The 66433-nt window shown below is 36.0% G+C and overlaps 9 protein-coding genes across 11 annotated transcripts in view; 4 read left to right on the top strand and 5 right to left on the bottom strand.

Moving 5' to 3' along the window:
- The window catches only part of LOC116115529 (high mobility group B protein 10-like), a 4069-nt gene extending 3586 nt beyond the window's left edge, over positions 1 to 483 (top strand). The window contains exon 6 of the mRNA XM_031401670.1: positions 76 to 483. Coding sequence (XP_031257530.1) covers positions 76 to 165 — 90 coding nt within the window. The 3' untranslated portion in view covers positions 166 to 483. The remainder of the gene's footprint in view (positions 1 to 75) is intronic.
- Positions 484 to 2329: 1846 nt separating this feature from the next.
- On the top strand, positions 2330 to 4023 carry LOC116115568 (zinc finger protein ZAT4). The gene has a single exon (XM_031401704.1). The coding sequence runs from the start codon at positions 2414 to 2416 to the stop codon at positions 3857 to 3859; it is 1446 nt and encodes a 481-aa protein (XP_031257564.1). The 5' UTR covers positions 2330 to 2413; the 3' UTR covers positions 3860 to 4023.
- Positions 4024 to 5952: 1929 nt separating this feature from the next.
- LOC116115557 (WPP domain-interacting protein 1-like) lies at positions 5953 to 9260 on the bottom strand. The gene is made up of 3 exons (XM_031401695.1): positions 9178 to 9260; positions 7693 to 8912; positions 5953 to 6801 (listed from the first exon to the last, which is right to left on the bottom strand). The coding sequence occupies exons 2-3, from the start codon at positions 8813 to 8815 to the stop codon at positions 6053 to 6055; spliced, it is 1872 nt and encodes a 623-aa protein (XP_031257555.1). The 5' UTR covers positions 8816 to 8912; positions 9178 to 9260; the 3' UTR covers positions 5953 to 6052.
- Positions 9261 to 19125: 9865 nt separating this feature from the next.
- On the top strand, positions 19126 to 22658 carry LOC116115543. Its single transcript, XM_031401682.1, has 2 exons — positions 19126 to 19264; positions 19408 to 22658. The coding sequence occupies exon 2, from the start codon at positions 19620 to 19622 to the stop codon at positions 22584 to 22586; it is 2967 nt and encodes a 988-aa protein (XP_031257542.1). The 5' UTR covers positions 19126 to 19264; positions 19408 to 19619; the 3' UTR covers positions 22587 to 22658.
- A 2603-nt stretch (positions 22659 to 25261) lies between these two features.
- LOC116115544 lies at positions 25262 to 32263 on the bottom strand. The gene is made up of 4 exons (XM_031401683.1): positions 32071 to 32263; positions 30885 to 31291; positions 29042 to 30236; positions 25262 to 28627 (listed from the first exon to the last, which is right to left on the bottom strand). Exons 2-4 carry the CDS (start codon positions 31040 to 31042, stop codon positions 25679 to 25681), a joined length of 4302 nt encoding a protein of 1433 aa, XP_031257543.1. The 5' UTR covers positions 31043 to 31291; positions 32071 to 32263; the 3' UTR covers positions 25262 to 25678.
- A 4127-nt stretch (positions 32264 to 36390) lies between these two features.
- Positions 36391 to 44003, bottom strand: LOC116115542 (uncharacterized protein At4g26450). 3 transcript variants are annotated; one of them, XM_031401680.1, is made up of 5 exons: positions 43818 to 44003; positions 41651 to 43527; positions 41331 to 41520; positions 41021 to 41075; positions 36391 to 36996 (listed from the first exon to the last, which is right to left on the bottom strand). In XM_031401680.1, the coding sequence occupies exons 2-5, from the start codon at positions 43507 to 43509 to the stop codon at positions 36941 to 36943; spliced, it is 2160 nt and encodes a 719-aa protein (XP_031257540.1). In that variant the 5' UTR covers positions 43510 to 43527; positions 43818 to 44003; the 3' UTR covers positions 36391 to 36940. The 3 variants fall into 3 exon arrangements, with proteins under 3 accessions (XP_031257540.1, XP_031257539.1, XP_031257541.1); XM_031401679.1 differs by lacking the exons at positions 41021 to 41075; positions 41331 to 41520; positions 41651 to 43527; positions 43818 to 44003 and adding exons at positions 38197 to 38251; positions 38506 to 38695; positions 38826 to 40684; XM_031401681.1 differs by lacking the exons at positions 41021 to 41075; positions 41331 to 41520; positions 41651 to 43527; positions 43818 to 44003 and adding exons at positions 38173 to 38251; positions 38506 to 38695; positions 38826 to 40684.
- A 1397-nt stretch (positions 44004 to 45400) lies between these two features.
- On the top strand, positions 45401 to 50905 carry LOC116115552 (chloride channel protein CLC-f). Its single transcript, XM_031401689.1, has 9 exons — positions 45401 to 45673; positions 45788 to 46187; positions 46290 to 46484; positions 46794 to 47248; positions 47355 to 47459; positions 48494 to 48721; positions 48879 to 49091; positions 49326 to 49558; positions 50489 to 50905. Exons 2-9 carry the CDS (start codon positions 45920 to 45922, stop codon positions 50568 to 50570), a joined length of 1779 nt encoding a protein of 592 aa, XP_031257549.1. The 5' UTR covers positions 45401 to 45673; positions 45788 to 45919; the 3' UTR covers positions 50571 to 50905.
- A 792-nt stretch (positions 50906 to 51697) lies between these two features.
- Positions 51698 to 56428, bottom strand: LOC116115549 (probable WRKY transcription factor 2). The gene is made up of 5 exons (XM_031401686.1): positions 56157 to 56428; positions 54759 to 55264; positions 53333 to 54450; positions 53088 to 53246; positions 51698 to 52615 (listed from the first exon to the last, which is right to left on the bottom strand). The coding sequence occupies exons 2-5, from the start codon at positions 55194 to 55196 to the stop codon at positions 52048 to 52050; spliced, it is 2283 nt and encodes a 760-aa protein (XP_031257546.1). The 5' UTR covers positions 55197 to 55264; positions 56157 to 56428; the 3' UTR covers positions 51698 to 52047.
- Positions 56429 to 59798: 3370 nt separating this feature from the next.
- LOC116115545 (receptor-like protein kinase BRI1-like 3) lies at positions 59799 to 64544 on the bottom strand. Its single transcript, XM_031401684.1, has 2 exons — positions 64207 to 64544; positions 59799 to 64073 (listed from the first exon to the last, which is right to left on the bottom strand). Exon 2 carries the CDS (start codon positions 63758 to 63760, stop codon positions 60095 to 60097), a length of 3666 nt encoding a protein of 1221 aa, XP_031257544.1. The 5' UTR covers positions 63761 to 64073; positions 64207 to 64544; the 3' UTR covers positions 59799 to 60094.
- Between the last annotated feature and the right edge of the window lie 1889 nt (positions 64545 to 66433).

Here is a 66433-nt window from a genome sequence, read left to right on the forward strand (position 1 = left end):
TATTTGTCGTGAATAAAACTAAATGAATAACATGAAGGTTTGACCATAATTCGGAATTCTCATACGCTGATGCAGGTTTATCAGGAGAAAGGACAGAAGGATAAGGAGAGATACAAGACAGAGATGTTGGAATACAAGTTGTCTTACGATTCAACAGTTCAATAGTGTGTCTAAATAATTAGTCATTAGGAAAGCTGTCATCGGTTAGGCGTAGAATTTTCTCCTAGGCTAGTTTTTATTGTTGTTGTTGTTGTGTCGCTGTTATTGCAATTGTATTCCTAATCTGTTCTATTAATTTCCTTAACAAAAGATGACCTGACAAAACAATATGCCCCATTTGCAAAAACTGAGGTAGTTTTGAGAGTCAGATGGGGGACAGCTCTGTAACATATCATGTGACCTTTGGCTTTCATTGTGCTCGTTACTAATCTAGTTTCTCACCTTTTGTAAAACTGTTCTACATGTGGGTGTTTAATGCTTTTGAGCTTCATTTTCCTTAATGTTTTAGGTGATGTGGGGATGTAATCAAACAAAAAGACGATAAAGTGATAAAACAAAATGTGGGATCCCCGTTGAAAGGGACTGAGCACGACATGAATCTAACATGCAACCTTCTGATCCGGAGTCAGACACGCTACCATTGCGCCATGAATCCTTCGATGCTTTGTAATTCTAACGAGAGACTTGGATAAAATGACCTATAAAAAATTCCATTGTATTAACCTTGATCACCCCGAGAGATAATTAAGTCTTAAACCACCTTGAGTGTAAGGATTTTTCCAGAGAGCATATAACATTTTTAGAAGATTTTATGATACATTGGAATTGGAATTGGAATAGGAGAGATGTATATTTATATATTATCATAAACATTAAATTGTAAATTTTGAATTGATGTAATAAGTATAATATGAAATAATAGAGATTATAGTTAAGAGTTATGATGTTTAGAATAATTAGGCTAATATCACTCTTAAATGATATCAAATCAGATCCCACTCCAAATCTTGCCATAAAGAAGAAAATTGGGAGGATCTCCAAGAAGCAGCCGTGATATGTGAAAATTTCCATAACTTTGTGCAATGAACATTCCTAAAATTGTGGTAGCAAGATGCCAATTTCCGATATGAATACAACAAAATATTTCAAGGTCATGCCATCAATTTAATTGGTGTTAAAAACCCCACCAACCCATTTTCGTATTACATCAAATTAGAGTACCCATTTGTAGTTAATGGTTCATAAGGGTGTTGGTCAAAATTGTGAGTTGAAGAAGACTTGGAATGTGGTGCCCTATTTATTAGAAATTTGTTGTTGCCAAAATTTCATGCATATTATATTATTAATTCATATACTTGTAGTCAACAAGAATGATCCAATACTTAAAAGACTTCTGACTCCACGATTCACATACATTGTAAATTCCAATTAACCACACACTATACATTTATGAGGGCCTCTCTTTAATTAATCACTAGAAATGAAGGAATTTTATTTTGACAAGTTACATATTCTTAGCTTTATTAATATATTATGGTTTTAGCATTGAGTGTGGAATATTATATCAATCAATCACATAGTTAGCTTCCTTCAACTTCAAGTGTGAAATGGGTATGATTTACTATTATTAAGACTTATTACTACTAATTAAATTGTGAAGAAGACATTTAAAAAATTTGGAAATTCAAGTTATTTAATTTAATTAAAAAGATTATCATTAATTAGAAAAGTTTTAAGGATAGCAATGAGAGAATTGAGATAAGTATGAATAGAATTTAAATGCATACTCCCACAAGTTACCATATATTGTTATCCAAACAGAGAATCCTAATCGAATATTAAGAAATTAATTTTATTTATTTATTTTAGGAATGTAATTAACATATTAAAAATCCAATTATTAATTTTGCTAATTGAGTGATTATCGGGAATCCTAATCACACCTCCACTCCTAAGAAGTCAAAAAGCATTAGGAGATATAAAAACCCTACTTCAATTAGGGTTTTTATTCATTTATTTTAGTATATAATTTAATTAATTAAAAATTATATTCTGTGAATATTAATTAATGAAACCGCAATGAGAGGCAAAGAGCCTTAGAACGTGACTCACTCACTACTTCACTCTCTTCATCTTCTTCTTCTTAAATTCTTCCCTAGTTTGAGTTCTTGATTTTCAGAATTTTATTTTTCATTATTTTTTTCAAAGAAAATCGAGCTAGGTTTCTTTTCTTCTTCCTAGTTAATTTCTTCTGAGCCAAGTAATATATATATACAAATAAAATAATAATAAAAAAAAAACCTGACTCTTTAGTGGGTCAGTAAAAAACTCTTTGTTTCTCGCTAGTTCTTAGGTTGTTTTGTTTGTTCACGTCACTGTCGTTGCATATACTTAAAACACACTGATCTCACTCATGGCTCAACCTCAAGAAACCCAAGATCATCAAGAAGTTGTTGAGATGAGTTTGAAAGATGAACCAGTTTCAGCTACGAACAAGGAGGAGGTTGCTGTTGCTGGAGATGACCTATCTTTGATGCTCAAGATCGTCAAGCCTGAGAATATGGAAGAAGATAAGATAGATTACGGTTTTGATTCTGCTCTTTTACCTAAAGATTTTCTTAGAACTTGTAGCGAGTGCGGTAAGCAGTTTAATTCCGGGAAGGCTTTGGGAGGTCACAAGCGAGCTTGTCTTAAGAAAAAGAATCAACCGAAGCTGACGATTGCCAAGAAAGTTGCGGCTCCTGTGAGGGTTGATCATCAAGAGGAGAGTGGCGGAGGATTGAATTGTTATGTGTGTCGACAGTCTTTCATATCTTTGAAGTCTTTGTATGGTCACATGAGGAAGCATCCCGAGAGAGAATGGAGAGGGATTCAACCTCCACAGCCAGCTAATGATAATGGTGATAACGAGAATGTCCACCGGAATATTGATCATCATGATGAGTCTTATGACGGCGCTGCTGGATCCGCTACGGACTTGGTGAAGTCTTTGAAGACCTGGACATTAAGGGCCAAAAGAGGGCACAGGTTATCATCTGAACCTCGTCTCTCTACTTCTGTTTCGGATGATGATGATGATGATGATGATGATGCTGAAGCCATGCAACAAGCTGTCAATGATCTCTTGCTGCTAGCTGAACATCGATCCAATAAGCAGCTTGGTTCTGGTTATGGCGTGTTGAAGATCAAGGAAGATGGAGTTAATAAAAAGACTGAAATTTTGAAGACTGTGTTGGAAGCTGAGCTTGGGAAGAAGAATAAGAGGTGTAATTCGGAGGAGACTTGGGTTGAGAACGATAATGAGGAGGACAGTGAGATGGAGTTGTCGAGGAAGACAAAACAGTTGAAGAAGAAGAAGAGGAGACTCACTGAATTTGATGATATGGATTGCGTGAATGAAGAGCCAATAACAGTAATGGCTCCTCAAACCTATTCTTGCCCAATATGTGAAAAGGTTTTCGGTAAACATCAAGCTCTAGGAGGCCACGTAGCAAGCCACAACAAGAACAAGAACAATATCATTGCGAAAGAATCGTCAACGTCCAATGCGGTCTCAGCTACTGAGGATGGGAATTGTAACAATAATGGTGTGGAGAATGAGCAGCAAACAAGTGGTGGTGACACTGAGCATCAATGCAACATATGCAGCAAGATATTCCAAACTGGTCAGGCACTTGGAGGACACAAAAGGTGCCACTGGACTGGCCCAGCTGAAGCATTTTCGAGCTCGAGTCAAGTGACAACATCAGCCGGTGAAGTGACTCAGACAACTCGCAATAGGCTAGTTCTTGATTTCGATCTTAACGATACACCACCTGAGTATTTTCAGATTTATGGCGGTGAAACAGAAGCTGCATAATTAGCTAGGTCTCAACACAAAATGAGAAATTTTGATCAGTCTGTGAAGGTTCTAGGTCAGTAGATTGATTGACTTTAAACTGGTTTCTTATAGTTTTATCGGTTGGTCTAGCTTTGAATCTTTCTTAGTTATGCTTTCTCTAGTGGGGTCCCTGAGACCTTGTCTTTTAGTGTTAAATTTTCTTCATGTAAAGCATGATAATCCAATTACATTTGGTTTTATGATTGACTATTCAAGAGCAACTTTACTTTTAACTTTGTCATACTATATTATAAATATGATTAAATTATTGGGATATGAGGTCAATTGTAACACCACTAAGCAGTGGAGGTGACAACATAGACAGAAGAGAGTGGCCTAGGATATCAAAAGTCAACAAGCATTCATCCACTTTTAAGAGCAACTTTTTTTGTTTTTCTTAAATATTTCATTGATGTTGCACAAAAACGTCCCTTGAGGGAAACATGTATGTAAGTCAATTGAAGCTTTCACTCGTTTGGAGGGTTTAATCATCTTGAAAGGGTCTTTATTTGATTAAGATGTAGGATTATAATCTTCCAAGTTTCTTATTATTTTATGTTGTGAAGAACAATTACATTGGAGACAATATTGTTTACAAGAAGTAGTTTCTTGTCAATGTTTAGTGGTTAGCTAGGTTATTCAATATTCTTAATACCCCACTTGATTTGAGACCAAGTCATTGTGGAAAAACTTGCAGGGTCAAAAGGGTATCTATTCAATTAATGCTTATTAACTTTGGTGTAGATTAAGCTTCTCATGGATGCTTCAAAGCACATTTTAAAACCAAAAATGAAGATGGTTTTGTATCTATGTGGTGCCGATACCTTTTGTGTTAGCTTATGAGAAAAAAGGAAGAGCTAACTCACCTGTTTTCTTGACAGATTCTCGTGACCAAATGAAAGCAACATCTCGCATACGAGATCATTGACTTTAATCACATTAACACCTTTCTCACGCCATGTTCTTAACTCTCCAAAATAGTACACTATTGTGATCATCTTTTAAATTTCTGTGTTAACTTGCTGCATTTAAAGACTTGTATAAGATATATCGTAACACGATGGCTTTCTTTATGGTCAATTGCTCTACTACTGTTTTCATCTGACCACGCTTAACATACTTAATTTCAATGTTTAGATAAAATCCAAATGCATTAATATTGTTGTGTTATTATACAATATTAAGAGTCAATGCTACAGATCTCTATTTATTATTATACTCTCGTGTTGTGATTTTCCTTGTGATACAGGCATAGTAAACTTTGTTTTCATTGAGTGCTCCATGACCATGAAAAGAGGCAGAGTTTGTTTCTGTTTTGATTATCAGTAAGGGTTTATGAAACACGAAGGCCTTCTTTTTCCAGAATAAGGATCAATAATTGAGATATCAGCCATGTGCACTTTCTGTGGTGTGAAGTGCTTGTGCATAATTGATGCCAAATATAACAGGCATTATTAAGCAGCACATGGTTTATGATCCAATTTTAGTCACCATTTTGATGGCTAAACCAGTGCCATAGGCACAAGCTATAGCATGCTCTTCTTTACAGGTTTCTGATTAATTGTTTTTATACGTTTGAACTGCAAAGCTTTTGGTTCAATTATGGACAGTGAATATGCAGATAAAAGTCAGTTAACAGTCATCTAAGATAAATGGGAAGTTGTTAGTTGATGACTTTTTGGCCAAAGTGATGCAACTTTGTGACCCCATATTTGCTTTTCCAAAGATCCCTATAATAGACTGAATGGAGTTTCCACCATCGAAAACAGAGCTAAATGATACATAGGCTTCAAATTTCAACTTTCAAGAGCACGTACAGGCACTTAATTTCAACTTTCAAAAACACAGTAATATATACACTTATCATCTGCTTATATACATGCAGAAGCCTGCAAATGGAGACCAATGCTTATTATATCTTTAAATCCGCATAACCATAGAACACTGACTATATATATTTGTACATTAAGTGAAAACTAAAAGAAACAATTAAAATCAATTAACTACAGAGGGAACATTTAAAAAAAAAATGGTAAAAATTACCGCACCTCCTTCCCTCAGCAATGCCCTCATGAAAAGGAACAAAACGGTTCTATATAACAACAATGAAATCTAATATTCAAATCTTGGCCTAAAATGTTGCAATTACACAAAAAGGACCCATCTCGAAGCTTAGGTGGGTACAACCACCCCAGGATGGGGTGACAACTCTGAGAGAAACAGCCAAAATACTAAGACCAGCAATATAAACTGTATGAGAAAACAAGAAGTAACCTTAAATATTCCCTTCTGCATCTTCAAAACTGCATCAGTCCCCAAAATATCTCCACAATGTTTTTCCAACTTTTCCGCTTGTTTCTTCAGTACTGCTGCCTTGCTTTCAGCTTCTCCAAGCTTGTTTAGCATCTGTGTTTGCTCCTCGACTAAAGTTTCTTGCTCTTCAAAGAGTGTAATGGGATCACCTGCAGCAATTTTCACCTTCTCTATAGTCCTTGTTAGTGCCAGATACTCAATTTCGGCCTCAATTTTTTGCCGAAAGAGACCTTCAAGTTCAGTCTCCATCTCTCTACATTTTTCTGGCTGCAAATCAATAGTGCTCCCTGACTCTTCCTTTAGTGGCTTGCTACTGTTTACAGTGGTTTCTAGTTCAGCAACCCTCGCATCTTTCACCTCCAGCATAGCCCTTGCCTCTTCCAGTTTTCTTTCTAAATATTCAACCTTCTGTGTTAAGCTTAATACCTGCATTTCGAACGAACTTGTAGCACTTTCTCTAATATTTTCAGAACCCAATTGAGCGGAAGAATTAGGTCCATGGATTTCTGGATCTGTAAAAGTGGAATCCGCAGGTTTGCTGCTACCCTTAAATGATTTGTTATGCAGTGATGTGGCATCCTTCCCAATCTCCCCAAACTTCTGAACCTCTGCATTAGTGTACATAGCACCATTTGAGTTGATAAATAATCGTATCCATGTTGACATTCATATAAAAATTTATGCAGAGAACAGACACAAGTAATTAAGCATAAAACAAGCCACAACTTAGATCTTCAGCCTTAAATTCTCCAGTTAGTTTCAGGAAATTAAACTTAAGCAAATCGACTACAAGATCAGCACATGTCACTTAAATTTAATACCCGGCTAACTGGCCATATTCGGTAAATTTAAGTGAAAAAGAATCTCCATGTTGAAATTTTATTTACTAAGGTTCCTTTTTAAGTTGATTTGGTCCTCTATAAATCCTCCTTACAACAAGAATATTAACAAATGAGACTACGTGAAATCAAATAATATATTGCTTATTGAGAAATTCCTTTTTGTGGTTATTATAGACACATGTTCTCGAATCCACATATTAAACCAAATAGATTCCCTTACATGGTTAACTTGACAATCAAGCAAAATAAAATTCCATATCTCTAAACCAATTGATATACATTTGGTTATTCTACCAAATCAAGCAAGATAAAATTCCGTATCTTGAGAGAAGATACAAAAAGGGCGAAAACTTAAACTATAGTTCGAATTTGACATTTCTACAAACAAAAAACGATGATTTCCATGTTTTCCTTTTCAACAAGAAGGTGAAAGTAATATTAATTTTCAGATCAATGAAATTCATAATTATATCTTCGCGGACAAAATAAAAACCGAATGAACTAAGATATTAGATAATAAGGAGACATCGTATGATTGAAAAGAAGCAAAAAACTAAAATAGTACATTCCGGAGATACACATGCAAATACCCATTATAACTACAGTTTATGAAAAAAAAAAAAAAAAAAAAAAGTGAAAGAAAGAAGGTACACCCACCTTTTTCAAGGGCTTCCTGCACAGACTGAAGGGTAAGGATAGACTCAACCAAGGGATCCTCATCTGTTGAGAGACGGCGGTTCTCACTTTTCTCTCCCTTAGCATCCCAAGACAAGTCTGCAGCTAAATCATCTTGCAAAAGATCTTCAGCTTCTCCGACATTCTCCTTGGTGAAACCAGTTTGAACTTCTTCACCTTGTTCATGAGCGTCATCACTATTTTCCCCATCATAATGCATTGACCTTCCACTCTGCTTTCCGTTACTAGTCACAGAAAAGGTACCCTGCATAAAGACAAAGTTTGAGCTTCTCGAGTCAGATTCCATGCTGGAATGAGAGTTTTCTTTCTCGATTTTGACCTTTTCTCCTCTAGGCTTCTTACTGCTTTCAGCCCAACTCTTTCCTTGTTGAACCCGTTGAGTAGAATTACTCACACCCTTTGTGCTCAAATTCTTCATCCATTTCTTCTCCCTTGCATAACCCGATATAGCAGGTGATTCATATCTCATCTTTGGAGCACTGGCTGCTGTAGAAGACTTGCTACTTCGGTCCTCACTGTTCTCAGAATCTGTACCAGCCATAAAAGCAGATCCAACCGCAAACCTAGAATCTAAACTAGAGCCACGTGTTGCAAAGGCATCAAGACTACCCACATTTTTCATCACAGTTACAGATCCAACAGAACCCTCACTATTCTGCCTGGCCTCTGCCGATGACATATGTACTGGTTTAGTTGGATTTCCAGAACCAGACAAACCCCGCTTCAAAACTTTACTACTATCCACGCTGGTTCCAGCATCCTTAACAACATCCCTCTTCTTTCGCCTCCATTTCCTAAGTCCATACCCTTTCGTCATTGGAGGTGAAACTCCAGCTGGGGATTTCATTGCCAATGAAGGTGAATCCCACGGTTGCACACTGTCAACATCCTTTTCATGGTTACCAACTAGCTCTATATTATTAGCATCATGACTTCCACTACCATCCAACTTGTTAATCTCATTTGAGCAAGATCCATTATTCTTAACAGAGTCATCATCAACACGAGATACAGTTCCTTGAGTTACCACAACCTCATTATCTTCTACAGATTCAAGAGCTGAACATTCACTCTCCAAATCCATGGCTAATATCCCTTGAATTCTTCAAAAGATCCAGTGAGATCAAGATCAAGAACATCAACTATCATTCCAGCAGTATCATGGTCCAAATTACCAAAATCTGAAAAAAAATCAACCAAAGCAATCCACTGTTTCTTGAATCATCTATTTTTGATCAAATTCAATCCAATTCTACATAATTTTATTCTATTCAACAATTGAACGACAAAGCAACATAAAAGAATTCAAATTACTACAAAAATTCTTGAAAGGTTGAAAACATTAAATTCATTTAAATTAAAAAAAAAAAAGTTTCAAACTTTATATTCAATTGAAATGAAAAAATTGAATTCTCACAAACAATACACAAAACAAATGGGGCGTACCTTTTATATTGGTCCATGAAAAGCAAAAATCGAAGGAATTGGAAACCCTAAACTATGGTTGAAATTGGAGTTTTATAGCCATGAATTATTATTATGATTTAATTCGTTGAGAAAAAAGAAATAAAAAAAAATCAAAGAATGAACGTGGGGTGATACATGAATGGCCACATGGAGAAGATGGCCCACACACACACAAGTGGGGATTGCTGGCCATCTGATCTAGGAAACATCAGTGTGACAAGATTGGCTTTTCGTGAAATGACAAGATTACCCCAACCTACCTATCCCCAATGAATTGGACCTTGTTCACTTCTTGTTAACTGAGTTGTGGCTTTGAGTCAATGGGTCTGCCGTAGAAAGAATCATCCTTAAACTCAGACAAAACATGACATATTCTTTTTTTTTTTTTTTTGTGTAAAATTTCACATTAGTTTATTGTCATCCCCAAATCGCAATACCCTTTAATATTGAATGAGTCTTGATATTTGCATATATGCACTTATATTTAATTACTATCCGTAGACTATGCATTACGCAGCATTTTTATTCAATATTTTTAAAATAGATTGTAAACAAATTTATTTTAACAAAATAAACTAATTAGATTAAGACATAATAATTATTAAATTATACAAACTTTGAAGTAAATATAAATTTGATATATATACAAACTTATGTTAAGATAAAATTAATAATTGTATTTGTATAATTATTAATATCAATTATAAATAGATGTCATTAAATCATGTATCGAACTTGAAAAGATTACCTAAATATCATATGGTTTAATTATATTTTCAGGAACATCACTTTGCACAATTGATATTATTTTTGCAAACATGTCTTTGATATTCGATGTCAGTATTTTCTAATGAATCGTATATGATATTTAAGATCACCTAAATATTATCAAGTTCAACTATTTAAACTTAAAATTTATATTGGCCTTCTGCAATTTCTGTAACTTATATTCATTTTCAAGTTGCGTTGCGAGGATATGTTTATTATATTTTTTTTTTTTTTACATTATTATTGGTTTTTTTGTCTTTTAAATATATATTTTCTATATTGAAGTTCACTTTATATTGAATTGATAATTAAAAAATCAATAAATAAAATATCCACAAATTGAACTCAAAGTTTACATCATCATGGTTCTTCTCAAATATGTCACCATTTGAAATCTGCAACCAAAGTTTAAAACTATGTCAAGAAAAGCAAAAAAATTTATAGGATAACCCACTGGTTATTATTGATTAGTCTATAAATCAATCAAAGAAAAAAAAACCTTGTTGAAAGATGTGAACTTTTAAGTAATAGACTTGTAGAGTCAAAGGAAAAAACTGATTTTGATAGTTGAAAAGAGAAAATGAATTATTTTTGTTATTATTATTTTAGAATTAAAAAAAAATTAAGAATGTTGAGAAGAGAACTCACATAGAAAGCGACAATAACTCCAACAGTATAATTTGAAGACAACTTAATTGAAGTATTAAAGAAGCCACGAAGATAAAGGTCTTGTGACACAAATCTATTTGCTGCAATTAGAATTGACCACCACCTATAGCAAAAAAAAAAAACATTTGATGATAGCATCCTAAACCTAAAGAAAGACATAATTGTAAAACCCAAAAATAAAACAACAAAATCAATCCAAAAATCAACAAAAAGAGATAGAACAAATACAATTAAAACTACATATCAATATTTGTTTTCCTTTGTCATCACTAAAATTGAATTTGTTTTATGTGTGTGATGATAAAAAGAATTGTTCAAAAATAGGTCTATAGTTATCCTAATTCATCGTGTAATATATCAAATTAAAACCCTATCTTTCTAGTTTTCAAATATCAAACCGCTCATCAATTGGATTTTTATTGAGTAAGTTAAGGCTAATTTACTACTAACTGTTTAGTAAAAATCGAGAAACAGGGAAAACCAAAATGTGTACGATGATAAAAAGAATGGTTCAACAGTAGGGCTAAAGTTATCCAAATTAAGCGTATAATATATCAATTTAAAGTCATATCTGTCTAGTTTCTAAAGATTCAAATCTCTCATCAATTGAATTTTTATTGAGTAAGTTATGGTCAATTTACTACTGACTGTTCAGTGGAAGTCAATATGTGTGTAATGATGAAAAGAATGGTTCGGCAGTGGGGTTATGGTTATCCAACTTAAACGTATAATATATTAAATTAAAGCATTGTCTGTCTGATTTGTAAAGATTCAATCCTCTCATCAATTAGATTTTTATTGAGAAAATTATGGTCAATTTACTATTGACTGTTAAGTGAGAACCGAAATATATGTGATGATAAAATGAATTATTCGACAGTGGGGCTACAGTTATCTAAATTAAGCGTATAATATATCAAATTAAAGCCTTGTCTGTCTAGTTTCTAAAGATTCAAACTTCTCATCAATTTGAGTTTAATTGAGCAAATTATGGTCAATTTACTACTGATTGTTCAGTGGAAACCTAAATGTGTGTCATGATAAAATGAATGGTTTACTAAAGTTACATGATTCAGCATCAAACATCAGTTGATATTTATTAAATAAATAAAATTAGTTATATTCAGCAAAAACTTTTTTCATGATATATGTAACATAAAAAAATATCAACAAAAAAGAGATAGAACAATTAAAATTAAAACTACATATCAATATTTGTTTTCCTTTAGGGATAATAATAACAGTTCGGCATATTATAAAAGGTTTACTAAAGCTATATGACTCGACAACAAACATCAGATGCTATTTGTGATACAAATAAAATTTGTTATATTCAACAACAACCTGTTTTCGATATATTTATGTAACATAAAAAAATATCAACAAAAAGAGATATAACAAATATAACTAAGTCTGCATATCAATATTCATTTTTCTTTGTCATCACTAAAATTGAATTGATTTTATGTGTGTGATGATAAAATGAATTGGTTTTATGTGTGTGATGATAAAATGAATGGTTCAGCCGCAGGTCTATTGTTATTCAAATTCATCGTTTAATATATGAAATTAAAGCTCCATCTTTCTAGTTTCCAAAGATTAAAACCGCTCATTAATTGGATTTTTATTGAGCAAGTTATGGCCAATTTACTACTGATTGTTCAGTGAAAATCAAGAAACAGGGGAAACCAAAATGTGTGTGATGATAAAAGAAATGGTTTGAAAGTGGGGCTACATTTATCCAAATAAGCGTATAATAAAATTAAGAACTATCTGTCTAGTTTCTAAATATTCAAACCTCTCATCAATTGGAGTTTTATTGAGCAAGTTATGGTCAATTTACTACTAATTGTTCAGTGAAAGTCAAAATGTATGTAATGATGAAAGGAATAGATCGGAAGTAGGGCTACAGTTATCTAAATTAAGCATATAATATACCAAATTAAAGCCCTATATGTCTAGTTTCTAAATATTTAAACTACATATCAATTGAAGTTTTATTGGGCAAGTTATGGTCAATTAACCACTGACTGTTCAGTGAAAACTAAAATATGTGTGATGATAAAAGGAATGATTCAGCCACAAGTCTATAGTTAGCCAAATTAAGCATATAATATATAAAGTTAAAGCCTATCTGTTTAGTTTTCAAAGATTCAAACCACTAATTAATTGGATTTTTATTGAATAAGTTATGACCAATTTACTATTGATTGTTAAGTGGAAATTGAGAAACAGAGGAAACCAAAATGTGTGTGATGATAAAAGGAATGGTTTGGAAGTGGGGCTAAAGTTATTCAAATTAAGTGTATAATATATCAATTTAAAGCCCTGTCTGTCTAGTTTCTAAAAATTCAAACCTCTCATCAATTGGAGTTTTATTGAACATGTTATAGTCAATTTACTACTAATTGTTCAATGGAAGTCAAAATGTGTGTGATGATAAAAGGAATTGTTCGGTAGTGAGGCTACATTTATCTAAATTAAGAGTATAATATATCAAATTAAAGCCCTATATGCCTAGTTTTCAAATATTCAAAACGCTCATCAATTGGATTTTAATTGAGCAAGTTAAAGCTAATTTACTACTGACTGTTTAGTGAAAATTGAGAAACAGGGGAAACCGAAATGTGTGTGATGATAAAAAGAATGGTTCAGCAGTAGGGTTATAGTTATCCAAATTAAGCGTATAATATATCAAATTAAAGCAATGTCTGCCTAGTTTCTAAAGATTTAATCATCCTATCAATTGGATTTTTATTGAGCAAGTTATGGTCAATTAACTATTGATTGTTCAATGGAAATCGAAATACGTGTGATGATAAAATGAATGGTTTACTTGACCCAAATTTAAGGGATTATCATATTATGACAGATAAGAAATATTTCAAATAACACCTATTAATTGGAAAACGGAATCAGCCAAAATTAATTCATTTAACATATATACTCGCACATCAGCAGGACATAAACAATTAATCATTCATATAAAAAATTAAAATATACGAATGTTTTTATAGAAAACATATTCAACACAAATGAATTGTTTCTACTAATATAGATTTGACACATACTCACATTTCGGTTGATAATAGGATCATCCGCGATTTGATCTTAGTAAAGTACATGAACATTTCCTTGAAAACAAACATAACAAACTTTAATCAATCTTTATATTAAAATTGTTAAGGAATACACTTACCATTCGGCAGGACTAACACAATTAATCATTCAAATAGATTGACCAAACAAAAACAATCATTCAACCAAATAATAACCGTTAAAATAGTTATGAGATATACTTATAATTTCGTATTAAAATAGTTAGAATATATACTTACGATTCAGAAGAACGAATCAAAATAACAACTCATTTGACAATGTCAATCGGATATCCTTCCTTTATTCCATGTCAATTCATGAATCTTTGACCTGTAAACAACAACCAAAACATAAATAAATAAAAAATCATCGATTAACAAAATCATGAAGAACAGACGTATTATTGACACAAACTAACATGACTCATAAACAATTAACAAAAGACCAGATGTATTATTGACACAAACTAACATGACCCATAAACAATTAACAAAAGACTAGACGTATTGTTGACACCAACTAACATATTGCGATAATACACAACTGAACATACGCTCATTTTATAACCTCTTATTTAGACCTTTCGAATGTCAACACAATTAAATACGAATTGAATACGAAGAAATGTTTGCAATGTCAATACAATGCACCTATATAATTATTAATAAATAGGTATGCTTTTACTACCAATGCAATGTACCTATCTAATCCAATTTTTATATCTATTTATTTAGATTTTGGAATACCAATGTAGCAATTAATATTGTCTACATCATCACTGATAAAATTCAACTACATGGCAATCACAAATCTAAGGTATCATTATGGTTAGACCTTTAGAATGTTAATGCAATGCGCCTATATAATTAGTATTATTATTAATTATTAATATAACCAATGCAATGCACTTATGTAATCCAATCTTTATATCTATTTATTTAGACTTTGGAATACCAATGCAGTAATTAATATTGTCCACATCATCACTAATAAAATTCAATCACATGACAATCACAAATCCAAGGTGTCATTATGGTTAGACCTTTAGAATGCTAATGCAATGTACCTGTATTATTATTATTATTATTATTATTACATATTCTTTTTTTTTAATTAATCCAACGTGTCAAGATAGAGCAATTTGATTGGCTTGTCAATCCCATGTGTCAAAATGGAGCAATTCTAGAGCTTCCAAAATGTGCCACATAACGAACAACCTGTATGGGTATTCATGGCGAATAACCAGCATGGGTATTCATGAATCTTAGAGCTAAAAATATCTCATTAAACCATACATCCAATGTGGCAAAAGAGAGCAATTCTAGAGCTCTAAAATAAAGCAATTCTAGAGCTAAAAAAAAAAAAAAAAAAAAAAAGTGTCATACGTGTCACTCAAATAGGTATGCTTTTACTTTTAGATTTGGAAGACCAATGCAGCAATTAATATCTCTCTACATCATCACTAATAAAATTTAACCACATGATAATCACAAATCTTATGTGTCAAAATGGAACAATTCTATGAATTTAAAAAATGTGTCACATGACGAATAACCCGCATGAGTATTCAACTTTATATATATATAAACCTATATGGTAAATTATTGATTCATACGATATGTTACTTATTTCCAATTTTAAAAGTTTGAAAAACTATAGATCCAATGGATTTGTTCTATGAACTCATATTCTGTTAGACTTATCTGGGCCTAATCTAAATCTTGTACGAAGAAGATATCTATCTGTCTTTGTATTTCTATTACTTGATCTCAATCCATGCGATATTAGTACTATATCTTTACCTAACTAAACCATTTAAACTTTTAGTACTCTATTTTTATCTAATTGAATCGTTTAAACTATTAGGTGACGTGGTTAGTGACGGTGAATTTAAGTGTTTAAAAAAGGTAAAATAATAATCCCAATGATGAAATTCATAGTGGGTTTGAAGATTAGTATTTCATAAATGAAAAAAAGGCAAGCGTACAACTAATAACATGTACAAATACATCTAAATTAAGCTAAGGTTTTGTTAATAAATCTAATTGTGTGGTTGTATATATTGAAGTCTAAATTTACAATTTGTTTTTCTATTTTGGTAGAATGAATCACATTTAACAAATTAACCTTTATATTTATATATGCCAACTATGAATGAAGCCAATTCTTTGGTTGCTATAACCATTTATAGCCAAAGTCTTGAATTTTGTTAATCACAAATATAACTAATAATTATAATAACATAAAATTAATAACTCATCTATGAGTAGAGCCAGCGATGGACCGTGTCAGCCCACGGCATGGCATGACACACAAAAAAAGCACAGCACGACATGACATGAAAATATGCGGGTCGTGCTGTGGGCCTTAAAAAAAGCCCATGGGCCGACACAACACGAAAAAAAATAAAATTAATAATTTTTAGGCACGGCCCACCATCATCTCTATCTGTGAGTAACCTAAATTATTAGAATGAATTGGAGATAGTGTAGATAGGCGCATGGTCTTAAGTTTAATTAAGTGAAGGATATTGATAGTGAATTGCTACGCTAGTGTCTCTCTCGAGGATATACTGTATCAACATCACAATTAATTAATCTTAATAGGCGAAGTAATCTCTATTCACTATGTACACAGTAGGAACCCCAACAAATTAAACCAATATTGCATTGCCTCTTGATTAAGCTATGTCTTGAGAACAATTCAAATTGCCTTCTTTATGCTTATTCTTCTTCCCTTTTAAGTAATGGAGCTATAGGTCAATTAAGATGAGGGTGGCTTGCAAAGTTGAAAGAAATAAGAAAATAAGAAACTAGATGTTGACTGATAAACTTAAATATAAACTTAGTGGATGGCTTTACAAGAAGCAAACAAGTAGGTAGTGCATTATGTATACAACTTTAAAGACAGACGGCTCTAATAATATGGATATATGCTGCCTACATCGACATTCGAGACTCAATAAAATGGCTACACTTTAATGGGGGTTTGTTGTATTGAAAGATGCATATGACATTTGTACAATACCAACACAATTACTACTCCACTATATATCAAACAATAATATCTCAAGTTTCAAGTTCCCATGTCTCTCTTATCACCACATTTCAGTAGTCAATTTTTGCTGTGCGTTTGTAGTTCATTATATACATAATATATAGTTTTAAATGATGGATGATGGAAGTAGTATTTGTCAGCTTCTCATACACTTGCCGGTTAATGCTTAATCTTTAATCTTTATTGAAGTATTATTATGGCCACTTGTGAACATGATTGAAAAATCAAGACACCCACATGCAACGGTTCAAGATAAACCTCTCTAATCTATCTTTAAGCCCAGCTAGCTTTCATATTTGTAATCTTCTGATTTAATAACATGGCTTTATCACTTTTATTCAAATAATTAAGCATTCTCATCGTTGTCATCTTCCACTTACAAATATTTGTTAATCTCTCGTTAAGTTTTTATATTGATCTGTCTTTTTTTTTTTTATCTCGAAAGGGAAGTTCTATGTAATGCAATCTATATCGATTATATTGGATGAATACATATACGTCAGTTACACCAAAGAGTTTACATTATTAAAAACTAAAAGGAAAAAGATGGTAATAATGTTATCCAGCTTTAGTATATGCTAGCTAGGGGAACCTCCCTCTTTTCGTATATATGTATATAAAGCACACAATCTGAGACGATTAATTATTGTAGCAACTGCAAATAATAAGGAGGGCTGACAGAATATGTGTTTTTGGATTGAATTAAGTATAGGTAGCTTTTGCCAATTCCAGGCCAATTAATCAACTCCAACCCAATTCATTTTAGCTACAGTTTAATGATTGAAAGCCACTGTCTCCATTATTTACTAGGGGGACCATTCATCTACAATACAAATTTTAAAGAAAAGAGTTGAAGTTTTAAGATTAAAGGGGGCCAAGTTGAGACATTTATCTGAGTCAGCGCAGACTTCCAGCTTGATCCTATTACCATAAATTAAAAGAGAAACTTTTAGCACCCACATGGAAATATAATTAGTCAAAGCACTTGTAAAATTAGTGCCAAAACCTTACGTAGATAAACACCAGTGTAGATGATAAGAACACAGTACTTTTATCCTTGTGTAACTATCGGGGTGGTGTTTTGCCTGCGTGTATCACACTAGCTATTTCCTTAAGTCAAGGATAGGGTAATTCAATAATAAACTTATGGATCAGAAGTTTTTAGATTTCATCTTTTGAACACAAAGAGTAAATTAACCTAGGTAAGTGGTCTCTAACCAACTCATTGTTTCCTTTGCTACTCTTTTTATTTAAAAGCATTTCACTTGATGCACTACGCATTAGATAAAATTTTTGTGCAATGGATGTAATACAACTAGTTAATAAATACGTGTTATATCATATATATACACGCCCTCGATCATACATGTGTATCCTCGTTAGCTGGTTGTGTAGTGTGTACAACGTTGAACTGTTGAGTAATAACAGTAAAAAGGGTTGAAATTGTAGGAATAGTGAATAAGAGGATGCCTTTGAGAAGTTGTGGTGAAATGTGGTAACAATGTTGGAGATGAGATGAGTAAATGGTTGAGTGGGGAGTGGTGAGTTGTTGGACTGGTCTGTGCTCCAATTTCCAGAGCAAATATAGTTTGAAATAATGTCAGATATGTACACTAACACAACTACACATACAGATACAGATACAGAGAGAGAGAGAGAGAGAGAGAGAGAGAGATCTGCCCCTGCTGCCATGTAATAATAATAAAATAGACTGGTTTATTCTAATATTCTATTGCAATTTGAATGGGTCACACCAGTTACTACAACCCACAAACAACAAGGTCTGAGTTATGGGGTTCCTCTCCCAATGCTCCTTTTTCTCTGACCAATCTTTGGCTTCTGTGATAAGTGAGAACCCCATGTAAGATTTAGAATTGAGAGAGTAATATATACATCACATAAAACAAAAAGAAATACCCTAAGCCTAACCCCAATGCATATTTTATTATTCAATTCATTACACTTCACTATTTACCCTCTTCACCTTCTTTTTAAGCATTTATATACTAATTTATGTTCAAAAACCTTGCAGATCCAACTTCCAACCCATACATTAGATTCCTTCTCTGTACAGCTTGTTTTTCAAAGACAGAGAGAGAAAAGAGAGTTTGAGTTTTCTCAAGTTGCAGCCTTGGAGGGCCTCTTTTTCTTGTTTGCTTCAGGTAAACTTTCAAATACTCTCTAAACTTCCTGTATTATTGATCTCATTTTGGTTAAGTACATATGAATTAAGTTATGTTATGTATTAAAGTTCATTCAATCTTGTTTTATGCATTGAAAGTTGTTAAATTTGAATCTAATTCATCTATATTTTCCGTTGGGTACAGAGTAAAGATTGAATCTTGCAACCTCTCTATTAACACAACACCAAGTGACATATTATGATGCTATTAACATGAATGGCATGTCTAATGTGTTCATGTGTTAATACTATTTAGTCAAATTCACCATCTGAGAAGCAGAAGAAAAACAGGTATTCCTCTGACTAAGTAGAGGCCCACAATGGCAAGTGATAATACATCATCACATGCAGGTCTTCCTGTTTGAATATGTCACTGTTGCATTCATCTTTCTGCCATCCTCTCACTTAATTGAATGTGTCAACAAATTTTGAAGCGAAGAAAGCTCAGGTTTTTATGCTTCGCCTCAGCCAAAAATGGTTTCTTTTGAAGACATGAGATGCATATGTTAAAAGGCCTTTATCAACTTCCAGTCTGTGGTAACATTCAAAGTACAAGAAGATAATAAAGTTGAGCTATCTTTGAAGAAGTGAGATCTACTACATACTTCGAAAGTTTTTAACTGTGTGGTGAATTTCATTCATACTCATGGCTGAAGAAACATCACTATCAGCTAATGCTCAGCTCCCTCAACAAACCCCATCTGGCCTCACTATCAGGACTTCAACTTCTTGTTACAAACCAGGTAAAGACACTACTTTGACTCCTATGACTTCAGATTTGCCTTCACCCAATTTGAAAAGCTCAATTGAATCATCTCCCTACAACTCTCCTCTTGTGTCACCACCATCATCAGCATTTGTTTCAGCTTTACAGTCACCGTACATTTCACCAAGAGCCATAACTCCCAAGGCCCAAGAGAACCCAACTCCGGTTTCACATCCCTCACCACCAGTCTCAGTCTCATACCGTGGTTCACAATCTGATGACATTCCAAGCAGCTCCTACACACCCCCATCAGACCAATATGAGTACTCTGATGACCCTGCTGATCCAAAGCTCAAGTTTATGACTTGTGTTCCCGTCCCAGATCCTGCTCCTCCAAGGGTATCATTTTCTTTTCAAGTTCCAAGAATTTCTTTTGCAAAAGGTTCAGTTTCTCCTGCTTCTAATGCTAAACTTAGGAGCTGTGATGTGTTTATTGGTTTTCATGGACAAAATCCTAATTTGGTGAGGTTCTGCAAGTGGCTTAAGTCAGAGCTTGAGCTTCAGGGAATTGCTTGCTTTGTTGCTGATAGAGCTAAGTACTCGGATAGTCAGAGCCATGAGATTGCTGACAGGGTTATCTGTTCAGTGACTTATGGTGTGGTGGTTGTCACCAACTCTAGCTTTCTTAATCATTTGAGTTTGGAGGAGATAAGATTATTTGCTCAAAAGAAGAACTTGATTCCACTTTTCTTTGACACTGGGCCTAATGACATTATGGGTTTACTCAACTGCAGTTCTATTGATAAAGAATGCAAAGAAGCAATTGATGGACTGATGAAGTCTCATGAGTTCAAGTTGGAAGCCAATGAGTGTAATTGGAGAAGCTGTGTGGCGAAAGCTGCTGGGATATTGAGAGCAAAGCTTGGAAGGAAGAGTGTAGCTGAGAGCGATTTAGAAGGATTCGAGGAGCTACCATTTGCTAGAAACAGGTGTTTTGTTGGAAGAGAGAAGGAGATTATGGAGATTGAAACTGCCTTCTTTGGATGTGGGGATTCTCTTGAGCAAGATTATGCTATGCCAATCATCAAAGGAGAAGCTAGTGGGCAATCTGAAGGCCTTGCTGATGAAGAAAGTGATACGGTTAGCTCTAGAGGGGGAAGGTTTATCAATTTGGAATTGGGGAAGTGCAAAGAACCAAATCTTGAAGCTTGGGTTGAGCCAGCTCTGGGAAGAAATTCACTGAAGAAATTGAAGTACAAGAAGTCTAGAAGTGGAAACTACAAGAGCTTGGCCAGCAATGTGATGTGTATAAATGGGGTTCCTGGCACTGGTAAAACTGAGCTAGCACTTGAATTTGCACACAGGTATTCTCAAAGATACAAGATGGTTTTGTGGGTTGGTGGTGAAGCTCGATACTTCAGGCAAAACATATTGAACCTATCACTCAATTTGGGGTTAGATGTGAGTGCTGATGCAGAGAAGGAAAGGGGTAGAATTCGAAGCTTTGACGAGCAAGAATTTGAAGCATTCAAGAGAGTTAAACGGGAGCTCTTTCGCGACATGCCTTACCTACTGATCATCGATAATCTTGAAACAGAGAAAGAATGGTGGGAAGGGAAAGATCTACAGGACTTGATACCAAGGAACACTGGAGGGTCTCATGTGATTATCACTACTAGGCTATCCAAGGTGATGAATTTTGATATAATGCTGCTTCCTCCATTGTCCTTGCCCGATGCAATGGTTTTAATGAGAGGGAAAAGGAAGAAAGATTATCCAGCTGAGGAGTTAGAGTTCCTTCAAAAATTTGATCAGAAACTGGGAAGGTTGAGCTTTGGTTTGTGGGTAGTTGGATCGCTTCTTTCTGAACTTGGAATCTCCCCATCAGCACTCTTTGAAGCTGTGAATCAAGTTCCAATTGAAGAATGTTCGACTTCCCCTTACATGAATATTGACGAGGAACAGTATTGCAAAAACAATCCTTTCCTAATGAAGGTTTTATCCTTTTGCTTTGTCATCTTACAACAAATCAATGGGAGAAGGAATTTTCTTGCCTCAAGAATGCTCCTTGTTGGTGCTTGGTTTGGCCCAGCTCCAATTTCAGTGAATTTGCTAGGTGCTGCAGCTAAGAACTTGCCTGTCGCTGGAAACCGGTTTAGAAGATGGAAAAAATGCTTGAGTGTCACATTTGGTTGTTGTGTTGGCTGTGGTTTGGCACCCCAAAGTGAAGAAGAATCGGCCTTTCTTCTAGTCAAGTTAGGCTTGGCACGAAGAGCCAAAAAACAACCCGGATGTTGGATTCATTTCCATCCTATAACTCAAGTGTTTGCAAAAATAAAAGAAGGCTTATTGGCTCCAAAGGCTACAGTTCAAGGCATAAGGAAAATTGGTAATCCATCAATGAACGCTGATCATCTCTGGGCTTCGGCATTCCTTGTTTTTGGATTTAAATCTGAGCCCCCACTCGTCCAGCTGAAGGCGATTGACATGGTTCTATACATTAGAAAGATAGCTCTTCCTCTAGCAATCAGATCCTTCACAACTTTCTCAAGGTGCACCTCAGCATTGGAGCTCCTAAAAGTGTGCACAAATGTGCTAGAGGAAGTGGAGAAGTCATTTGTATCTCAAATACAAGACTGGTGCCATGGTTCTCTCTGTTGGAAGAAAAAGGGACATGGCAATCAAAGGGTGGATGAGTATGTGTGGCAAGATGTGACATTACTGAAGGCTACTCTACTTGAGACCAGAGCAAAGTTGCTGCTAAGAGGTGGGCATTTTGATAGTGGTGAAGAGCTCTGTAGAACATGTATCAGTATTCGAACAGTGATGCTAGGACATAACCATGCCCAAACCTTGGCAGCTCAAGAAACACTGGCAAAATTAGTAAGAATGAGGAGTAAGATATAATAATGTTTGTCCAATCTGTCCCATACTCAGGGAAGCTCAGTTTTGTTAATGATGTAATCACTTTAGCTAGAAATATAATGATCAAGTTGCTTATAATTTGCCTTCATTACCACATTTTTGCTTCTGATTTTTTAAGTTAAGAACCTGGTGATGAAATAAATTTGCTCATATTGCTTAAAATCACAATAACTGTATCAGCTGTCTCTTGCATATGATAAAATCATCCAGTGCAGGATTTTCTTATCTACTTTCAGCAAAAGCAAGAAAGCATAGGTGCCAAAAACAGTTCATTTCTTTGTTTGAACAATGATCATTGATCAAAATATCCCATGTTAATGGACTGGTCCATTGCTCATAGAGGGAGCAGTGAGGCATTAATTGGCTTCCATAAATCTACCCAGTAGAATGCGGAAAAAACTTCTGTATCATGAACACATCAAACCAGTAAAATGTACGATATCCAATGAGTGCAAACCACGTCAACTGTGCGCATTATTGTAAGTTATGCATCTGCGCCCATCCTATTCTGCTGTAATTTACATAGATGGTAGATTAGTATGCTATGAATTTGAAATCTAGCATCCTTCAATTATTTGACTTTAACTTGGAAGTGTCGAACAACCATTAACTAAAAGCACACCTACAACAACTACAGGTCAAAATCTGAAAGTAAAACAACACAAACAAGTTAAAAAAGGAATCGAACTTGTTACTTTAGTTCCAGGAAAACGGCAGCAACATCCTTAAAACTTGAAAAAGGGCATCTTCAATAGAATCCATTGAAATAATCTCTCTCATTTCCATCAAATTTCACACCGACACAACACAAGCTCATTCTTTCCCCAACAAAACTTGACCTTGCATTCAATGACAACAACAGCCACAACACACAAAAGATATTCAAGGTAGAAACTTATTGTTAGAAAAAATAAAGCAAGAATTCGCTTTCAAAATAATTAAAACAGTGACCCTGAACCAAACAAACTAAAACCACAAACGCAAGTTCCCAAGTGAAGTGTATAACATTGTTTTCACCCACCCAGTTGACCAAACAGCCAAACCAAAAAAGTGTGGTTGGAAAGATGATGTAGCCGGCGGCAGAGACGACGGTAATAGATGATTATTTTACCGTGTTTTGTGGAGTTTGACTGTCCAACAAGACAACTAACTACTGTTCAAAGGCTGAGTTTGGTAGGTTTAAGATTTGGTCAAGGGTTGACTGTGGAGCACTATTAGCTTATGTCATCTTTTGAAAAGGAAGACAAAATACATTGTATTTATAATATGATTTAATTCTGAGCTTCATAAATAATTTAAACTTTTGTCAACTCTTGAAAGATGTTACGATAATTTATAGGCTAATGTTACCAACTTAAACATACAAGCTATCATTCATTTCCTAATCATGCTCTTATTCATGCATCTAAAACAATCATCTGGCTGCAGCTAATTATCAGTAACCTAATTAATAATTAATGGCTGCTAATCTGCACATGATGACTATAAAGACAAATGAAAAACTTTAGCCCTTTTGTGCTGTTCACCATTTAACCAAGTAAACAGATCAGGTAAATATTTTCCGACTCTAAGTTGAAGAAAAAAAATAATCATGAAAGATGAAGTTGATGATGACAAGATAAGTGTGTGTACGTGTATATTACGTTGGGGGATGTTAATCTTAATGAGGAGAATTAAGGGAAAATAGAAGCAAAAGAATGGTCAAAGTGATGATAAATTGAAATAAGAAAGAGAGACAAAGAATGGCCCACCATTGCACAAATTAGAGCATTCGTCATTGTAAAGACTAAATAAGGTGTCCAGCTTTCACCATGCAAAAACGCACAACCCACGTTACATATCTCAAAACTCAAGTTGACAATAAAAACTTGAAACAAAAAACTGTTTTTAAAAAACATTTCCCGAAAGTTAAAGGTGGGAAGGAGCGTATGCACACTATTTAACCAAACGGCTCAAAAACTCTTCTTTGTTATTACTCAATTGTACTCTTTATATTTCTCTGTATAACGGCTATATTTCATGCTATATCTCTGCCAAACTTACATGCTTTCTCTGAACAAAGATTTTCTCTCTCACATGCCAAACTAATTAGATAAAACTACAGAAATTTTTCCTCCCTCGGCTTTTTACCTTCTTGTTGGGGTCCAAAGAAGAGACTTGGGGCGTAATTTTATGTGGGTGTAAAGTGCAAAAAGCTAAGACTTATAGAGTTTAGTTTTTACTCCATGAAATGATCAATATTAAATAAATGCATGCAGAGAGTGATAATAATATTATGAATGTGATGGATGATGAGCGATTTGTATTGTACCAATGACTGGTGGTAAAAAGGTTGAGACTGCGAGAAGAGGAGTTTTATTGAATCATAATCATGCATGCCGCATGTATATGTTACATGACATAGCACAAGACTCAACGCCTAGGCGTTAATTTGTGAAGCGCTGCCTGCCGCCATGACTGTCCCCATGCAGACCATGTAATTATCAACTTTAACGGATCAGTTTATTATCTTATGTGTAACTTTGAAGTTTGATCAATGCTTGCCTCTTTAGTCTTTTCTGCCCATTCTAACTTCAATATTTCATCTTGGAAATGCAAGTAATTACCACGTCATTAAAGGGTACAACTCATAGTTCTGAGAAAATGGGAGAAGGATATATAAGAAAGCACTATGAAATTTTGATTATAAGAACACTTGACTCCATTAGCTTTGAGCCAAGTTTGGTCATCAACTATTATTTCAAGGTTTGCTTATACATTTTTCTAGTCTCTGCAACAACTTTTAAGTTTGCCTAAGCATTAGAACCCTCAAAAAAAAGCATTAAGTTTACCCAACTTCAGTACATTAAATATAAATACAAACTCTATTCAAGATCTGAGCCGCCGAACTCTCTTGTAGACTATATTGGAACAAACCTTCATTGTTTTTTGACGTCGAAATCATTTTTCAACCCCAGGGTCTCTAGCCATCAGTAATCTAGGAGAAGCTCAATAAGAGAACAAGGTTGATTAATGAAAAACCTGGTAATGAGGGATTGTGTGAAAATAGCCATCTCAAGCCAAGCTCCTGACTATTACAAGCTTGGAGAATAATAAAGTGACGATCCCAAATGATGACCACTTGAGGTAGACGCAGCCATAAAGGAACTCCGCTGGAGCACACCAGAACTTTCTGGAGTACAACTCCACTTAACAGGACTGGAATTGGGTAGCCTGGAGGGCATTGCATGGAAACTACTGTTGTGCATCACAGGTGACTCACCCAAAAGAGAAGGATCCTGTGGTTGATAACCAGAGAAAGGACTCACATGCCTTGAGTTATAACTGGGAACTGTTGGAATTGAAATGCCAGATGAAATCAGCTGGGTTGTCCTTAAGCCTTCAGAATATTTTGCAACATCAGCACTCTCATTGGCTTCACTTTCAGGAACATCATCAATGACAATGATTTCTTTGATAGAAGCACCACCATCTGCAGTCTTTTGAGGGCGATCAAGAGTTGTTAAAACTTTGTCTATATTATATGGGGATGTTTCATTCAGTCTGATCCTGGGTCTGCTATGTCTACTTGATAAACTGTAAGCATCCTCATACATGTTAGGCTCCAGAGATGCAGCAAAACCACCATTTATATGCTGGTTAGGAAACAGGCTTGCTGGAACATGTGCAGGTGTCTGTGGTGTCCTGGGATTAGTGTGGTTTCTATAACTGCTCGAAAACCTAACTTCAAAAGATGGCCCAACAGCATCATAAGGATTACGATTGAAGATTACAGGAGCTAGAGGAGGCATATGAGTGAAGGAATGGCAATCCTGATTTTGCATATTGCCAGGAGAGACTCGAGATGCCGTTTGAAACTGAGAAATTACTTGGCTATTCTGGGCACATTGCTGGGACTGCCCAAGGGGCATAGCAGTATCTTCCTCTTTGTTGACCACCATTAGATTCTTCCCCATGAGCCTGAGTATTGGATTAGGAGTGGATGGACTTGGAGAGTCACAATCACCATGACCTACAAACTTCGTCCCTTCAGGAGATCCCTTTACTGAAATGGAACCAGCAGGGCCCTTCAATGGAAGCACAACCTTCTCAGATCCGAAACTAGGGCAACCACTGAGAGGAAGTATTTCAGGCCTTGCATCAAAATTGTTGGGTCTGACATTTTGCTTTCCCATGGCAGGCAGTGTCACCGAAGCCATTGTCCGCCGCCTTAGTAATTGTGATTCTTGATAATTCGGTGCAATATCCTGAGAAATTCTCTCCTTCCTTTGGCAGCAGCAAGGTTGACCATCATTCTTGAAACTGAGAGGTCTCTTCTCAATAGATATCTTATTGACTTTAAATTTCTCTCCCTCAGGATAAGTTTTTTCTGCTCCTGGACCTGTCAGTGGAACCACAGCCTCCATACTAGCAGTGGAGAAGCCTGACCTCACCCTGTCTTGAATTGCATGAACTCCTACAGATGATAATGATTCTTGGTACTTCAAATTAGATCTGGCAGCAGTGGAGTTAGAGATTGTCGATGTTGCAGAAATTGGTGAGTCTGATGAATCTCCATCTACAAAATCAAGCTGATCTTGAGAAGACTGAACCCGGCTTGTGGTCAATGATGAGTTTCCTTGAAAATCATCTGATCCCATGTCCCTAGGACTTGGTAAAAACGAACCAGGTGGTCCTGGAATTGGTATCGGATCAACCTCAGGAAAAGAATTTCCGTGACCAATATCAGAATCCAGTCCAGGCCCCATATGAGCACTTTGCCCGATCATACCATTGCCTACTTCATCAGAACAATAAATTTCTTCTCCATTAACAAATCCTGGCTCAGTTGGGCCTGTCAGGGCTTCACCTCCACATAAAATTCCATTATAGTCCTCAACAGAATGTAAAGAGTTGGATTGGGTCTTGGGACGATTACTCAGCTTGTGGAACTTAGTAACTGCAGATTGCCTCAAACTCGTGACTCCCGCCTCAACTGATTCAAGGACATCAACCTTTTCTAGGAGATCATCACCAGCTCTAGCAGAAGAATCTGTATTTTTTCCTTCATCATGGCCATATGATTGAGGTGCTCCATCCTCTTGAGAGAAGCTTATTGATCCTCTATCTTGCTTGCCTTCAAGTACACCACCTCTCTCAAAACAGGTATTTTCAGTTATTTCTTCTCTTCCAAGATGTTCATCAGTACCATTGTGCATTAAAGCATATTGTTGATCAACCTCAGAATGCCAAGCTGCTACATCTTCATCTACTTGTCCAATTTGAACCATTCGATTCTTCCTTCGAGCAGAAAATTTCTCACCCATATTAGGTTTGGATTTAATCACAGATGACTGGCAGCTAACAGACGATGCCTTTTTCCTCAACACTGTTCTCAATGCTTTTGATGCAAGTGCATGAGTATTCAACGATGGTGCTGTGCTTGTACCAGGAAGGATATCAGAATTATTATCCGGGTCTCCATGATTACCAACTCTCTTGTTGTTCACTGAAGATACACAATTTCTACTAGAGTTAGAAGGTTCAAATGTATGGCTGCCATTTCTGAAAGGGCTATCTTCGCTTAGTTGATTGCCATGATGGTTTATTTGTGGAAGAGACCTTTCCATGTTATCACTTATCCTGGCTCCAAAGAACGAACTTCCTACTCTCTTTCTCCCAGAAGAATGCTCCGATCTGTCACTAACTTGGGAATTATAAAAAGGATTCTCCACCCTCTCACTAGTTGATGGAGAAGACAACAGATTCTCAGACAAATTTGTAAATTTCTGAACACGATTTCTCTCCGCTAAAGTTTCACCTAGTGGCTGATCATTCTCTACCAACAAGCCCCGAGCTAAATGCCACTTACATCTGAAAGGTTGATTGCCACCTTGATTATTGGCTTTCTTTGCCAGACCCCTTCGTTTAGAGCGTACCCACTGCCTCAAAGTTCCAGAATCACTGGATCTGATTTGCTTTTGTATCTCATGTTTCTCCTTGCTGCTTTCTTCCACCTCATTATACCCTTCACCCCTAGATATCTGTAAAAACAAATCAACCAACATATGCTGTTGAATTTCAAAGTACCACATTCATGACAAATAGTCAATTCAAAACTTGTGAATCAAAGTCAAGCACAAAGTCAGACATTGCTCATGTAAATACTTTTAAGAGTATGGTACCATTCTAGCATTTAAATGGATGCTAATTAAGGGTCATTGTTAAAGTAAATACAACAAAATATAGACAAATGAAGAACACGAACCCAGTTTTATGAGTGAGAGAGCAAAGTAATATATATATGAATTTCTTGTCTCAAATTGAAATAGAAGCCCTCAATGGAGAAACCCATAAAGGTATGGCTTTCCCAGAAAAAGAAAAAGAGAAGCATAGATATTATGGTAGAAGGCTAAGAGTCAAGAGAGAAATGAATATCAAAAGCAAGGGTAGTGTACCTGAGAAGCACGAGCTTTGTAAGAGAAAAATTTTCTGCTTTGAGGAGCAAGTTTCAGATACTTCAGATGTTTCCTAGCATGCCTCTTTTTCTTTTTGATTGATAGGAATTTGCTTCCTTTACCTCCTTTCAAAGGATTCTTTGGTGGAAGATCCTCTACTACTTTTGACACAACTGGTGCATCATTAGACTTGGATAAAATCCGAAGTTTGGTTCCGTTGGCATCAATATAAACTTCACCTACTTCACCAGCATCCTCAGGATGTACCTGAGACACTCTTTGCCTTTTCACTTCAGCTGGTACATCAAGCTTCTCGGAATCCTGAGCAGGCAAGCTTGAAATAGTGGCCCAGCTTGTGCCATTTCTTCTATCAAGCTCTTCTAAAGTGCACCTTTGAGCTGTAGAATATATATCCACCATCAGTCTGGTCTTTCTCGGTTTAATTCTATGCTTGGTAACTCTAGAATCTGCTGTCCACTTGGGAGTCGACTCCGCAGAAAGGCACTGATCAATGTGTGCATTCAAGGTGGTATTTGATGAGGATGTGAAAATTTTGCAAACAGGGCAAACTTTTGAAGCCATTGTTTCAGATACAGCAGTAGAATTTGAAGCAATATCTTCGGTTGAGCTACGATCAGAATTTCCACTAAACTTTACTATCAATCTGCACTTTTTTCCTGGGGGTCGGGTAGTGTTTTCAGTCTTATGGGATGTAGGATGACCTGCTTCAACTTCAACGGTGGCTGAGGCTGAGGCTGAGGCTGAGGCTTCCAACAAAGTGTCGGTTTCAGGTGGTGAACTAGATGGCCTTTCAGTAGGAACAGACTCTATTTCAGATTGAGAAACACTTGTTGTTGTGGATGGAAAATCATTCTCACCTGCAGATCTGCATGAACTTGTGTCTATGCAAGCATTTTCAAGCTTATGCTTCAACTGAACATCATCAGCTGAGTCTAAAACCTCATTATTGTTGGGCCCGGAACCAGGCTCCGCATCAAAATTACCTATGCTTTTCTTTTCAATTGAACAAGTGTCAACCGTCCATCTCTTAGTGGCTTGAGTCTTTACAGCACCAATAGCCTGAAATGGTGGCAATACATCCTTCACGCCATGTTTCAAACAAAGTTGCAAATTTTTCAGAGAGAAAGGCCAATTCTTCTTGATATCTTTTCCCCGAGAAGTGAACACATAATCTCTACAGTTGAAACGATCATGTATTGTTAGTAACTTTTGATTAATTAACAACACATATCAGAAGTTAAAATCATCAACAATAAGCTTCATTTTTTAAATTTATAAGACCTTTATATTGTATGTTAATTCATGAAAGGAACATATGGACCACGAAATTCAAGATAAAAAAAAAAAAAAAACACATCAACAGTAGAGAAACAGCCAAGAAATACCCAGGATTCGGTGATCTAATAAACGTACAAAAAGTCTCGAGTTTTGTTGCGTGATGTGGTAAGAACTTAGAACAAGTAAACACAGATAGATTGATAAACCTCATGTCCAAAGTGACATGAAATCACACACAAAGCAACATCAACGAAGAACAGCAACTAAAAGATCGAGAAAAAATTTTCCTTTCACACAAACAAAGTAGAAGCTAGGTGAATGAAATCATAAACCAATCAAAGTACAAAAGAACCCCAAAACACAAAATAGAGACAAGATGGGGTACCAAAGGTAACATGTAGCTCTGGATCTGACCCAACAAAGAATCAAAGTTAAAATTAAAAAATAAAAAAAACCAAGAGAAGAGAGAGAGAGAGAGAGAGCAAGAAAGAGAGAGAGAGAGAGAGAGAGAGAGAGAACCGTTGAGTACATAATTAGTAATTACCTTATGGAGAATTTCGGAAGATGAGGAGAAGGAGGAGGTGGGTTAAGCAGATCTACGTCAAGCTTATCAGAAGGCGAGTCATCACTGTGAGTGGTATTTAGTTGTGGAAATTGACAAGAACATGAGGGATCTGATGGAGGGTTTTCAATGGATAACATCTGAAGAAAAGCTTCACTCTTCTTGTGCTGTTTGTGAAACAGTCACAAGCTCTTCTTCTTCTACTAATACTAATCCACACCTGGGCCTTATTTTTTAACTTCTTAGCCTTCAGCATATAGAAAACTAGGCCTCTTTTATCACGCTAAACCCCACCACCAAGTTAAAGCAACAGACGCAGAAACAGCAGAAGAAGAACAAGTATATCAATTAAAAACACCACCACTTGAATCTTCATCCATTTAATTTACCTGAAAGAGACACACATAAGAAGAAGAAGATGAGATCAAGAGAAGGAGATTATTCTAGACCCATCTAGAGACGTTATTTTATGTGAAGGAAATGAGTAAATTTGAAGCATCTATGCTTTGATTGATCAAGCAAAGCACAAAAATAAGCAAAGAACACAACCCCACAAACAAAGATATTGTTCAAGGCTTAAAGTTTCATGGGGAGATAGCGTTATTTTATGTGAAGAAAACCCAGAAAAAAGTGTTCAAAATCAAGACTTTGAGATACCACCATCCACTACCATATCTTAAAAATCAAATCTTGAAAAAGCAAATCGTATGATAATAGCTATAGATTCAAAGTAAGAGCTACAACACAAACAGAAAATTAAAAGCTTTGAGGCAGTAGTGAGTGAAGAAAACGGTAAATAGGAAAAAGAAAAGAAATTCAAAATCAAACCACTGAAAGAGAAAAGATTCTATGGTTAATTAAATAAAAAAGACTTCAATTGAGAGACAAATCGTGGAAGACAACAGTTGAACTGACCATAAAACAAAATCTACAAGTGTAAAACACATGACCACAGACCAGATTTTTCCCATTTTTTGTTAGAAAATAAACAAAGACTTCCCAAACTCGAGAAACAAAGAGATGATGATGAAGAAATCCCGAGAAGCTTCAAGAGAAAAATCTAGAAAAGACCCAAGAGAAGAGAGAACAGACCCAGAAAGATAGAAAAACAAAAAACTCCAAGGAAGAGAGATTACAAACATAGCATAACAAAGCAAAGCATACAAACCTTGTAACTTTAATAAAGGGGATGGAAGGATGGATTGTTTTGGGGAAGAAAATAAGAAGAAAAATGGAAGTCTTGAAGAGAGAGTGTATGTGAATATGAATACGTGTGTGTGTTAAAGAGAGAAAAACAGCACCACCCACTAACACATCAAAAGGGCATCAGGTTCTCTCCACCAAAAAGCAAGTTTATACCATTTAATCACCCACGATTCACCTCCCCACCCCCATCTGTGAATATGCGTTTAGGACTCACTCTCTACTCACTCTATCAAAAGAGAAAACAAACAAAAACCAAAGTAAGAAAGAGAAGAGTTATTATTTATGGTCTTCTTCTTACTCTACTTGTGTTTGTGTTTCTCTCTTTCACAATCTTCACAAAAGTATTCCAAAACTCCTCAACAAAACCGCAAAATAGGGTTTGTTTTATTATTTTTCAAAATATGTATGTTTTAATGTCATTTAGTTAAAAAACGGGACAAATTTACGAATACAAAGCTGTCCTATCCTATACCTACCCTACAAGCCCTCATTTTCTTTGGTTTCTTTATTCTTGATTTTTATGGTATGGATGTGAATTGTCTGTTTTGGACAATTCCCTTTCTCACAATTTCTAACTTCACTACAAGACAACCTCTTTGCTGTTGTGTTTCACCACCACCCTCCAAATTTCTATCCTCGGTTTTTTTCCTTCTTTCTTCCCAACTCATTATTATTACACACTGACCCCCCTTCAAAAATGGGTCAAATTATTTCAATTACAAAGCTCAATTTCTACGCAAATATATAACACAATCTCAATACTTGATTCTAAGTATTTATATGTGAAATTTTTAATAATTTCAGGGGTTTTCTTGTAGCTTAAAATAAGTTAAAAAGTAAACGAGAACTTATTATATTTGCTATTTATTTTTTACTCTATTCTAAATTTCATATCCCTTCGTCTTCTCTTAATTGTACAGATATATGTATATAGTAGTTATTTTGTTAAAACATGTTGAAATAAATTTTGTTAAAAGGATGTTTAAGCTATGTTGGATTCATCTCATGGACATAATTTTAACATATATAATATATAAAATAGTGTATATATATTGCAATTATCAAACTTAACTTCAACTTAATTAGTGGAATATATATCTCTATTTATTCCGAATTTCTTTCCATCCCCATGCATGCATCTATATATATATATATATATATATATATATAGTAGTCTGAATAAATCTATATGTATTGTGCAGTATATATAATATGTTTAGGGTTTATAAAAGATCAGATTGATAATATATTTTGTAAACGATGGGAATTGGAACTGTCCATTTCTGGCAATCTCTTTGGCTTCTCAAACTTTGATAATCTCTCGAACTTCTCATCGAAGCAAATCTTAGAACAAACACATTATGAATAAATATAAAAAAATACAATGGATCAAGCTACGTTATGTTATACGAGGCAATTCAATTAGATATTAATTTATTTTATCCCAACATTTTTTTTTTCTTATTTATAAAGACATATTCAAATTGAAATACTCTTAGTATTTGATGAAGACATTTTGAATATGAATATAAGGAAAGTAAGAGCTAGCTTAGGATGTTTTTGCCTTCAATTAAATAAATAATAAAAATTTGGCTCAACAACTTTTGTCGCATAAGAAATGGCGTTGGACCAAGAATTATAATTAAAGAGAAATGTGTGATTGGTAAGTATATTATTCCATCAATTGGGTTACCTTATTTTATGGAGTATATATTATAAAAAATAAAAAAAAAAATTGGTTTCTTTAGCGGCTAAGAGGGAACATTGATAGACCCCACTCCCCATTAAAGTTACTGGAAGAATGATCAACTTCAAAGAAAATTTCAATAAAGATAAACTATGTAGTATCATCACATTTCTATAATATATGATAAAAAGATCAAATTAAAGCATAATCACCCACAATGTCATATATATTTACCCATGCAGTTATCATATATTAAATTAAGAAACAGAAACCCTAGTTGGTCCAACGATTATTGCTGGTAGGAGTAAATGAAAGTTAAGAGAAAGAGACTTAGCATTCTGCTTGAAGAGGAGGGCAGGCCATGCCTTATGCATAGGGGCCACTCGTACTTCTGTACAAGAAGAAATTTAAGAAGATGAAGAAGAATGGTGGCAATTGGCAATTTCATATCTCTCTCTCATATATTATTCTTTTAACTGGATCGCTCATCAGATCATTACTATTCTTCGATATATTTCTGGTATATTATATGTAAAATCTATGTACACATGAACATGATATATATCAAATTCTTGCATTCATCATCTTATGCTCGTACCCTGGCTTTAGGTCAAAGAGATCACTGTATTTACTCCAAACTGCTATTATTAAGTACGTACCATGTATACATATCAGAGTAATTGATCGAATATACGTATATACATACGATGGATGTAGAAAGTAGAAGAAGTGGACAAAAGGGTGAATCATAGAGAAAGGTAAGAGTATATTATTATATGTAAAGTGGTGGGTTGTTGACGTAAATAAGAGGGGGCCACGTGTACGGAGATTAACGTAGTGTGAGTTATGACTATATGGCCACGTTGTTAGATCTTATTTACTCAGTTACTGTTACCACTTACTTTACTGCTCCTGCATCCCAGACTCTCCTCTTCGTTCAATTAAAACAGTAATATACTCACATCATTTTCGTACAATATTTCTTATACAACATTATGTGATAAGATATCATTAACTGTTTTAAAGTTAAAATTAAACTTTCACCCAATTATATTTTACCACATAATATTATATCAAAAAAATTATTTGAGAATAATGTATGTGTAGTATTATTGCAATTAAAACATGCCACATTTCACCTTCTTTACTCTTCTGTATTTTCATCTCATCCCGCCCTTTCCCTTTTATCCCCATCAAACTTACACCTTTACCTTCTTCATCAATTCATTCTAATTTAATATTTTACCTCAAATTACACTTTGTAAGGGTGTTTAGAGGGTTTTGTAATCTTTTTAAGAGTTTTTTTCCTTAATAATTTTAAAAATGTATTTAATTATTTTCAAAAATTATCAAAGTATTTGCGGTTTCTTTTTTGGTAACCAAGGTGTCTAAGTTAGCTTACGTGAACCTCAACCAATTAACGAAGTCTATTGAACACCCTACAAGCTTAAAGGACCAAGTAAACAGATCCAATGTTTGAACCTAAAAACTTAAAAAAGGGAGCAAATCTCCTTGATGGTCAGACCAACCCTTTAAGGTTTGTATTTGCGATTTTACTGCCTCTTAGGAGTGGATGAAATTAATCCTTCTAAAACCTAAGGTAAATAAGGGCTTAAGAAAAAATGTTTTGCGGATTAAAAACTGTGTCGTTTTTGAAGTAGTATATATATAGAGTATACAGATATCAACATAATAGGTATCTGGTGTAGATGCAATGCATTGGCATTGGGTAAGTGAAAAGGACATGTAATGGTGCCCCATCCTCCCTTGCCTCAATCCAAGACCACCGCATGACATGACTAGTACAGTAGTACTACACTTTCTCTCTCAATATAAGGTAAAAACTAAGTTACAAAAGGGGTCCAAATTTTTAGGCATCATCCGTAAACCGAACCTTCTTGGCAAAACTCTTGTTCAAATCTTATAAAGTAACTCATAAACATAACATTAATAGGTAAAACCTAAACATATATGAATTAGAAACATGTCCACTTCCTCTTAATAACAGAGTCAGTTACACTTTATACAGTGTATACAACAAGAAACCTCTACTGTATAATCATGTTTCTGCTGCTTCTTATTCCAAGGTAAACCATGTGTATAAGAGCCTTATCACATTTCTCCATAACCCCTTTTAAATAAACAAGTCTAATTTCTTTCATGTTGTGTCAACATCCAAAGTGATCTTTTTTTTTCTCTGGTCTTATTATTTCCAACTAATCTGCTTCTTCTTCAAGATTTTAATTAATTTTCTTGACTAAGATCACCCATCTCTCCTTTCAGAAAGGGTACAATACAACACTTAAAACACACCATCCATGTAATCAATACTTATAAAGAGCAGCTCATCCTTTTGGCCTGTTATCTTATCCCTATGACACTCAGATGTGTGGTTAGGCTTAACTTTTGCAGCCAATCTTCAAATATTATACACAATTCAAGATTCTAATCAGCATTACTGATACGATAACTTGACCAAACTCGTGATGTTATGTGATAACATATGAATTTTTTAAGAGGATGCATGAACCATACACTGTTTGTTTATTTAGCATGTTCATGCACATAAGAATACAAAAGAAAAAGGAGGTGATGTAAATTGCAAGATGAACTGCCTTTCAAAGTGTTGTCTTTTTAGAGTCAAAAGTCATGTACCTGTGCAAGAAGTTAAGCATACAATCCACATGCAGTGCCGTGATATATATAGTAAATAGATGTACCAAAGCCATATCCACTCCTCACAAGAATCCTACAATTCCATGATTCAGTGGCTGAGAGAGGTCCCCCTTCCCTTTTTCTATTTTACTTGAGTAAACAGAAAGTGTTGTCATACATTTGCTATACCTCAATTTTATTACTGGATGTGCAGAAAAGTAAGAAATAGACTATTTAAACACAAACGTGATGATCAACTTCTTTCAGTATAAAAATGAGGTGCTACAGCCAAATATGAAGAGAATTCACCATTTTCTAAGATTCCTACAGGAGGAATACACTTATCATCTATAAACAAAACCAAATCTAAACTAAAGGCTGGAGTTGGATAAAGTTAATCATTCATCGCAGCAGCAAAACAACAACTCCATCGACCAATATTATGCATACCAACTAGTATTCTGTCTTTGATTTTTCAGCACATGCTGAATCAAAAGGGCTTCTCGTACTCCTGTGGTGGTGGCTGCTCCCAGCCACGCAAAAAACCTACCATCAAAAGTTCAAAGACTGATCAATTGGTAAGCGGCAAAACTTCAGCTACTGAAATTGAAAGCGAACTGGTTCATATAAGAACAGTATTAATCAGAATTAGCATGACATGCGAATGATCTAACAAAGTTCTGCATTTGCATGTGTAGGACAATAAATACAACACACTACTTTATGCTTCATTATAAATGCAATCACAGGATTCTCTTGGTTGTACAAATTTGCAAACTAATTAAAGGCTCTGCTTGATCTGAGAAATGGTAAACCAGAAAATAAAAGCAATGACTCAATAATCTCAGAGGTAAATCTCCCAGTTATAATTTGCGTTAAGAAAAAAACATCTAAAATTGAGGACTTGCAAGATTTGCATGCGGTAATATGGTTCAAAAGTGTGGTCCCTCCCCTTCAGAACACTTTCGAAGTTATCCAAAGTTCCAAAACCCTTCCATTCATCAATAACCCATAAATGATTTTCTTGCAGACCCTGAATGACTTTCATGCTTAATGCAGCCTTACAATTTACACTAGGCAACCTTAGCAGGCAATCACCGGATTATGTTCAAAATATGATTTCTTCCACAATGTTGCAAAATTAAAAGGCAATGAGATGGGAGCCAAACGCATTTAACAGACTATCAAATGCACCAGTCAAGAGAGAGATAACAAACATTATCTAGGGATTTCTCTGAGTGTTTATCAGCAGACATGCATAACATGTTAAATACAACACTGCACGTTATCAATCCTCCATCTGTCAATGAATAAATTAAGTTGAAGAAATATGTTCCAAAGTACACTAAGACACGTTTTTCTCGAAAAAAATCCATATAGATGTTAAAAAGAAGGACAAAAACAAGAGGAAGATTCTTGAACATGATAGAAGAAGGAAGCTACTTTTTAAATCTTTTCATTATCTTTCTGCTATTATCCCCTAAGAACTAAATATTCATAATGTCAAAAAAATATATATATATATTTCAAAGATTCGAGCATAGTACACTTTTGATAGAACACGTGTACAGCAAAATTGCAAATGGCCAACAGACCCCAACATTCAGTTGATGCGGGAAAAAAAAAAAAAAAAAAAAAATCAAATAAACTCATCAACACTCAATCGAAACACCACCCTAAGCAGATCAGCCACACAAACTCTAGATCAATAAGAAAACAAACCATGAAATTAAATATCTGGCATACTTAATGGTATTTCTCCAAGGGACATATATATTGAATCATCATCACCAAGAGCCACCTGAAATAGCCAGGAAAAAACAGTTAGTTACTCATCAGTTATAATTAAGTCAGACTTATAATACATTAATGCACGTCTTCAGTGATCAAACAAAGAGCACCATAACACCATGAATGCATAATTAACAATCAATGACACTACTGATGGGCATTAAAATTGAGCCTAGCAACCATCATGTTGCCAGGTGTATGTCTATGAAATTAGAAGAATTCACGTTGAATGGATAGACAATTCTTAGAAATTAATGGTGATACCTCTCCATTGTTAATGGCCATCTCATTCTGCAGAGCATTTATATCCACTGGAACCCCAGGACAATCTGGAAAGTTATTGAGTAATTGCGTGATCATAAGCCCATCATAATTATCCTGAACATCAGGAATATGACCAGCATTCTGTACATGATTAGAAAAGCCTTCCATGCCTGTAAACATAGTTTCTGTCCTGCAAGATTGAACATTTAAGATGAAGAAGAGAAATGAAAGTGAGTGAAATCAACACTGATCAGCAACCATACTATTAAAGCATATTGTTTTTGAGGTATGAAGAAAGCATATGGATAAAAGAAACGTACTTTCGCTCTGAATTATTATCAGAAGCCTTCTCTGTTTGGGCAGAATCATTCTCCAAATCAATTATCTCAATCTCCTTACCATCACTTGTTCGTCTACTATAATCACCAGACATAATAGAATTACTCATTGATAGATCAACATCAACAGGTGTAGCTTCTTTTTTGGGAATAGTAGGGTAAATTAAAGTTGGATCACTATGATGATTCTCATTTATGTCAGAAGCTTCCATAAGATTCAGGTCACAAATTTTAAACGAACCAGGAAACAATTGTTTCTCTTGTGCATACTCAACACAAGGTTCACCGCCTCTCCTTGGGAATGAAAAACGATTAACCGAGTTCTCTGGATCAACAGCCAGACTCACTTCACAAGGTGTAGCTGTTTCTTCTTGTGAACTAGCTTTCTTGTCACTCATACTAGATATGTTAGAGTATTCATTGGACGGAAACCATTCTCTTAATTTCTTGGTTGCCTCCACTGAATCATGCTCTTCCATAGTTCGTTTTTCACCCCTCTCTTGGACCATGGAGCTGGACTTTTGGAGACCAGAAAGCCCCTGACCTAATTCCTGATCAACATCACACATTAAAGCTCTATCTGGGAAGGATTGAGACCTCATAAATTGGCCTTCGTCAACACCATAAAGAGAACCTAATGTTCCAACACCCTCAATAGACTGGACATGCGGAGCTTTAGATATTTCAGAGTCAGGGCACTTTGAATCAATAGTTTTATCTGGTAACAAATCAACAGCAGAGCTAACCAAAGAGTTATTTTCAACTAACGCTTCAGATCCTACTGGAAGTATGGTATCAGAATTCTTTTCCACATCATTATTAGAAACTGAATCAACCTTCAGGCCTTTATATGTTAAAGAAGAACGGGTCTTGGTAGGCACCTTGGCAAATCTGCACAATGTCAGCAGGTCATTGTTACTCTTGGTTGAAGTATCATCCTCCAGAGAATAATGCTTGATGGCTGATTCCTCCAAGGCATCTTGTTCCTCGGTTTCTTCATCACAAATCTCATCCTTCAGCTCCCCAGCCTCCATATCCATGTTTGTTGAATCCACAGATTTCTTGGAGAATTCCACACCAGTCTCATGCAGTAAACCTTTCCCAACACTAGAAGAACTTGCCCTTGATCCCATTTCATCCTGGATGTTGAACTTTTCCAATCCAGACTCTAAACCACTGGCTTCCTCACTTTTTGGTGCCAACTCACCTAAACCTGGCTTCTGCAATCCATTACCAACATCTTTACTAACTTGTTGCTCCTCTTGATTTCCAGAATAAGAATCACAATCACCCTCAATATCAGGGGAAACCCTACCTTTTTCAGACCATGATCCACTTCTCCCATATTCTCTTCCCCAGTCCAAGCTATTACTCTTAAAGGATCCTCCTTTTTTCCTTCGATTCAAATAATTCCTCAATCCCATTGAGTTATAATCATCAGGGTATCTTCTCCTACCAGACCCCACATCTGAACCAGAATTCCCAAGGCGAGCAAGGGCTGATGACCTGCCTTCAGGTGGAAGCTGCAAGTTTTCTCCATCTTCTGATCTAAAAGCACCGTTCTGCAATTTACCAGAGAGTATGCCAGGAGGCAGCAGTCCTTGAGAAACCAAGTACTCAGCTGCAAGTCGACCAGCTTCCATAAAAACATCACTTTTTCGTGGCGTTGGTGGTAGTTGCTGAAATGATTTAGGCTGGCCCTGGCCACGCCCAAACCCACGGTTAAAGCTTCGGTATTCTGAATAAAATCCACGGCCCCTAGCTGACCCTTCGGGGGGCATACCCATCCCCATTGAATTAGACCTATACCCATTTCCAGGACTTCGATGCCTAGCATGCATGTTGCTTCAGACTAACCTAAACCAAAACAGTCAATTGGAAATTGATAAATACCAAGCTCAATATTCAGGCCAAAGTAATAAGCAACACCACTTCTAAAAAAAAAAAAAAAAATATTTCAAAGATTCGAGCATAGTACACTTTTGGTAGAACATGTGTACAGCAAATTTGCATATGGCCAATATCTATGACCTCAACATTCAGTTGATGCAAAATAAAAAAATAAAAAATTCAAATAAACTCATCAACACTCAATCGAAACACCACCCTAAGCAGATCAGCCACACAAACTCTAGATCAATAAGAAAACAAACCATGAAATTAAATATCTGGCATACTTAATGGTATTTCTCCAAGGGACATATATATTGAATCATCATCACCAAGAGCCACCTGAAACAGCCAGGAAAAAAACAGTTAGTTACTCATCAGTTATAATTAAGTCAGACTTATAATACATTAATGCACGTCTTCAGTGATCAAACAAAGAGCACCATAACACCATGAATGCATAATTAACAATCAATGACACTACTGATGGGCATTAAAATTGAGCCCAGCAACCATCATGTTGCCAGGTGTATGTCTATGAAATTAGAAGAATTCACGTTGAAAAGATAGACAATTCTTAGAAATTAATGGTGATACCTCCCCATTGTGAATGGCCATCTCATTCTGCAGAGCATTTATATCCACTGGAACCCCAGGACAATCTGGAAAGTTATTGAGTAATTGCGTGATCATAAGCCCATCATAATTATCCTGAACATCAGGAATATGACCAGCATTCTGTACATGATTAGAAAAGCCTTCCATGCCTGTAAACATAGTTTCTGTCCTGCAAGATTGAACATTTAAGATGAAGAAGAGAAATGAAAGTGAGTGAAATCAACACTGATCAGCAACCATACTATTAAAGCATATTGTTTTTGAGGTATGAAGAAAGCATATGGATAAAAGAAACGTACTTTCGCTCTGAATTATTATCAGAAGCCTTCTCTGTTTGGGCAGAATCATTCTCCAAATCAATTATCTCAATCTCCTTACCATCACTTGTTCGTCTACTATAATCACCAGACATAATAGAATTACTCATTGATAGATCAACATCAACAGGTGTAGCTTCTTTTTTGGGAATAGTAGGGTAAATTAAAGTTGGATCACTATGATGATTCTCATTTATGTCAGAAGCTTCCATAAGATTCAGGTCACAAATTTTAAACGAACCAGGAAACAATTGTTTCTCTTGTGCATACTCAACACAAGGTTCACCGCCTCTCCTTGGGAATGAAAAACGATTAACCGAGTTCTCTGGATCAACAGCCAGACTCACTTCACAAGGTGTAGCTGTTTCTTCTTGTGAACTAGCTTTCTTGTCACTCATACTAGATATGTTAGAGTATTCATTGGACGGAAACCATTCTCTTAATTTCTTGGTTGCCTCCACTGAATCATGCTCTTCCATAGTTCGTTTTTCACCCCTCTCTTGGACCATGGAGCTGGACTTTTGGAGACCAGAAAGCCCCTGACCTAATTCCTGATCAACATCACACATTAAAGCTCTATCTGGGAAGGATTGAGACCTCATAAATTGGCCTTCGTCAACACCATAAAGAGAACCTAATGTTCCAACACCCTCAATAGACTGGACATGCGGAGCTTTAGATATTTCAGAATCAGGGCACTTTGAATCAAGAGTTTTATCTGGTAACAAATCAACAGCAGAGCTAACCAAAGAGTTATTTTCAACTAACGCTTCAGGTCCTATTGGAAGTATGGTATCAGAAGTCTTTTCCACATCATTATTTGAAACTGAATCAACCTTCAGGCCTTTATATGTTAAAGAAGAACGGGTCTTGGTAGGCACCTTGGCAAATCTGCACAATGTCAGCAGGTCATTGTTACTCTTGGTTGAAGTATCATCCTCCAGAGAATAATGCTTGATGGCTGATTCCTCCAAGGCATCTTGTTCCTCGGTTTCTTCATCACAAATCTCATCCTTCAGCTCCCCAGCCTCCATATCCATGTTTGTTGAATCCACAGATTTCTTGGAGAATTCCACACCAGTCTCATGCAGTAAACCTTTCCCAACACTAGAAGAACTTGCCCTTGATCCCATTTCATCCTGGATGTTGAACTTTTCCAATCCAGACTCTAAACCACTGGCTTCCTCACTTTTTGGTGCCAACTCACCTAAACCTGGCTTCTGCAATGCATTACCAACATCTTTACTAACTTGTTGCTCCTCTTGATTTCCAGAATAAGAATCACAATCCCCCTCAATATCAGGGGAAACCCTACCTTTTTCAGACCATGATCCACTTCTCCCATATTCTCTTCCCCAGTCCAAGCTATTACTCTTAAAGGATCCTCCTTTTTTCCTTCGATTCAAATAATTCCTCAATCCCATTGAGTTATAATCATCAGGGTATCTTCTCCTACCAGACCCCACATCTGAACCAGAATTCCCAAGGCGAGCAAGGGCTGATGACCTGCCTTCAGGTGGAAGCTGCAAGTTTTCTCCATCTTCTGATCTAAAAGCACCGTTCTGCAATTTACCAGAGAGTATGCCAGGAGGCAGCAGTCCTTGAGAAACCAAGTACTCAGCTGCAAGTCGACCAGCTTCCATAAAAACATCACTTTTTCGTGGCGTTGGTGGTAGTTGCTGAAATGATTTAGGCTGGCCCTGGCCACGCCCAAACCCACGGTTAAAGCTTCGGTATTCTGAATAAAATCCACGGCCCCTAGCTGACCCTTCGGGGGGCATACCCATCCCCATTGAATTAGACCTATACCCATTTCCAGGACTTCGATGCCTAGCATGCATGTTGCCTCAGACTAACCTAAACCAAAACAGTCAATTGGAAATTGATAAATACCAAGCTCAATATTCAGGCCAAAGTAATAAGCAACACCACTTCTAATACTACAAAATAATAAAAGAATTCACATAAAAAAAAAAAAAAAAAAAAGATCAGTCTCTAGAATTATCAAAGAACTGGGTTTTCCTGAAATAATTTGTTCTAATTTGTCCACGAAATTATGATGATGAAACGTTTATTTATTAATGTCTTAAAAAAGTTGCAACAACACACAACGAAGCCTGTCTTTCTCACAAAAAATTGAAATCTAACCTTTTTGTCTATTGTGTGGCTTTGTGTTGATTGAAGAATAAACAGATCCAGCTCAGGTCTTTTTAAGTTCAGATCCAGTAGCAGGCACAATACTTGATCAACACCTCCATGTCAAAACCCTAATCCTCCTCCTTCACAAAAGTAAAGGCAACATTTTTTGGTCAGCAACTTTCTGTTTGGTATTCTTTTGTGTCTTTCAAAACAAATAATAAAAAAAAAAAATTGGAAAAAAAATGATTTTTTTCCTTTGGGTTCTAGTGTAAGTGAGAAGGTGCTGTTTGTACACACAACGTTTTTTTCCTTGTGGGTTCTAAGTGTAAGTGAGAAGGTGCTGTTTGTACACACAATTTCCTTCTTTAATCTGTTTCAGAACACCTTTCTTTTTTGCGGTCTCTGTTCTTGTTCCTTCAATTGAGAGATATTTTTTCCTTCCTTTATTTCAATCTTCTATCTGCCAAGGAAAGAGTACCAACCATTTAACAGAGTTTCAACCAAAGATTATTTAATTTCAAAGACACCCCCTATCGTTGAATGGTATTACAAACCTTTAATACTGTTTAGTGTTTAGGTTATTCTAACAATTAATTAATCATTAGGGGTTTTAATGATATTATTTAATTCGGACATTCTGTTAAAGTTTGATGAGTAATCTGTGATTTGTTTGTATTGGGTTGAACATATATACATTCATTCATACATACGTTTTTGTTAAGTAATTGTCAACTTTTTAAAATCAACTTTTTCTTTTCCATTTATGTTGCTATGGCTTCTACACCCCCATCACATTTCTATTACTAAATAGTGAAAAGCTTTATACTAAACCCAAATCTTCTTACTTTGTCTTAAATTTGCCTTTCACCCTTAATGAGAATCTTTATCATTACATAATCCAAACCGCTCAACATGGTACATGTGTAGGATAAGATGCTATCATATATTCTCCGTAAGATTAGCGTTGATCGATCAGATAATTCAATAAAAAATGTGTTTGTATTTTTGATATATAATTAGTAACATGTTAGAAACACCATAAAATGATTAAAAGAAAGCCTGTGTATGAGTTTGAGATGTGGAATTTCCACACTTGTAAGCGTGACTGTGTGTTACCTTATAGGTTAGAATTTCATTTTCAGAATTTCAATGTTGCTTGGCCTTTTGTTAAGTATACTCCATTGTATGCATCACCAACCCACCAATGAGGGTCTTCGCATGTCTTGTAGTTAATAATTTAAGTCATAAATTTTACATTTTTCACTACACACGATCCAATATCCATGAATCAATCAGCAATTACAATAGTGATATTTTATGGGAAGAAGTTTAAAAGAAGATTGAGGGTTTCAAAGTCATTTCAAGAAGCTTCAAGGTCGTGGAGTGGAGGAGGAGCTGACGCATATTTTTGTATATAAGAGAGAGAGAAAGAGGAAGACACGTTTGGGAGCGTAAATTTTTTCTGAGAAAATGGAAACTAAATTAACAAATAAACCGTAATTCAAGAAAAAGTATATTGAAATCGGAAAATGTCAGGTGACGATAGGCTCTGCTTAGATCAATCCGGAAGATTTAGAATCAGCAGATCAACATCACATCAACCTCCTGCCACTTAACTTCAACTAAATTCCAAGACCTTATTAAACATTTAGATCGTGGCTTCTCCGGCCGTCGTCTCACTTTCAAAGACCCTTCCCATTCTATTTCTCCTTGCGTTCTCATTCTCGTTCCTCCTCCTTCGATCATCAGTACGTGGACGGTCGTGATGTTCTTGCTGATTCTGCCCCCCCGGAATGGGCTCTGCTTCTCATTGGTTGCCTCCTTGGCCTCGCATCCGGTCTCTGTGTCGCTTTTTTCAATAAAGGGGTGAGCTTTGGTTTCATTTTTTTTTTTTTTTTAATTCTTGAAATGGGTTTTGAATTGATTTAGAAAACGTTGTCCTTTTTGGGTTTTATTTTTTGAATTTGGTTGTTTGATTAGGTTCATGTAATTCATGAATGGGCGTGGGCTGGAACGCCCAATGAAGGAGCGGCCTGGCTGCGGTTACAGAGACTAGCGGACACCTGGCACCGGATTTTGTTAATTCCGGTTACTGGCGGGGTGATTGTTGGAATGATGCACGGTTTGATTGAGATATTGAATCAAATAAAGCAGTCAAGTGAGAGGGCACAAGGGTTTGATTTGATTGCTGGAGTGTTCCCAACAATTAAGGCAATTCAGGCTGCTGTAACATTAGGTACTGGTTGTTCTTTGGGGCCCGAGGGGCCTAGCGTTGACATTGGAAAGTCATGTGCTAATGGCTTCTCATTAATGATGGAAAACAATAGAGAAAGAAGGATAGCTCTTGTTGCAGCTGGTGCTGCGTCTGGGATTGCTTCAGGTGTTTAATTGTTGACTGTTTAGTTGGTCTTATCCGAACTTCTGTATTTTCCTTCATATTGTTAAAGTGGTTGGGGTATTATTATTATTTTTTTTTTTTCAGGTTTTAATGCAGCTGTTGCGGGTTGTTTTTTTGCTATTGAGACTGTTCTGAGGCCTCTACGTGCTGAAAACTCTCCTCCGTTTACGACTGCTATGATAATTTTGGCCTCTGTTGTGTCATCTACTATATCAACGGTTTTGCTTGGGACACAATCGGCTTTCACAGTGCCCTCATATGATTTGAAATCAGCTGCTGGTAATATATATCATTCTTCTATTTATTGTTATATGCAGAATCTTCATGGCATTTGTAATAATAATGTATTGGATATCTTAGTTTTATGCTGAAAAGAATTGTTGTTAACTTGGAGAATTTTTTCGATCTTGTGTTGTGGCATCTGTAATTTGAGTCCAATAGAAGGCTGGCCTTTTATTCGTAATCCTCATACTACTGCAAGTTTTTTTCATCAATGTAGGAATAATAAATATGCTTGATATTAATAGATTTCCAGAATGATTCTCTCTTTCTTGTTACTTCAAAGGTTATTTTAATATTGTCTTGCAGAGCTACCTTTATACCTGATATTGGGAATGCTATGTGGTGCTGTAAGTGTGGTCTTCACTCGCTTGGTTGCTTGGTTCACTAAGTTTTTTGACTTTATCAAGGAAAAATTTGGCCTTCCTCCTGTTGTGTGCCCTGCTTTAGGTGGTTTAGGAGCTGGAATAATTGCCCTTAAGTATCCTGGAATACTATACTGGGGTTTCACAAATGTTGAAGAAATCCTTCATACTGGGAAAAGTGCCTCAGCTCCTGGAATCTGGTTGTTATCTCAATTAGCTGCCGCTAAAGTTGTGGCCACAGCTTTGTGCAAGGGGTCTGGGCTGGTGGGTGGCCTTTATGCCCCAAGTTTGATGATTGGTGCTGCTGTCGGTGCTGTCTTTGGAGGTTCAGCTGCACAAGTTATTAATTCAGCAATTCCAGGAAATGCTGCTGTTGCACAACCACAGGCTTATGCTCTGGTAAAATTACATTTTTCCAAAAGTTGCATAATTCTGTCATCTTGGTTATCTCTCTCCTTGTTGGTCTTTGTTAGCTAATTAGTATACTTTTAAACTTCTATTGCAGGTTGGAATGGCTGCTACGTTAGCTTCTGTTTGTTCAGTACCCTTGACGTCAGTTTTATTACTATTTGAGCTGACAAGAGATTACAGAATATTGCTCCCTCTCATGGTAATTGAACTATTGTCTTGCTTGATAAGTCTTGTACCTTGATGTGTTGGTACTTGGTAATCTTCAAAGGAACAGTCCTTTACCTGATAGGCTTTTGACCTAGAAAGATAAACATTTAGGTGCATTTATTGATGCCTGTATAATGAGTCTCAAAGGCTGCATTGATTGAACAAAATCAGGTTGAGGAAGTCTTTAGTGGCTTTTGGTCCCTGGAAAGGGTTTTTAATCATTCTGACCTGATATTTCTATCTAACAGATGATTAACACTGGTAACATGTCCATTAAAGCTCTTATGCAAGGCATAATCATTTGGCCTTGAGGAATGTGCTATTTATTAGATCTGCTTTTGGCTGTGAGTCATATAATTATGAAATCTCAACCAAGCAAGTTTTCTCGTCTTATATCAATAAAAATTACAAGTCACTTCGTTGAAAAGTAGTGAAGTGGATCTATTATAATTTTTTATCGGCACATTTTATAAATAATGTAAAATACAGTGATGGGTTTGGTTGGAATTTGGTAATTACACTACTCACAAGTCACAAGCAAGCCCAAGGCATAGCACATTCCTTAGTTTAATACCTTGCTCATGAGGGCTTTAATAGACATGCCACATTTTTTTTAATCCTCTTCATTGGGTTCATAACAAATTTATTTATTTATTTATTTTTAATTTTGATAATCCCTTTACTGTAAGTCTTCCAAATGATAAAAGCCTGAAACTCTTCAACGTATCCCCCTTGCACATTTGTGGCAGCTTGAGTGCTTGACTGAAGACAAGACCAAAAAACAAAAACAATACTGTGCCCTTTCTATTGTCATTAGACAAACTGTCTTATTGCATTTCTTATGTTTTGCATAGATAAGTGCAACATTGTGTCTCCATAACTTTCCCCAATCTGTTGACATTAGGCACAGTGTTGTTATAGTTTGTAATTTGTGGTAATTTGTGGTGCTTTTGACATCATCCAAAGGTCTATAACTTTTTGATGATTAATTATATATATATATATATATATCAATTTTGCAAGTAGGGAGCTGTTGGATTGGCAATATGGGTTCCCTCAGTGACAAACCAAAAGGAGAGTGAACCATCTGATACTCGGACTTTGGCAAGAGGTTATTCCTCTCTTTCACCTATCGAAGATAAAAATGAAGCTAACTGGAGACGCATGGATGGCCCAGATGACTTAGAACTCTCTGTCATAGAAAATGCCAACTGTGAAGCAATAGATGAAGATACTCTTTTGGAGGAATTGAAGGTTAAATACTTTCTGGTCTCCTTTCACAACTTGATTATCATAGTGGCCAAGATTGTTTTGATATTTGATGATTTCAGCTTTTCATTAATTAGCATGCTAGTTACTTTTCATTATTTGGTGTTTGCTTATGACTAAACATTTGCATTGATGTTGTCAGGTTTCTAGGGCTATGTCAAAGAACTTTGTAAAGGTTTCACATTCTGTAACCTTGAAAGAAGCAATAAAATTTATGCATGATGGACAACAGAAATGCATTCTTGTGGTTGACGATGAAGATTTTCTGGAGGGAATACTGACGTACGGTGACATTAGACGTTATCTGTCCAAGAAGTCAAGTGATGCTTCCTTGGGTGATACAACTGCTTCAGATGTAATTGGAAAGCCTGAACTCTATTTAGTTTATTACAACTGTTTCTTCCCTCTCTCTGTTTAAGAGCTACAGTCTTAGACTATCTCATGACATAACTTTTACTACTTTGTTTTGTTTATAATACTTTATGCACCATAATACTTGCTGATCAAATATTGATCCTTTGAAAGAGCTCGCCTACTTTCATTGTTTACCCACATCTTTGTTGATGATATGGTAGTGAAATTTTTACAGGTGGATACATGCCTTGTTTCCTCGGTTTGTACTCGAGGGATAAGTTATCGAGGGCGAGCACGTGGACTTTTAACCTGTTATCCACACACAGATCTGGCAATTGCTAAGGAGTTAATGGAGGCTAAGGGGATCAAGCAGTTACCTGTAGTCAAGCATGCTAGAGAACCACAAAGAAGAAGGAAGCGGAGAATTGCTGCCATTCTTCATTACGACTCAATTTGGAACTTTCTAAGGTTCTTACTGGTCTTTTAGTATATGGTTATATCATATGTTTTCGTTCTATCATTTTCTTTCTTATATTAGTTGGTTTTTCATGTCTGTCTCTTTCTGGTATCAAACACTAAAACATTTGCTTCATTCTTATTGTATTAGAAGTCAATATATGTCTTGCTTCATGTAAGATATCATAGTTTGTTCCAACTATATTTGAGACATTCATGAAATAATTTAGGTGCATGTTCTTTTGCTTCTGAAATGTATCCTGTTGGCTTTAGAGCTGGAAAAATGTGTAGACTCATGAAAAAATCCTAAAAGGGCCCAGTTTGATCCACTTAGTTAGCCAGTTGGAATTTGGATTACTTGGTTAGACCTAATCAAGCATTGGTTTATATGTTTGATATTCTAATAAACAAATTATCATGATTTATGCAAAAAAGTCAGTTCGTGTTGGATAATCAAGATGAATTTGAACAGCTGGTTGTTCTGTTGTTTTGTCTGCTTGAACCTGTTACCTTTTTAGCTGACTTCATAGGAATGATGATGTTTCACTTACACATTTCAGATGATGTGTCAATTGAGTAGAATAAGTTGCTTTTCATGTCTAGTAAAGGGCTATATGTGTTCACCAATTTGTAAAATTTTATCTATTTTAGGTTTCTCATAACGTCTTAAATGTTTATCTATTGCTTACAAACCTTAGAGAACATGTTAGAAAAGCTAGCAATGGAGCATGTCTTACTGTTGAACATATTTGCATATATAGAATTATGAATGTCTAGGTGAGGTATTATTGTTGTTCTGATAATGGATTAGTCCTATATCGAACTGTCATCTACCTTTCCAATCATGGCTTCAAATTTTAGTTCCTTACCGCAATTTATGATTTTGGCAAGTTTCATATTATTAAATTATTACTTACAGTTTAATGATTTTCTGTTGTGCAGAGAGGAGATAAATCGCAGGAAATCTGCGTATCAGCAAAGTAACGACAAAAATCTTGACGAGATTATCACAAATGGCCATTGATGTGGGGATACCTTTACTCCAACCTTAAAGCTCAAGTTGATAGAGAGGATTTTGGTGGTTGGTTGTGTTTATTATGGAAGTGGATCTCCATAGTCCCTTGATAACAAAATATACATACTCCAGTTTCTCATTTCGGATTATGCTGATATCTCAGCTCGTCATGTAGCATATACCCTTTGTACATGTAATTTTTCGATTACAGTTCAATATCAGCTGTACAATTTAGTGAAAAAGGAAATGGCTAATTAAGAATTGAAATCCAAATTTTGTATGCAAGAAAATGTATCGGTGACTCATTCATTTGCTCAAATAACAAAGAATGTCACATTAAATAAGGTTAAGCTTTAACTGACTTTAAATGTTCTTATGCTTTTCATATTTCAGTTATGCTAGTTTGCCTCCACCAATCTTTATGTTTTATTTTTGGTCTATAATTGAATTATTTGATAACAGGTCAAATGAGAATTTTTTTTTCCAAGTGTGTATTACATCATTCTTCGCTTTCCCTTTCAATTGGTATGAAAGACAGATGGGAAGGGTAATACTAATACTAAAACATTTTGGAGTATCATTTACTTACAACTTGATCTTTTTGTTTTTGGTTCATCTATGGTGTACTCATGAAACCTATTTTTTAAAATAAATTTATATTAAATTTTATGATATTATTTTCAAATGTTGGGTAACATTAACTTGGTTGAAAACCAGACGATAGACTTATAATATTCAATGACATTGCATCGAAAATGTTTTCGCTTTTAGTTAGCTGGTCATTTCAAACTTTGCCTCATACCAAATTGCATTGGCAGCAGAAAATATCCAGTTCAGTAGTTTGGACTTTGAAAATCTAATTTACTGTAAGTGTAGCACTACTGCAATTTATTTAACGTTGTGACAGGTCTCCAACATTCAGCATTTGTAACATAAAAGGCATGAATGATTAGTATCCTTTCATGCAGAAGACATTTTACCAGTTCAAGAAGTTTGGTAATTTTTGCTGCAAAGGGGCAAGTTGCCATTATAAGGACAAAATTCAACTGATAGACCAAATCTGTTTGACAACATTTACAACTGAAGACTGATTTGTAATAAATCAAGCAAGCTGAATTGAATAATCTAATACTAACAAATACAGAGGCATAAGATATAACGATGCATAAGGCTTGAACTAGCATCTTCGGTACAAGAGACGTTTAACAAGAAGTAACAAACAAAGCTAGAAAAAAACAAAAAAACAATGAATTGTCATCTCTATCATTCTTGTTGGGGCCCCCACCACAAGCTCTAAGCATGTGGTGTTCCATATTAATGCTTTCTTCATCTGTTTGCAACACCAATTTGGTACATAAAATTTTGGATCACCAATGAAACTGAGAGTGTTATGTATAGATTTATAAATATTACTACTTTCCTCAGAACAACAACAAAGTTATAATAATATAAATAGAATATAATCGATAAAACAAAGCAGAAACATTTACATCTGAGGTCCAAGAGGTAGCCTACTCATAAGCTGTTGGTACACTGCTGAACGATTGGACAAGTTTAGAACAGGTTCTGACATTGGCTCCACCTTTGGTTCTCCTTTTGGCATCATGAAACCCATTTCATTCACCTGACGTTGCTGAGCCAAATATGGATGAACAGGCATAACAGGCAGTTCTGCTTGGCCAGGGCCCAGTCCTGCCATAGCTAGATTGGCCAGCCTTGGTTGATTCATTGAAAATGAGAAGCCAGAAGAAGGTCCCAAATGCTGTCTTCCAGGTACTCTGAAAGAACCGAATGCAGCAGGCCTATCGAACCTTCCCATGCCATTGTGCATTTGTGATGGTTCGGGCCTATGAACGTGAGCTTGACCAGCAGCCACAGCTTGGGCAGTAACAGCATTAGAGGAGCCAGAATTGACATGACTGCTATTGCGAGCAGCAGGTACATCATGGTTGTGCTTTCCCTCATACGTGGTGATCACAGACTTCAGGTCATGTGATGCCCTCTCCACATGCTTTCTCACTGTGCAGCCTGCACTAGTGCACTTGTAATAGCTCCTACATCAACATAGCAACAAATTGTACAAAATTTCAATGTCCCAGTTTACAGTTTTGCTTTGAATGTGCAAGGTGTATTTTTTGTGTGCATGTGAGACACAAAGACAAAGACACAGAGAAAAAAAAAAAAAAAAAGTAGGTTATGATTTCAGTAACCACCTTGGGTTTGGATTTCCTTTNTATTGCGAGCAGCAGGTACATCATGGTTGTGCTTTCCCTCATACGTGGTGATCACAGACTTCAGGTCATGTGATGCCCTCTCCACATGCTTTCTCACTGTGCAGCCTGCACTAGTGCACTTGTAATAGCTCCTACATCAACATAGCAACAAATTGTACAAAATTTCAATGTCCCAGTTTACAGTTTTGCTTTGAATGTGCAAGGTGTATTTTTTGTGTGCATGTGAGACACAAAGACAAAGACACAGAGAAAAAAAAAAAAAAAAAAAGTAGGTTATGATTTCAGTAACCACCTTGGGTTTGGATTTCCTTTCACGACTTTCTGCCCATACTTGCGCCAGCGATATCCATCATCAAGGATATCCACTTCACTTGTTGTCTGGACCACAACTCTAGGCTCACGAATAGCTCTGGTGGCTCCACTCATTTCTGTTGCATAAGCTTCAATTTTCCTGGGATACCAAACCACATAAGAACATTCCCACAGTGAACTTACTAGTAGCACTCTAGATACTATAGCAGAGATATGGAGACATACCTTCTCTTTGACTCAGATTCATCTCCTTCACCATCATAACCTACACTACCATGTGTCCCCCTATCATCTTCTTCTTCATCATTAGAAAAGGTAGATGAGGCATCCACAGCATCACCAGTCTCAAAGTGAGTCCCATTCTGAGCCTGCAAAGAGGTAGATTGGTTGTACTCAGGACCCACAGTTGCTGCAGATGTCACCTCGACATTGTCTTGCCTCCAATCAGGAGTTCCAACAGTAGTTCCCTTTTGTGTATTTGCCCATACAGGATCACCATCAGCACCACTCTGTACTCCAGCCTGTTCAGGGATGTCTAGTTGCATGTCAAGAAGTGGGTTTGATCCAATGGCTAATCGGCGGTTGGGGGGAGGCTTTGGGTGGTTGTGTGCTCCTTTATATATAATCTCTGTTATGTGGCCTTCATGAGACCGTTCCACTTTCTTCTTAACCTGACAATTGGGATGTGTGCACTTGTAATAGCTACGTGGATACTCACTGCCTTTCACTTGCTTTTGTCCATATTTTCTCCAATTATATCCATCATCTGATGATGCACCTCCAGCACCAGCAACCATGGAATCTCCACTGCCTCTTTGATCTCCTTCTTCATCCTGTTGCTCGTCGAGAGGTGGAGAATGCTCTGTACTTCCACCAACAGTATCAAAGACTGTTTGATCTACATTGATGGTATTACACCCATTATCTTTTTCAGTAGATGATCTGGAGAAGTCTGTCTGAAGGTTGAGGCTGTTCCCATAACGAGAATGAATCTTAGCTGATTCAACATTTTGAGACTGATGGGAATTCTCAGACTGAACAGAAACCTCAATCCTAGGAAAGGATTGCTGAATAAGGGTGAAAGTAATTTGTAAGTAGTGGTCACACAATACAGGGCAAGTAAGAATACAGAATGAAGAATTATTCATTAAAACTCCTACCTTGTTTGGTGCACCAAGGGAAAAAGAACCTGCTTCTGCAATAGGCTTAAACGCAAACGACGATGCATTGATGTCCTCAAAAAAATTATCTTTACTTTTATCAGGGGCCTCTGAGATAAATGGACTTTTACCATTACCATTTGGGATAAATGGAAATTTTCCAGTTGTAGGAGATGGATGTGCCTGCGGTAGCATGGATTCAGTATTTTGTGGGTAGTAAGAACAAATTCAATAAAACTAAAATCACCTATCAGTGTAGCTATTATCTAAAACAACCTATAGCTCAGCATAAGCAAAGAAATTAATTTGACATGCAAAAGATCCACAAACTAAATTTTATTGGGCTCCAAGTTGACATATAGTTCTTTAAAAACTTCTGTTGAGGATACTATTTCCTCATATTTCATACATAATTAAGGTGTCAACTAACCACCTTCACAAAGATGAGTAAAAACAAACAAAAGGTATGGTTTTTCAAGAAATAAGCTCACCAGTGCATTTGAAAGGAAAACTGGAGAATCCAGCAGTATTGTTGGACTGAGACCAGGTGATATTGTCAAGTAAGGAGATCGAACATCGGGGTTCAGTGAAAGGTCCGATGATCTCATGCTTTCTGTATTTAATCTAGGAGCATTTGAGCCAGTTCTGGCTGCCATCCTTTCCACAAGACTACCACGTGAGCTTGATTTCTGCTCTGAGAAATGACCTAATTCAGTAGACACACTCACTTGCATCCCGTCCTTTTTGTCAGTATTTCCTGATGTCATCTTCTCTTGCGATCCCAAAAAGAGTCCCTCAGCCCTAGTTTCGCTAGGTGGTTCTCTTGAGCCAATATCATCACCTAACATTGCCGAGAAAAATGCTCTTGTGCTGGGACTAGGAGGCACCCAATCTCCAATCACTGCAATGTTATCATCAATTCCAGCCATGAATATTTTTCAGAGTTGGCGTCAAAGTCAGGTCAGCATAGAATCAAGGTCTTGCACAGGTCGAATTCCTGAAAGTTCATTCACATGCAACATATTATGGAATTAAATAGAAACCAACCCATTTAGAACGACAGGCAAGAAAGGAAAAAGAGTCTTAAGACTCGGATTATGTCAAAACAAATTTTCTATCCAACTCAATGAAAAACCTACAACTATTTAGTCAAGGTGGGTTTTCCATAGTGGAAGTAAAACAGAAAAAACAACATAAAATGGAGAACTTTTATTTTGGGTTTTGCTTTTGCTCACTTCTTCTCAGAAACCAAAAGAAGGTCAGAAGATAAAACTACAATCTTGACTAGAAATTACTAGATGAATCACTACATGGACAAAGCAAATCATCACCAAATTGCATTAACATACTGGAATGCATGAAAGAAAACACATTTAATATATCTAAAACAACACTCCATGAGTCATTAATATAATAATAACTATCTCTTATATACCTTAGCTAAACTCAGTAATTGTTCAGGCTAAGTTCCCAGAAAAGAAGAAGAATAAGACTCAACTCAACTCAAGATTAAGCCTAGGACAAAACCCAGAAACACAATCCTTTAAGGGGTAAGAAAAGGTAGCAACACTAAGAATCTATATAGATGAGATAATTGACAACATTCCAAATTTGATAAAGTTGTGTTGTGTTGTGTTGAAGAACGAATCACGTAAATCCATTGAACCTTACAAATATAGAAACCCAGTTATTAGAGTCTGGTACCCATCAATCAAGATCCAATGATAAGCAAATTGACATAGAGAAAAATAAAATCAACCCAGATTACAAAAATTGAAAGAGAACCTACATAGATCATATATGAAAGTGGTACCCTAAATTTGCATAAATTGAGAGTTAGAAAAGCAAAGAGAGAGAAAGAGAAAGTGAGAATGATTAAAAATGATTACCTGATTGATTAAAGAGTCAAAGCTAAATGAAGAAGACCCACCACCACCACCACCACCATCAATATAGCATGAACCACAGAAATCCGACCCGACCCAACTCAGATATTGCTATACAAAGTGGAGAAATGGAATCAAAATGCAATCTTTTTCTCTGTGGTTTTGATTTGTACAAAGAAAATGAAATGATATGATGATGTTTTAATTAGAGAAAGGTACAAGCAGAAATAGAATAGAAACCCATTAAAATTAAAATATATTAAAATTATGTGTAAAAAATGGAATCTTTGAAGAATTAAAGAGTGGAAAAGCTCTCTCCTACATTTATTTACCTTTGATTGCTGTGTTATGTACCAGTATTCATTCAATTCACGCTTTTGTAATTTTCTAGACTCTGAATAAAAAACCTTAAACGTGGCAAAAGTAGGGGTATTATTGTCCTGTGAAGAAGAATTGTAGGAGAGTGAGTTGTAGAAGAAGAAAACAATTTATATAAGAATTAAATTGGGTAAATATCTGTAACAATAGGGTGTCGAGCCTAACACGTGGACCCTTACAAAGTGAAGATGTTATAACCGTCTTCTAACACTACATTTAAATAATGGTACTAGGGATTAATTAGCACCTTTAAGAATTGTTAAGCTAATAATAATAAGAATTTGTTTTTTTTTTTTTTTTTTTTTTAATAATTTGGGTAATTTTGTGTTGTATGATTGATGATTAACACTAAATCTAATCAATCAAACCAATTAAGTTGGTATTCTCAAATCAATAATAGAAATAGATGGAGTAAATGTAATGTGTCTGTTTGTTGAGTGGTAATTAATCAAATCATCAACTACTATATAAAATATACTTTGGAATTTAATTACATTGTAAAGCCCAAAGAAATGGTGGTGACAAGTGACAAACACCACCTAAATTCATAGAATATGGGATTATATATTTATGGAATTAAGACGGTCTAACTTACGTAAAATGATAAATTGATGAGGACAAAATTTAAGTTTGTTTAATTAATTGTAAGCCTAATATTTGGATGGCTACGTTATTTTTCTCATTTTTTTAATCATGCAATTTGAAAACGACTGGTTTGGTTGATAATGAATTGTTATCTCTAATTTATTCTGAGTATCCAATTCTAAAGTTATTATATTCCCATCCTTGAAAGCTATACCCCTCTAATTCATTCAATTACACATATTCCATTCTTATTAATTCAACCAAACTTATCGACCCATTTGGTTTCAAGTGATGGTCATCCATAAATAAACACAGATGCATGGGATCAATCAAACGAAAAACTATGCATCGTTTGTTTTTGTACGTAATGGGTGGCAATTGTCTGAGATTTTGTTTTAGCTGCATGTCTTGTGCAAAAATTACATTATTGCTGGCTAGCAATAGCATTGCCATTACAAAAAAGTATTGCAGGCGTTTTGAAGCAATTAGAAATGACTTGAAAGAAAGAGCTAGAGTTGAATGTGTCAAAAGAAATTGCCAAAACCTGGCACCAGTCAGACACAGAGAGAGAAAGCGCCAACTGGATGGATGAATGAGAATGAGCAATTGCCAATTCTAATGCTAATGCATGTACATTATCATAAACAGCTAACAAACAGCATTTCAGTCTCCTCTTCATCTGACATATTTTTTTAATGCTATTACTTTTATTCATGAATGGGGCAAGTTTTTCCACACCCAGTCAAAAAGATATACTTTGACCAAGTCTTTGTCTCTTGCCACTTTCTTTCTTTCTTATTTTTTTCTAACTAAAGTCTGGTTGAATGGAATCAAATCTCCTCCCCTACCATTAAAGAGGTTTTGAGTTATAAGATAAATAAACAATCTTTCATTTAAAACACTGATTTCTTGCATGCATATGATTTTTCAAAGCTGTGTCTCAAAATTCTGTGTAAGGGCACAGGAAATAAGTGTGTTAATTGTTGTGGGGACAAAGGACTGCAAAAAGGGTCATACAGAAATTTGGATTTGGAAGCCAATCTTGGACTCTTCCAACCCCAACCAACAACTTCAGAATTCAGCACTCACTGCTAAAGTAAACCAAATTTCCTGTCAATGGGTCCTTGCCTCTCTCTTGGAGTATTTAAAACTGAATTTCATGTCTACTCAGATACTGCTGCAGCCAGAGAGGCCCCACCCTGCCTTTGTTGGATGGGCTTGAAATTTCAGCCCATTTTAGTGGAGTTCGGACCTGTATATGGCTATGGCCTTGTAGAGATTAAAGCAAACTTGGGAATCTTATGTCAGCAGCATATCAGCCTTTGGAAAAAAAACTTTGGCTAACTCATCAAAAAAGTAGACTACTTATACAAACTTCTATTGAATCAATCCACCACAAAAGAATGGATAATCTCTCAACAACAATAGAGTAATTGTAATCAATGTTAAACACCTGAGACTGTTTTGCAATTTTGATGTTGTATCAAGCTACAACTTCAAACATCAAAATAAGTAGTCTGTAATTGCTTGAAATTTAGATTCTAAAGGAGATAATGTTCAGTGGAGGCGCCATTTACTTTCTCTTCTTTTCTCAAATGCATCATTATCAATGATAGCAGGAGTTATGTCAAAAAGTGCCATCAGTGTTTGCTATTGGAAATTAGATAAAGCAAAGATAAGAAACATTTAGATACTAAAAAACCAAAGATATTCCAAAAGTGACATGGGAAAAGAATAAACAGACAAAAATTTCATATCAAACTATACTGTAGAGCATCATGCAACAACATGCAAATGATGACATAAATTTCGAATAAAGATTGACTATATAGCTAAAGCCAAAATTGTTGGGTGATGATGAGAAACCAAACAAATCTTTGACATCAAAAAGCATATCAGACCATATATCAAATTAAAACAATAGTTCTTTAATCATATCCTAGCAATGCCATGATCAAACATCCTAGCAACTTCAGTGAACAACTATTACATGGAAACAAAAACAATTTCTCTCAGTCACCGTATTTATGGCTTTATATAGGTAAACCATTTTCCACATAGCATGAATTAGGTTTATTGTTTGAGAGCAGTAGCTTGCGTTGCCAGAAATCTTTAATAATTTTCAATTAATAGTTAGGCACTAAACAAAGATATCAAATCAGCTTCTAAAACTGATGTGGGATACATAATATTGTCAGATATTTCAAGGCCAATAAATACAGCATCTTACTGGTCAATAAATAATATTTCTTCTTATCAATGCAAAATAGTAGCTACTACTTTCCTCTGTAACAAGGTCGGAAAAATTCATGGCATGAAGACTGCTGAGAAACTCTTGACTCACGCAACAATGATTACGTATCTAAAATTTTAGAGATCAGTTCAATGGTTCACCACCATGTCTGGGGGAGGTTGCAGATACTGAAACAATTGTATTTTAAAAAAAAAAAAAAAAAAAAGAAAAGGTTTTTTCGAATTTGACCATCAACATAATCTCACAATTGCGCAATCAATCAGTTGACAATTACGATTTCACTTTCTCAAGTAATGCTAAATTCTACAACTTTACAAAATATGCTCCTCTCACTTCTCACATTCTAGCATTCTATGAACAACAAGGCAATTGTGGCAAACACATACTAGAAAATCAATTAGCAAAACTGTGACAGGAACAAGAAGCGATTGGCAAAGGAACAAAGTCTTGAAGTCTTTACTAACAGAAATATTGATCAAACAAAATAAACAAAGTTACCCAACTTACAGAAACTGAAAGACCCCATTACTTTGTTCCTTCATGTTTTCTCTGTCTCATTCAGTGTTCTATTATTTACACTAGGCAAAATGGGGAGGGTAAACCTCATCTCTATATCAGAGGTCCAACTCACTGATACTTCATCTGCATAGCCCCTTAGCCTGGCCATGTGTAGCAAGGCAAGAGCAAAACCGTTTTAAGTCCAACTGAATTTGGATGGCATGAACTAAGGTTCTTTCTCACGCAACTCTTCAATAACCGTGTCTTTCAATGAGAAACCATCAAGGCTATCACTTTCTGTGTCAACCTGAAGCTCTTTGAACATTGCCATTACCTGTATCATGGTTGGTCGCCTGTGTGGCCTGTCATCTAGGCACTCAAAGGCAATCCTCAGACACTGGAATAGTTCAGCCTCACCAGGTTTCTGTGTCATCAGCTCGGGATCCAGTATCTCATTGCTTCTCTTTTCTCTATGAAGCTGCTTTGCCCATCCAACTAGGTTGTTGTCATCACCAAACTGAGATGGGTCTGTAGGTCTTTTGCCTGAAAGAAGCTCTAGTAATATGACACCATAACTGTAGACATCACCTTTTGTTGTGCAACGGAAACTCTGGTAGTACTCAGGAGGAACATAGCCTGGAGTTCCTGTAAGGGTGCTCACACTGAGATGAGTGTCAAGAGCATTCACCAATCTTGCCATACCAAAATCAGAAACCCTGGCCTCAAAATTTTCATCTAGAAGAACATTGCTAGACTTCATGTCCCGGTGAATAATGTGAGGCAAGCAGCTATGGTGAAGGAATGCAAGGCCTCGTGCTGACCCTATGGCAATCTTCTTTCTAGCAGCCCAGTCAAGCCTTGTGCTGCCTTCTCTGGCCCTGTCGTGAAGGACGGACTCCAGACTCCCCCATTTCATGTACTCATACACAAGAAGCCTTTCCTCCCCAATCTTGCAGTAACCCAGCAAAGGAACCAGGTTTCGGTGCTTAATCTTTCCAATAGTTTCCATTTCTGCCATAAATTCTCTGTCTCCCTGACCTTTGACACGAATTAGTTTCTTGATTGCAACAACACAGCCATTCCTTAGTTGTGCTTTGTAAACCTCACCAAACCCCCCGGTCCCTATCAAACTATCAGCACTGAAACCATTGGTAGCTTCCATAAGATGGGCAAAGGTGAGCTTCCTCAGAGGTTTCTCAAATGTAGCAACATTGATGCTCAGAGGCTCAGGGACGCTGGAAAGTTTCCAGCTACTGCTACCTGAAGTTGGAAGGCTTTCAATGTATTTCTCTCTCTGTTCCTCCTTCTGCTGGTACTTCTTCACTCGATACAATGCTAATGTAAGTCCAAGGATGCACAAGACAAAGAATGTGATTCCAATGATCACCCCGGCTTCAAGAGTCTGTTTATTTCCTCCAGAGCGAAAAGGTGCAGTGTGACTTCCAGAGCCACAGAGGGACAAAGGTAACCCACAGAGGCCAGAATTGTTCTCATATCTTGAAGCTGGGAAAGTGGTCAGCTGACCTCCAGAAGGGATGGGACCAGATAAGTTGTTGTTGGACACATCAAGGTCACTGAGAAAAGAGAGACCCCCCAACGACCCTGGGATCCGTCCTTGAAAATTATTGTGAGAGAGATCCAGAACACCAATTGCTTTCAAATCTCCAAAACTGTCAGGAATATTACCCGTTAGGTTGTTGTGGCCCAAATTCAAGACTTGCAAATAGCTTAATGAACCAAGACTTTCAGGAATAGTTCCCGTCAAGGAATTGTAGGAGAGATCAAGGTAGATCATGCTGCCATTGCTAGTGAACGTATCAACTGTCATGCCAGAGTAAATTCTAGTAGACGGACAAGAGTGAACCATAGGAAAGCCTTCCAGCCTCTCTGGTCGAATCCCCTCAAATTCGACTAGTCCACCAGCACCCCTACAGGATGTCCCTCCCTCATTTCTCACAAAAGCAAACTGCTTTCCTGAAACAATTCCTGGCATGACTAGGCCAGCTTGGTCAGCAAGCGCAGGAGGGAGAGCACCACTTAAGTCATTGCTGTTCAAATCAAGCCAAATGAGGCTCCTGCACTTACCAAGCTCTGATGGGATCTGTCCACTGAGCGAATTGTTACCCAATTGGAGGACCGCAAGGCTAGGAAGATCTCCAATGCCAGCAGGGATTTCTCCAGAAAGAAGGTTGCTGGAAAGTGATACCCAAATCATTTTTGTGCACCTAGAAATGGACTGTGGAATTTTTCCCTTCAGGAGATTGTTATTGAGAATTAAGGTCTCTAAATTTCCCCCATTGGCACAAATTTCTTCTGGGATTTCACCTGTGAGGTTGTTTGCCCACATAACCAAATCAGAAAGATTTGGTAAGGTCCAAATGGCTAGTGGGATTGCACCGCGTAAGCTGTTGAAACTAAGATCAATTGTCTTCAAATTTTTGCAGTTTTCAAGCTCCAAGGGTACAGTTCCTGAGAGGTAATTGTTTGGTAAAACTATCCTTTCCAGAGCTGAGAGGTTAGGAGAAGAACAGAACCCCGATGGGATGGTTCCTGTTAAGGCATTAGAACTGAGGTCTAGCACTCGAAGTTGAGTACAATGAGTTAGAGACAAAGGTACAGGACCACTTATGTTGTTGAATGGTACATAAAGATTTATCAAACTCGAAAGCTTACTCACAACTGTACTGAGAAAATCTCCTGACAGCAGATTGTTTCCAAGATTGAGGCTATGCAGAGAAGAGCACGATACAAAAGTTGAAGGCAGTTCACCAGTTAGCTTGTTGAAAGAAAGATCCAGCTCCTCAAGAGTCCCACAAACCTGCCCCAACTCAGGAGGAATCTCACCAGTAAACTTGTTATGAGCTAAAGATAGATGCTTCAACTTCTTCAAATTTCCCACTAACAAGCCAGGAATCTTGTCCTGCAGAGCATTATGAGAGAGGTTAAGTGTTTCCAGAAGCTGACAGTTCTTCAAGCTTGTTGGAAATTCAGACCCTGAGAAGATGTTTTGAGAGAGATTGACCACAGTGAGGTTGCTGCACTGCCCAAAGTCAAGATTGGATAATTTGCCAGAGAAATTGTTGTGAGAGAGATCAAGATACTTGAGAGATCCTGGTGCCTCCGCAACAAAGCGAGGCTGTATCTCTCCTGACAAAAGATTGTATGAAAGGTCAAGAGTTGAGAGATTCTTGCAGGATAAGGGAGTAACACTCAGTTTACCAGCAAGCTTATTATCTGAAAAGTTGAGCAGATTCAAGTTCTGACAACTAGAGAGACTATAACTCAAGAAAGTAGACTCCGAAATTTTATTGCGAGAGAGGTCAAGCTGGAGAAGAGAAGGACCAAAATGGAGAGTACCCCCAGAGATTGAATTGTGTGAGAGATTAACATAAGATAGATGATCACAAGAGAGAAAAAATGATCTTGGTGGAAGAGGGCCTGAAAGGTTGTTCAAAGACAAGTCAATAGTTTCCAAGTTGCAAGAACTGGATGTGGATAAATCGCCAGCAGAAAAAGAATTGCCTCGCAGAAATAGATGGATAAGATATGGCAAAGCTGTGAGCGTTGGAAGGTTTAAACCACCAATGAGGCCAAAGTTGTTGAGGTTGAGAGTGGTAACATGGCCATCAGCAGAGCAGATGACACCTTTCCATGAGCAAGGACTTGCAGAATTGGCAGTCCAGTTGCCTAAGAAACCATTTGGATCAGAATCAACAGAGTGTTTGAAAAGCATCAAATTCGCCACTTCTTCATTACTTGTGGATAGTTGTCTGGCAAAAGATAGCATTACTTGAAGGTGAAAGAGAAGCAAGAACATAAAGCCAAAGATTCCCATGAGGCCTTGTTGTTGTTCTTGATGCAAAAATAATGATACCCTCCATTGTTTCTTCATGTTTGGCCTCAGATATTCATCACCAAATGAGCTGACATAAAGAAATTTTTGTATTTTCTTATGAGAATTTTTAATATAGAAGTGGTTGAGAATGAGAGAGTAGTCTCTTTGCAGTGGTATCTATTATCTAACGCATTTGAGGAGCTGAAAATAACATCAAACAAAAGATTCATGGAATGTGTCTCTCTCTCTTCTCTTTCTTTGAATCTCCATCAAGCTTCTTCTTCACTTCACATGTACTTTCAGATCTGTTCTAAAACTATTTTTGCTCTCAAAAATTTTCCGAAATGACTTGTGGGTTGCTCTTGGACAGCTGAAATATAAATAATAAAAAGCAATAAGGTGGTGTAGTAGATCACCATCAAAGATGTAATAATCAAAGAAGCTTGAAAATAAAATAAAAAATAAAAAATAAAAAACTGAAAAGAAAAATGAAAAGAGAGTACCTTAGCAACCTCAAACTGATGAAACTGAAGTACAGAATCAGAGAGAGAGATGGCTGTTGTAATATGTTGGAGGTGACAGACAGAGTGAGTGTACGATGTTCAGAAATGTCGGGACTTGTTAAAATTTAGTAGTATATGTGGAATTTTAGCTCCGATAAAAACAAGATTTACATATTTAACCATAAAAAGTAAAGCAACAAAGGAAGAAAGGGTACTCTTCTATCTGCGTATTCTTCTTATAAACAGAAACCAGAGCTCTTGGGCTGCTCTGCTCAGCTGCCAAAAGAATGAATCCCAGTTCCCAGAAGAAGAAGAAAACGAGAAGATTTAGATGTGAAGAAAAAAGAAAAGAAAAGAAAAGAAAAATGGAGGAGAGTAATGGTAAGAGTAGACCAAGAAAAAGTGAAAAACTACAAAAAGAAGAAATAAAGAATGGAGAATAGAATAGTTGATGACAAGTTGGTGCCTTGGACTTGGAGGCAACACTAACAGAGATTGAGTAATTTGTGGGAGTGATGCTCCCCTCCCCCATTAATTTTTTCTTTTTATCTTTCTCATTTTTCGGGTCCAGTCAAACTTCTCTCTCTCTCTCTCTTTCTTTTTGATCAATTACCCCGCACCTACGTCTCTCCCTCGCTTTCTTTATTCTTCTTCTATACGCTTGAACTTTGTTTGACTTCCAGGGGGTTTTGTAACATTTTTCAGTCATAATGGATTATTATGAAATTAAAGATGTTTTCTAATATAACAAAAATCCCCTCATGGGTTTTCAAATGAATTTTATATATTTTTCAATGAAACCTCATGGCTCGACTTCTTATTGTATAAAATATGTATAAGTCTTCATTAGAAAACAAATTAAGTGTAGCTCTTTATCTCAACATAAACTGAAAATGCACAAGACACTAAATAGCATTATGTGAAAGGGTGAAATTAGGCCTAGACTTGTGTACAAGTGAAGACAAGACAAATATAGATTATATAAGGTATTTGATTAAGTTTAGGATCATTGCATATATATATATATATATATATGGTTACAAATTAATTAGGTATGCAAAACATATATAGTATATATACCAATCCATAATCCAATGCTAGTTTAAACGTAGTTGTTGGGTGTTTGGAGTGCCGGAGGGGCAACTCAACCTTAAACTTCTCCTCAATGCAATTTATTTATTTTGTTTTGTCTCCTACTCCATAGGGAAGACAAATCCCTTTGGTTAAGTTACAATATTGTTTATTGTTTCTTCAATCTCAAATTATGATATGACCATAACTTAACAATTACAATGTTGATTCATGTTGTTATAATTGGTATGAAAGACTGACTTGATGGTGTTATCCATATAAACTTTAAACCCTAAAGAACCCATTATCATCTTAAACGCCTACTTTAACTTTCTTAAAAGGTGATCCTAATCTTGTTAAACATTTCACCAATTACAATATAAGAATAAAGAATGAAATAAACGTTATATATAGCTTGGTAATAAGCAATAAAGATTACGATAAAAAAGGATCATGCTGGTTGAGAAGAAGCATGTTAGAGTAACATTTGATTTGATAAAACAAGTGGGAAGGTAGAGTAGATAAATGGTAATGGTATGGATAACAAATCCATAAACTATTGAGGTCAATGTTTATGTGTATATATAATACAAGCATGCGCTTCATTCTTACATCAGGATACCGAAAGAATGATAAGAAAATCCTTGGATATAGGAAGATAAGAGAGCGTGTGTGTGGTGAAGTGATTGGATGGTTTAATGAATTAAAAAAGTATTAGGTGAGTGGGGTCTGTATCCATCACCCACGCACGAGGGCATCCTATTCTCTCTACACAAACAAAAACCCTCCGTTAGAGAATCTCAACTCAAACACAAACACAAACAAAAACAAAAACCCTCCGTTAGACAAGGGTATCCTATTCTCAACTCAACCCTTTTGTATTATATCATATATAATGAGTAGAAAACAGCGGAATCCTCGCAAAGAAAGCAGGCAGATTTCTGGACCGTTCCTTTTTGTTTATAAATAAATTAAACAATAGGGTTTTTGTTTTTCAAAATGTTATAGAATAAAGTGAAATCCACTTTCTCTCTCAAGACTAAGAGTTGGCGGGGCCATTTTCTTTTTGATACACGAGCGTCTTGTTTACCTTGGCTTGTATTGTAGGATTCAAAATGACTGACCCATTTGATACGTATGTTCCGAAATATTTGAC

Source organism: Pistacia vera, unplaced genomic scaffold, assembly GCF_008641045.1.
Source record: "Pistacia vera cultivar Batoury unplaced genomic scaffold, PisVer_v2 Contig745, whole genome shotgun sequence".
In the NCBI taxonomy this organism is placed as follows: domain Eukaryota; kingdom Viridiplantae; phylum Streptophyta; class Magnoliopsida; order Sapindales; family Anacardiaceae; genus Pistacia; species Pistacia vera.

What these genes read in the sequence shown, in the direction of transcription:
- LOC116115545 (XM_031401684.1), bottom strand. Translation starts at nt 63,760, where the DNA reads ATGAAGAAACAATGGAGGGTATCATTATTTTTGCATCAAGAACAACAA.
- LOC116115557 (XM_031401695.1), bottom strand. Translation starts at nt 8,815, where the DNA reads ATGGATTTGGAGAGTGAATGTTCAGCTCTTGAATCTGTAGAAGATAAT. An exon ending in GCAGGAAGCCCTTGAAAAAG is followed by an intron (nt 6,802 to 7,692) that starts GTGGGTGTACCT and finishes ACACTAATGCAG; the next exon opens with AGGTTCAGAAGTTTGGGGAG.
- LOC116115542 (XM_031401680.1), bottom strand. Translation starts at nt 43,509, where the DNA reads ATGCATGCTAGGCATCGAAGTCCTGGAAATGGGTATAGGTCTAATTCA. An exon ending in GATAATAATTCAGAGCGAAA is followed by an intron (nt 41,521 to 41,650) that starts GTACGTTTCTTT and finishes TCAATCTTGCAG; the next exon opens with GACAGAAACTATGTTTACAG. An exon ending in TGGCCATTCACAATGGGGAG is followed by an intron (nt 41,076 to 41,330) that starts GTATCACCATTA and finishes TGGCTGTTTCAG; the next exon opens with GTGGCTCTTGGTGATGATGA.
- LOC116115549 (XM_031401686.1), bottom strand. Translation starts at nt 55,196, where the DNA reads ATGGCTGGAATTGATGATAACATTGCAGTGATTGGAGATTGGGTGCCT. An exon ending in TTTTCCTTTCAAATGCACTG is followed by an intron (nt 54,451 to 54,758) that starts GTGAGCTTATTT and finishes ATGCTACCGCAG; the next exon opens with GCACATCCATCTCCTACAAC. An exon ending in GAATCTGAGTCAAAGAGAAG is followed by an intron (nt 53,247 to 53,332) that starts GTATGTCTCCAT and finishes TTGGTATCCCAG; the next exon opens with GAAAATTGAAGCTTATGCAA.
- LOC116115552 (XM_031401689.1), top strand. Translation starts at nt 45,920, where the DNA reads ATGATGCACGGTTTGATTGAGATATTGAATCAAATAAAGCAGTCAAGT. An exon ending in TGCGTCTGGGATTGCTTCAG is followed by an intron (nt 46,188 to 46,289) that starts GTGTTTAATTGT and finishes TTTTTTTTTCAG; the next exon opens with GTTTTAATGCAGCTGTTGCG. An exon ending in TCAATTTGGAACTTTCTAAG is followed by an intron (nt 49,559 to 50,488) that starts GTTCTTACTGGT and finishes TCTGTTGTGCAG; the next exon opens with AGAGGAGATAAATCGCAGGA.
- LOC116115543 (XM_031401682.1), top strand. Translation starts at nt 19,620, where the DNA reads ATGGCTGAAGAAACATCACTATCAGCTAATGCTCAGCTCCCTCAACAA.
- LOC116115568 (XM_031401704.1), top strand. Translation starts at nt 2,414, where the DNA reads ATGGCTCAACCTCAAGAAACCCAAGATCATCAAGAAGTTGTTGAGATG.
- LOC116115544 (XM_031401683.1), bottom strand. Translation starts at nt 31,042, where the DNA reads ATGTTATCCATTGAAAACCCTCCATCAGATCCCTCATGTTCTTGTCAA. An exon ending in CTTCCGAAATTCTCCATAAG is followed by an intron (nt 30,237 to 30,884) that starts GTAATTACTAAT and finishes TTTCAACTGTAG; the next exon opens with AGATTATGTGTTCACTTCTC. An exon ending in ACAAAGCTCGTGCTTCTCAG is followed by an intron (nt 28,628 to 29,041) that starts GTACACTACCCT and finishes TTGTTTTTACAG; the next exon opens with ATATCTAGGGGTGAAGGGTA.